Here is a 72,089-nt window from a genome sequence, read left to right as displayed (position 1 = left end):
ATATGCACTGCAATGCAACAATACATATACCTCATTATAACACAAGAGAATCAAAATATTCAATGCAATGCAGTGCAACAGCAAAAACGTGATATGTTATTGCTTCAATGTACAACTGAATGCGTTAATTATGGTACTGATTGCAGTGCAGTTCAACAGCATGTATGGTATCTCTTCTTTGCATAACGGAATACACGGACTTACAATGCATATATTGTGAGACATGAAATGCAATGCAACAGCGGCATATAGCATAACGGAATAAGTTAGTTATTGTATACAATGCAAGGTTTATATGTTAATTCTTGTGCATTGCAATGCAACAGAACTTATGTATTGCCCATTTAATGCAACAGCACGTTTTGTTTTCTCTTCAATACACATTGGAACTAGCCTGTACACTTATTACGCTGTGCATAAGAAGGAATTAATATAAAAAAACCCTTAAAATTAACTTATTCCTTATGCGTTAAGAGATAACACATAACATATATGGTGTTGTGATGAATGAACTGACTCATCCGTTATGCATTGAGATATGAACAAATAATGTGCATTGCAGCAAGATATTCCGTTTTGCAGGTAAGAGATTAACACATTAGAGGTGCTTGTTGCTCTTTAGTAACTCTTTCCTTCAATAAGAGAAAAATCACATATGCTGTTGCATTGCAATGCATCAAGAATTAACTGTTGCATTGCGTACAATAAATTTATTACGCTGTGCATAGAAGAAAACGTTGCTATGCAGTGGAACATCTAAGTTATGGACTGTTTCTCTGCATTGTATGCTAACGAATTCCTCACGCATTGACACGTTTTGTTGCGTTAAATGAACTAACGCATCCGTTATGCATTGAAGAGATAACACATAACACGGGTGCTATTGCACTGGATTTATATAATATTATCTGTTCATTGCACAACGGAATAAGTGAAAGGCCGTAACGTATTTCGTTGTGCATTAAAGAGTGAAACACGTATGATTTGTTGCATTGCAAGTAAGCATGCACTGTTTTCCTTATATTGTAATTTCCTTATATTGAACAACGATGTGAATAGATAACACATGCCTGTTTGCATTGCACTAAATACAAACACTAAATCATTTCGTTTGTGCATTGATAAGAGAACATAATGTGCATTGCATTTCATACACGATCTAACGTAAACCGCTGTGCAGTGATAAATAACATATAAGATATGCACTATATAGTAGAACGTTTGTGCATTGAAGAGATATCATATGTGAAGAGATATCACTCACATATATTGTGTTGCATTGCATTGCATACAAAACTTATAAACTTATTTCGTTGCACATTAAAGAGGTAACACTGTAAGGTGCTGTTCCATTGCAATGCATAAAGGAATATATTAAGGTATGTGCTTTTTCATTCCATCGTAGGACTAACGTAGGACTTGTTGCACTGCGTTGTATACAAGAACTAACTAACTAACTCTTTCCTTGTGCATTGCTGTCGCATTGCATTGAACTGTTTCAATGCATCGCATACAAAAGTTTACTTATTAATTAATACAAAAAAATTAAAATGCATAACATATGCGTTTTTGTGATGAATGGAAACTCATCCGTTATACATTGAGATTATAACACATAACGTGCATTGCATTAAGTTATTCCGTTTTGCAGTGAAGAGATAACATACAGGTGCTTGTTGCACTGCTTTCCATTCAATAATAACTCTTTCTTTTCTGCGTTGAAGAGAAAACAAATTACATATGCTGTTGCATTGCATTGCATCAAGAACTGTTTCAGTGCATTGCACACAACAGTTAACTTATTACGCTTTGCATAGAAGAAATTAATACAACATGTTCTGTTGCATTGCAACAAATAAGTTATGCACCGTTTCTTTGCATTGTATTCAAAATCTAACTTAGTCATTATGCATTGAGATATGAACAAATAACGTGCACTGCAGAAAGATATTCCGTTTTGCAGGGAAGAGATTACACATGACAGGTGCTTGTTGCACTGCACTGCGTTGCATACAAGAAGTAACTCTTTCCTTCAATAAGAGAAAAATCACATATGCTGTTGCATTGCATACAAAAGGTTACTTATTACGCTGTGCATAAGAAGAAATTAATATAAAAAACCCTTAAAACTAACTTATTTCTTTTGCGTTAAGAGATAACACATAACATATGTGGTGTTGTGATGAATTAACTGACTCATCCTTTATACAATGGGATTATAACACATAATGTGCATTACATTGCAGTAAGTTATTCCGTTTTGCAGTGAAGAGATAACATGACAGGTGCTTGTTGCACTGCTTTCCATACAATAAGTCCTTTCTGCGTTGAAGAGAAAACCAATTACATATGCTGTTGCATTGCATTGCATCAAGAACTAACTTTTGCATTGCGTACAATAAACTTATTACGCTGTGCATAGAAGAAAACATTGATATGCATTGGAACATCTAAGTTATGGACTGATTCTCTGCATTGTATGCTAACGAATTCCTCACGCAATGATGAGAAAACACATCATAACACGTTTTGTTGCGATGAATGAACTTACGCATCCGTTAATGCATTGACGAGATAACACATAACACGGGTGCTATTGCACTGGATTTATACAATGTTATCTGTTCGTTGCAGAACGGAATAAGTGAAAGGCCGTAACATATTTCGTTGTGCATTAAAGAGTGAATCACGTATGATTTGTTGCATTGCAGGTAAGTAAGCATGCACTGTTTCCTTATATTGTATTTTCCTTATATTGAACAACGATGTAAAGAGAAAAGATAACACATACCTGTTGCATTGCACTAAATACAAAAACTAAATCATTTCGTTTGTGCATTGATAAGAGAACATAATGTGCATTGCATTTCATACACGATGATACATGAGCGGTTTACATAACGTAAACCGCTGTGCAGTGATGAATGACATATAAGGTATGCACTATATAGAACAATGTTTGTGCATTGAAGAGATAACATATGTGAAGAGATATCACTCACATATATTGTGTTGCATTGCATTGCATTAAAAATACTAACTTATAAACTTATTTCGTTGCACATTAAAGAGGTAACACTGTTACATTGCAATGCATAAAGGGATATATTAAGGTATGTGCTTTTTCATTGCATTGTAGGACTAACTTATACATTTCTGCAGTGAAGAGATAACACGATAGGTGCTTGTTGCACTGCGTTGTACACAAGAACTAACTAACTAACTCTTTCCTTTGTGCATTGAAAACAATTCACAAATGCTGTTGCATTGCATTGCATCAAGAACTGTTTCAGTGCATTGTACACAATAGTTAACTTATTACGCTGTGCATAGAATAAATTAATATAACATGTTCTGTTGCATTGCAACAAGTAAGTTATGCACTGTTTCTTTGTACTGTATACAAAATCTAACTTAGTCCTTATGCATTGACGAGAAAACACATCATAACACGTTTTGTTGCGATGAATGAACTAACGCATCCGTTATCCATTGAAGACGGGTGCTATTGCACTGGATTTATATCTGTTCATTGCAGAACGGAATAAGTGAAAGGCCGTAACATATTTCGTTGTGTATTAAAGAGTGAAACACGTATGATTTGTTGCATTGCAGGTAAGTAAGCACGCACTGTTTTCCTTATATTGTATTTTCCTTATACTGAACAACGTTGTGAATAGAAAAGATAACACATTGCATTGCACTAAATACAAAACTAAATCATTTCGTTTGTGCATTGATAAGATAACATATATGCATTGCATTTCATACACGATCTAATGTAAACCGCTGTGCAGTGATGAATAACATATAAAGTATGCACTATATAGAAGAACGTTTGTGCATTGAAGAGATAACATATGAGCAACATATGTGAAGAGATAACACTCACATATATTGTGTTGCATTGCAGTGCATTCAAAATACTAAATTATAATTTTATTTCGTTGCACATTAAAGGGGTAACACTGTAAGGTGCTGTTCCATTGCAATGCATATAAGGAATGCACTATATTAGAAGAAGGTTTGTGCATTGAAGAGATAACATATGTGAAGAGATATCACTCACATATATTCTGTTGCATTGCATTGCATTCAAAATACTAACTTATAAACTTATTGTTTATGTGATAACACATAAAATATGATTTTGCATTGCATGCACGATCTAATTTAATGCGTTATTTCATCCATAAAAAAATCGATAGTTACACAATAGTTAACTTATTACGCTGTGCCTAGAAGAAATTAATATAACATGTTCTGTTGAGAGAGTACTGAAGAGAGTACACATGACAGGTGCTTGTTGCACTGCACTGCGTGCAAGAAATAACTCTTTCCTTTGTGCATTGAAGACATATTGAATAACATATAAGGTATGCACTATATAGAAGAACGTTTGTGCATAAAGAGAGAGATAACATATGAGTAACATATGTGAAGAGATAACACTCACATATATTGTGTTGCTTTGCAGTGCATTTACATTGCAGTGCATTCAAAATACTAACTTATAATTTTATAATTTTATTTCAGCACTCTGTAAGGTGCTGTTACATTGCAATGCATAAAGGAATATATTAAGGTATGTGCTTCAGTGCATTGTAGCTGACTAACTTATACATTTCTGCATTGAAGAGATAACACATAAAATATGATTTTGCATTGCATACACGATCTAACTTAATGCATTGTGCATTCTTATGTTATTTCATCCATAAAAAAATCGATATTAGACTTTGCAACACATATATTATATAATTTCTTCTATGCACAACATAATAATTTAATTATTGTGTGCAAGGAAACAGTTAGTTCTTGTATTTAATGCAATGCAACATCTTTTTCACTTTAATATAATGGTCCAGATCACTAGTAGTTCTTTAAGATTTTCTTTTTTTACTCAGAACATGGTTATAAAATGCATCGCTTATTATCAAGTCTTATCTCTTATCTCCTAGTCATTCTTCGAGAACTACTAGTGATCTGTCACTAGTGATTATCACTTTAATGTTGTGATTAGTAATTAATTAGTAATTCTTTATAATTTGTCAGTTACCTATTAGTTATTAATTATGCCAATCTCATTCTGTAATTATTAATAAGGAACTATCTTAGCACTAAATTCGATATTACTTACTGATTACTTAAGCTTGTTTCTGTATTGGTTAGCTGAACTAGTCATTTGTCCCGCTTTACTTCCTGCATAGTTACTTATTAATGACGGACCATTATTCTAAAGTGTTACCGTTACCTGTGTTGTGTATCACTTCACTGCACATCGCGTTTAAGTTAGATTGTGTATGTGTTATCTCTTCAGTGCACTAATGACTAATTTCTCAAATTCATTGCACTGGACATTCATTGTTCCTTTATACAATACAGTTATACAGCGGCATAACTTATAAGTACAAGGAAACAGTGCATAGTTTTTGTATGAATCGCAATGTAATGGGATGTTTAATGCACAACGAATGTCATTTTAGTTCTCGTATTGTTAAATTTAGCACCTGTTTTATTGTGTTACATGGCTTCATGTGACATCAGGAGTCAATAAGTCTTTGTAGAAAATTCAGGATCAAGGACTCTTGGGCCAGAAATATTATCAGTAGATCAAAAAAGGGCTCATGTAGTAAGTAACATAGGAAGGAGTCTAAGCGTCTGAAAGTTCAAGAACAATGAGTCTGTATAGAAAGTTCAAGATTGAGTACTCTTGGGCCAGAAATATGTTCACTATGTCAAATATGGACTACTCTCTGGTTCATCTAACAACAGAAGGATTCAAAAAGTCTGTAGAGAAAGTTCATAATCGAGGACAAATTTGCCAGAAAGAAATTACCTCTCTGAGGTAACTTCAAAAAGAGTCAATGACTATTTAAGGAATATTCAAGATCAAGTACTCTTTGTTCACAAGTATGTCCTTTAGATAAAATATTAAATAATCAAGGGAAGATGTGTCTTTAGAAGGAGTAAATAAGTATGTATAAAAAGTTAATGAAAGAGGATTATAGATCAAATATGTGTTCATATATGATTCTGTGTAGAAAATTCATGATGTTGGATTCTTGGGTCAGAAATATGTTCAGTAGGTCAAATATGGAATACTGTATGGCAGATCTAAGATCAGATGGAATCAATGAGTCCTTATAGAAAGATCAAGATCGAGGACCCTTTTGCCAGAAATATGTTCAGAAGGTCAGAATTGGGCTCATGTATAGCTGAAGTAACATCAGAATGAGGATGAGTCTATACAGAAAGTTCAGGTTTGAGTACTCTTGGGCCAAAAATATGTTCACTATATAAAAATATGGACTAAAGTATGTCTGATTTAACATCAGAAGGAGTCAATGAGTCTGTATAGAAAGTTCATGTTCGAGGACTTTTAGGTCAGAAATATGTTTAGTATGTATGGGTGAAGTGACATTAGAGTGAAGCAATGAGTCTGTATAGAAAGTTCAAGATTGAGTACTTTTGGGCCGGAATAATTTTCACTATATCAAATATGGACTGCTGTCATGCTCAATTAACATCAGGAATCAATGAGTCTGTATAAAAAGTAAATGATCGAGGACTAATTCGCAATAGACATGTTAAGACAGTCAAAAATGAGGTCATGTATGGCTGAAGTACCATTTGATTGAGAAAATGAATCTGTAAAGATAGGTCGAGATTAAGTACTCTTAGGCCAGAAAAATGTTCACTATATCAAATATGGACTGCTGTCAAGCTCATCTAACATCAGAAGGAGTCAATGAGTCTGTATAAAAAGTTCATGATCGAGGACTAATTTGACAGAGACATGTTGAGAAGTTCAAAAATGAGGTCATGTATGGCTGAAATGACATTAGAGTGAGGCAATGAGTCTGTATAAAAAGTTCATGATCGAGGACTCTTTTGGGTCAGAAATATATTAAGTAGGTCAAATATAAGGTCATGTCTAGCTGAAATGACATTATAGTGAGGCAATGAGTCGTAGGGAAAGGTCAAGATCAAGTACTCTTGGGCCAGAATAATCTTCACTATATCAAATTTGGACTGCTGTCACGCACAACTAACATCAGAAGGACTCAATGAGTCTGTATAAAAAGTTCATAATCGAGGATTCTTTTGGGTCAGAAAAATATTTAGTAGGTCAAATATAAGGTCATGTCTGGCTGAAATGACATGGCAATGAGTCTGTACAGAAAGTTCAAGATTGAGTATTTGGGCCAGAAAAATGTTCACTATATCAAATATGGACTGCAGTCAAGCTCATCTAACATCAGAAGGAGTCAATGAGTTTTTTATAAAAAGTTCATGATCCAGGACTAATTTGACAGAGACATGTTAAGAAGGTCAAAATTGAGGTCATGTATGGCTGAAGTGACATTAGAGTGAGGCAATGTGTCTGTACAGAAAGTTCAAGATCAATGAGGCTGTATAGAAAGTTCATGCTCGAGGACTCTTGGGTCAGAAATAAGTTTAGTAGGTCAATAATGAGCTCATGTATGGCTGAAGTAATATTTGATTGAGGCAATACGTCTGTACAGAAAGGTCAAGATCAAGTACTCTTGGGCCAGAATAAAGTTCACTATATCAAATATGGACTGCTGTCAAGCTCATCTAACATCAGAAGGAGTCTGTATAAAAAGTTCATAATCCAGCAGTAATTTGACAGAGACATGTTAAGAAGGTCAAAATTGAGTTCATGTATGGCTGAAGTAACATTTGATTGATGCAATGAATCTGTACAGAAAGTTCGAGATCAAGTACTCTTGGGCCAGAATAATCTTCACTATATCAAATGTGGACTGCTGTCACACACATCTAACATGAGAAGGAGTCAATGAGTTTGTATAAAAAGTTCATGATCGAGGACTCGGGTCAGAAATATATTTAGTAGGTCAAACATGAGGTCATGTATGGCTGAAATGACATTAGAGTGAGGCAATGAGTCTGTACAGAAAGGTCAAGATCAAGTACTCTTGGGACAGAATAATGTTCACTATATCAAATATGTACTGCTGTCAAGCTCATCTAACATCAGAAGGAGTCAATGAGACTGTATAAAAAGTTCATGATCGAGGACTAATTTGACAGAGACATGTTAAGAAGTTCAAAAATGAGGTCATGTAAGGCTGAAGTGACATTTGATTGATGCAATGAATCTGTACAGAAATTTCGAGCTCAAGCACTCTTGGGCCAGAATAATGTTCACTATATCAAATATGGACTGCTGTCAAGCTCATCTAACATCAGAAGGAGTCAATGAGTCTGTATAAAAAGTTTGTGATCTAGGACTATTTTGACAGAGACATGTTAAGAAGTTCAAATATGAAGTCATGTATGGCTGAAGTGACATTAGAGTGAGGCAATGTGTCTGTACGGAAAGTTCAAGATCAATGAGGCTGTATAGAAAGTTCATGATCGAGAACTCTTGGGTCAGAAATATGTTTAGTAGGTCAAAAATGAGCTCATGTATGGCTGAAGTAATATTTGATTGAGGCAATAAGTCTGTATAGAAAGATCAAGATTGAGTACTTTTGGGCCAGAATAATGTTCACTATATCAAATATGGGCTGCTGTCATGCACAACTAACATCAGAAGGAGTCAATGAGTCTGCATAAAAAGTTCATGATCGAGGAGTCTTGGGTCAGAAATATGTTTGGTAGGTCAAATATAAGGTCATGTATGGCTGAAGTAATATTTGACTGAGGTAATAAGTCTGTACAGAAAGGTCAGGATCAAGTACTCTTGGGCCAGAATAATGTTCACTATATCAAATATGGACTGCTGTCAAGCTCATCTAACATCAGAAGGAGCCTGTATAAAAAGTTCATGATCGAGGAATAATTTGACAGAGACATGTTAAGAAGGTCAAAATTGAGGTCGTGTATGGCTGAAATGACATTTGATTGATGCAATGAATCTTTACAGAAAGTTCGAGATCAAGCAATCCTGGGCCAGAATAATCTTCACTATATCAAATATGGACTGCTGTCATGCACAACTAACATCAGAAGGAGTCAATGAGTCTGTATAAAAAGTTCATAGTCGAGGACTCTTTTGGGTCAGAAATATGTTTAGTAGGTCAATAATGAGCTCATGTATGGCTGAAGTGACATTTGATTGATGCAATGAATCTGTACAGAAAGTTCGAGATCAAGTACTCTTGGGCCAGAATAATGTTCAGTACAGTATATCAAATATGGACTGCTGTCAAGCTCATCTAACATCAGAAGGAGTCTGTATAAAAAGCTAATGATCGAGGGCTAATTTGACAGAGACATGTTAAGTAGGTCAAATATGAGGTCATGTATGGCTGAAGTGGCATTAGAGTGAGGCAATGAGTCTGTACAGAAAGTTCGAGATCAAGTACTCTTGGGCCAGAATAATGTTCACTATATCTAATATGGACTGCTGTCAAGCTCATCTGACATCAGAAGGAGTCAATGAGTCTGTATAAAAAGTTCATGATCGAGGACTCTTGGGTCACAAATATGTTTAGTAGTTCAAAAATGAGCTCATGTATGGCTGAAGTAATATTTGATTGAGGCAATAAGTCTGTATAAAAAGATTAAGATTGAGTACTTTTAAGCCAGAATAATCTTCAATATATCAAATATGGGCTGCTGTCACGCACAATTAACATCAGAAGGAGTCAATGAGTCTGTATAAAAAGTTCAAGATCGAGGACTCTTTTGGGTCAGAAATATATTTAGTAGGTCAAATACAAGGTCATGTCTGGCTGAAATACATTAGAGTGAGGCAATGAGTCTGTACAGAAAGTTCATGATCGAGGACAAATTTTGACAGAGACATGTTAAAACGTTCAAAAGTGAGGTCATGTATGGCTGAAGTGACATTTGATTGAAGCAATGAATCTGTACAGAAAGTTCAAGATCAAGCACTCTTGGGCCAGATAATGTTCACTATATCAAATATGGACTGCTGTATAGCTCATCTAACATCAGAAGGAGTCAATGAGTCTGTATAAAAAGTTCATGATCGAGGACTCTTGGGTCAGAAATATGTTTAGTAGTTCAAAAATGAGCTAATGTATGGCTGAAGTAATATTTGATTGAGGCAATAAGTCTGTATAGAAAGATTAAGATTCAGAACTTTTGGGCCAGAATAATCTTCACTATATCAAATATGGGCTGCTGTCACGCACAACTAACATCAGAAGGAGTCAATGAGTCTGTATAAAAAGTTCATGATCAAGGACTAATTTGACAGAACATGTTAAGAAGGTCAAATATGAGGTCATGTATGGCTGAAGTGACATTTGATTGATGCAATGAATCTGTACAGAAAGTTCAAGATCAAGCACTCTTGGGCCAGAAAATGTTCACTATATCAAATATGGACTGCTGTCACGCACAACTAACATCAGAAGGAGTCAATGAGTCTGTATAAAAAGTTCATGATCGAGGACTAATTTGACAGAACATGTTAAGAAGGTCAAATATAAGGTCATGTATGGCTGAAGTGACATTACAGTGAGGCAATGAGTCTGTACAGAAAGTTCAAGATCAAGTACTCTTGGGCCAGAATAATGTTCAATATATCAAATATGGACTGCTGTAAAGCTCATCTAACATCAGAAGGAGTCAATGAGTCTGTATAAAAAGTTCATGATCGAGGACTCTTGGGTCAGAAATATGTTTAGTAGTTCAAAAATGAGCTCATGTATGGCTGAAGTAATATTTGATTGAGGCAATAAGTCTGTATAGAAAGATTAAGATTGAGTACTTTTGGGCCAGAATAATCTTCACTATATCAAATATGGGCTGCTGTCACGCACAACTAACATCAGAAGGAGTCAATGAGTCTGTATAAAAAGTTCATGATCGAGGACAAATTTTGACAGAGACATGTTAAGAAGGTCAAAAATGAGGTCATGTATGGCTGAAGTGACATTAGAGTGAGGCAATGAGTCTGTACAGAAAGGTCAAGATCAAGCACTCTTGGGCCAGATAACGTTCACTATATCAAATATGGGCTGTCGTCAAGCTCATCTAACATCAGAAGAAGTCAATGAGTCTGTATAAAAAGTTCATGATCGAGGACTAATTTGACAGAACATGTTAAGATGATCAAATATGAGGTCATGTATGGCTGAAGTGACATTAGAGTGAGACAATGTGTCTGTACAGAAAGTTGAAGATTGAGTACTCTTGGGCCAGAAATATGTTCACTATATAAAAATATGGACTACAGTATGTCTGATTTAACATCAGAAGGAGTCAATGAGTTTGTATAGAAAGTTCATGTTCGAGGACATTTAGGTCAGAAATGTATTTAGTAGGACAAATATGAGGTCTTGTATGGCTGAAATGACATTAGAGTGAGGCAATGAGTCTGTACAGAAAGGTCAAGATCAAGTACTCTTGGGCCAGAATAATGTTCACTATATCAAATATGGGCTGTCGTCAAGCTCATCTAATATCAGAAGAAGTCAATGAGTCTGTATAAAAAGTTCATGATCGAGGACTAATTTGACAGAACATGTTAAGATGATCAAATATGAGGTCATGTATGGCTGAAGTGACATTAGAGTGAGGCAATGAGTCTGTACAGAAAGTTCGAGATCAAGTACTCTTGGGCCAGAATAATGTTCACTATATCAAATATGGACTGCTGTCAAGCTCATCTAACATCAGAAGTAGTCAAAGAGTCTGAATAAAAAGTTCATGATTGAGGACTCGGGTCAGAAATATTTTTAGTAGGTCAAATATGAGGTCAAGTATGGCTGAAGTGACATTTGATTTATGCAATGAGTCTGTACAGAAAGGTCAAGATCAAGGGCTCTTGGGCCAGAATAATGTTCACTATATCAAATATGGACTGCTGTCAAGCTCATTTAACATCAGAAGGAGTCAATGAGTTTTTTATACAAAGTTCATGATCGAGGACTAAATTGCCAGAGACATGTTAAGAAGGTTAAAACTGAGGTCATGTATGGCTGAAGTGACATTTGATTGATGCAATGAATCTGTACAGAAAGTTCAAGATCAAGCACTCTTGGGCCATATAATGTTCACTATATCAAATATGGACTGCTGTCACACACAACTAACATCAGAAGGAGTCATTGAGTCTGTATAAAACGTTCATAATCGAGGACTCATTTGGGTCCGAAATACATTTAGTAGGTCAAAATATAAGGTCATGTCTGGCTGAAATGACATTAGAGTGAGGCAATGAGTCTGTACAGAAAGGTCAAGATCAAGGGCTCTTGGGCCAGAATAATGTTCACTATATCAAATATGGACTGCTGTCAAGCTCATTTAACATCCGAAGGAGTCAATGAGTTTTTTATAAAAAGTTCATGATCGAGGACTAAATTGCCAGAGACATGTTAAGAAGGTCAAAACTGAGGTCATGTATGGCTGAAGTGGCATTAGAGTGAGGCAATGTGTCTGTACCGGAAGTTCGAGATCAAGCATTCTTGGGCCAGTATAATGTTCACTATATCAAATATGGACTGCTGTCAAGCTCATCTAACATCAGAAGGAGTCAATGAGTTTGTATAAAAAGTTCATGATCAAGGACTTTTGGGTCAGAAATATATTTAGTAGGTCAAATATGAGGTCATGTATGGCTGAAATAACATTAGAGTGAGGCAATGAGTCTGTACAGAAATGTCAAGGAGGAGAAGGAGTCAATGAGTCTGTATAAAAAGTTCATGATCGAGGACTCTTGGGTCAGAAATATATTTAGTAGGTCAAATATAAGGTCATGTATGGCTGAAGTAATATTTGATTGAGGCAATAAGTCTGTACAGAAACGTCAAGATCAAGTACTCTTGGGCCAGAATAATGTTCACTATATCAAATATGGACTGTTGTCACGCACAACTAACATCAGAAGAAGTCAATGAGTCTGTATAAAAAGTTCATGATCGAGGACTCTTTTGGGTCAGAAATATATTTAGTAGGTCAAATATAAGGTCATGTGTGCCTGAAGTAATATTTTATTGAGGCAATAAGTCTGTACAGAAAGGTCAAGATCAAGTACCCTTGGGCCAGAATAATGTTCACTATATCAAATATGGACTGCCGTCAAGCTCATCTAACATCAGAAGAAGTCAATGAGTCTGTATAAAAAGTTCATGATCGAGGACTAAAATGCCAGAGACATGTTAAGAAGGTCAAATATGAAGTCATGTATGGCTGAAGTGACATTAGAGTGAGGCAATGAGTCTGTACAGAAAGGTCAAGATCAAGTACTCTTGGGCCAGAATAACGTTCACTATATCAAATATGGACTGCTGTCACACACATCTACCATCAGAAGGAGTCAATGAGTTTGTATAAAAAGTTCATGATCAAGGACTTTTGGGTCAGAAATATATTTAGTAGGTCAAATATGAGGTCATGTATGGCTGAAATGACATTAGAGTGAGGCAATGAGTCTGTACAGAAAGGTCAAGATCAAGTACTTTTGGGCCAGAATAATGTTCACTATATCAAATATGGACTGCTGTCAAGCTCATCTAACATCAGAAGGAGTCAATGAGTCTGTATAAAAAGTTTGTGATCTAGGACTAATTTGACAGAGACATGTTAAGAAGGTCAAATATGAGGTCATGTATGGCTGAAGTGACATTAGATTGAGGCAATGAGTCTGTACAGATAGTTCGAGATCAAGTACTCTTCGGCCAGAATAATGTTCACTATATCAAATATGGACTGCTGTCAAGCTCATCTAACATCAGAAGGAGTCAATGAGTCTGTATAAAAAGTTCATGATCAAGGACTATTTTGACAGAGACATGTTAAGAAGTTCAAATATGAAGTCATGTATGGCTGAAGTGACATTAGAGTGAGGCAATGTGTCTGTACAGAAAGTTCAAGATCAAGTACTCTTGGGCCAGAATAATGTTCACGATATCAAATATGGACTGCTGTCAAGCTCATTTAACATCAGAAGGAGTCAATGAGTCTGTATAGAAAGTTCATGATCGAGTAGTCTTGGGTCAGAAATATGTTTAGTAGGTCAAAAATGAGGTCATGTATGGCTGAAGTAATATTTGATTGAGGCAATAAGTCTGTATAGAAAGATCAAGATCAAGTACTTTTGGGCCAGAATAATGTTCACTATATCAAATATGGACTGCTGTCATGCACAACTAACATCAGAAGGAGTCAATGAGTCTGTATAAAAAGTTCATGATCGAGGACTCTTGGGTCAGAAATATATTTAGTAGGTCAAATATGAGGTCATGTATGGCTGAAATGACATTAGAGTGAGGCAATGAGTCTGTACAGAAAGGTCAAGATCAAGTACTCTTGGGCCAGAATAATGTTCAATATATCAAATATGGACTGCTGTCAAGCTCATCTAACATCAGAAGGAGTCAATGAGTCTGTATAAAAAGTTCATGATCGAGGACTAATTTGACAGAGACATGTTAAGAAGATCAAATATGAGGTCATGTATGGCTGAAGTGACATTAGAGTGAGGCAATGAGTCTGTACAGAAAGTTCGAGATCAAGTACTCTTGGGCCAGAATAATGTTCACTATATCAAATATGGACTGCTGTCACGCACAACTAACATCAGAAGGAGTCAATGAGTTTTTTATAAAAAGTTCATGATCGAGGACTCTTTTGGGTCAGAAATATGTTTAGTAGTTCAAATATGAGGTCATGTATGGCTGAAGTGAAATTTGATTGATGCAATGAAACTGTCAGAAAGTTCGAGATCAAGTACTCTTTGGCCAGAATAATGTTAAGTATATCAAATATGGACTGCTGTCAAGCTCATCTAACATCAGAAGGAGGCAATGAGTTTTTTATAAAAAGTTCATGATCGAGGACTAATTTGACAGAACAAGTTAAGAAGGTCAAATATGAGGTCATGTCTGGCTGAAATGACATTAGAGTGAGGCAATGAGTCTGTACAGAAAGGTCAAGATCAAGTTCTCTTGGGCCAGAATAATGTTCAATATATCAAATATGGACTGCTGTCAAGCTCATCTAACATCAGAAGGAGTCAATGAGTCTGTATAAAAAGTTCATGATCGAGGACTCTTATGTCAGAAATATGTTTAGTAGTTCAAAAATGAGCTCATGTATGGCTGAAGTAATATTTGATTGAGGCAATAAGTCTGTATAGAAAGATTAAGATTGAGTACTTTTGGGCCAGAATAATCTTCACTATATCAAATATGGGCTGCTGTCACGCACAACTAACATCAGAAGGAGTCAATGAGTCTGTATAAAAAGTTCATGATCGAGGATTCTTTTGGGTCCAAAATATATTTAGTAGGTCAAATATAAGGTCATGTCTCGCTGAAATGACATTAGAGTGAGGCAATGAGTCTGTACAGAAAGGTCAAGATCAAGTACTCTTGGGCCAGAATAATGTTCACTATATCAAATTTGGACTGCTGTCAAGCTCATCTAACATCAGAAAGAGTCAATGAGTCTGTATAAAAAGTTCATGATCGGGGACTAAATTGCCAGAGACATGTTAAGAAGGTCAAATATGAAGTCATGTATGGCTGAAGTGACATTAGAGTGAGGCAATGTGTCTGTACAGAAAGTTCAAGATCAAGCACTCTTGGGCCAGAATAATGTTCACTATATCAAATATGGACTGCTGTCAAGCTCATCTAACATCAGAAGGAGTCAATGAGTCTGTATAAAAAGTTCATGATCGAGGTCTCTTGTTTCAGATATATTTTTAGTAGGTCATATATGATGTCATGTATGGCTGAATTGACATTAGAGTGAGGCAATGAGTCTGTACAGAAAGGTCAAGATCAAGTACTTTTGGGCCAGAATAATGTTCACTATATCAAAATATGGACTGCTGTCACGTCACAACTAACATCAGAAGGAGTCAATGAGTCTGTATAAAAAGTTCATGATCGAGGACTTTTAGGTCAGAAATATATTTAGTAGATCAAATATAAGGTCATGTATGGCTGAAGTGACATTACAGTGAGGCAATGAGTCTGTACAGAAAGGTCAAGATCAAGTACTCTTGGGCCAGAATAATGTTCACTATATCAAATTTGGACTGCTGTCACGCACAACTAACATCAGAAGGAGTCAATGAGTCTGTATAAAAAGTTCATGATCGAGGACTAATTTGACAGAACAAGTTAAGAAGGTCAAATATGAGGTCATGTACGGCTGAAGTGACATTAGAGTGAGGCATTGAGTCTGTACAGAAAGTTCGAAATCAAGTACTCTTGGGCCAGAATAATGTTCAATATATCAAATATGGACTGCTGTCAAGCTCATCTAACATCAGAAGGAGTCAATGAGTCTGTATAAAAAGTTCATGATCGAGGACTCTTGGGTCAGAAATATGTTTAGTAGTTCAAAAATGACTTCATGTATGGCTGAAGTAATATTTGATTGAGGCAATAAGTCTGTATAGAAAGATTAAGATTGAGTACTTTTGGGCCAGAATAATCTTCACTATATCAAATATGGGCTGCTGTCACTCACAACTAACATTAGAAGGAGTCAATGAGTCTGTATAAAAAGTTCATGATCGAGGATTCTTTTGGGTCCAAAATATATTTAGTAGGTCAAATATAAGGTCATGTCTCGCTGAAATGACATTAGAGTGAGGCAATGAGTCTGTACAGAAAGGTCAAGATCAAGTACTCTTGGGCCAGAATAATGTTCACTATATCAAATTTGGACTGCTGTCAAGCTCATCTTACATCAGAAGGAGTCAATGAGTTTTTTATAAAAAAGTTCATGATCAAGGACTAATTTGACAGAGACATGTTAAGAAGGTCAAATATGAGGTCATGTATGGCTGAAGTGACATTAGAGTGAGGCAATGAGTCTGTACAGAAAGGTCAAGATCAAGTACCCTTGGGCCAGAATAATGTTCACTATATCAAATATGGACTGCTGTCGAGCTCATCTAACATCAGAAGGAGTAAATGAGTCTGTATAAAAAGTTCATGATCGATGACTAATTTGAGAGAACATGTATTTAGTAGGTCAAATATGAGGTCATGTATGGCTGAAGTGACATTAGAGTGAGGCAATGAGTCTGTACAGAAAGGTCAAGATCAAGTACTCTTGCGCCAGAATAATGTTCACTATATCAAATATGGGCTGTCGTCAAGCTCATCTAACATCAGAAGAAGTCAATGAGTCTGTATAAAAAGTTCATGATCGAGGACTAATTTGACAGAACATGTTAAGATGATCAAATATGAGGTCATGTATGGCTGAAGTGACATTAGAGTGAGGCAATGAGTCTGTACAGAAAGTTCGAGATCAAGTACTCTTGGGCCAGAATAATGTTCACTATATCAAATATGGACTGCTGTCAAGCTCATCTAACATCAGAAGTAGTCAAAGAGTCTGAATAAAAAGTTCATGATTGAGGACTCGGGTCAGAAATATTTTTAGTAGGTCAAATATGAGGTCAAGTATGGCTGAAGTGACATTTGATTTATGCAATGAGTCTGTACAGAAAGGTCAAGATCAAGGGCTCTTGGGCCAGAATAATGTTCACTATATCAAATATGGACTGCTGTCAAGCTCATTTAACATCAGAAGGAGTCAATGAGTTTTTTATACAAAGTTCATGATCGAGGACTAAATTGCCAGAGACATGTTAAGAAGGTTAAAACTGAGGTCATGTATGGCTGAAGTGACATTTGATTGATGCAATGAATCTGTACAGAAAGTTCAAGATCAAGCACTCTTGGGCCATATAATGTTCACTATATCAAATATGGACTGCTGTCACACACAACTAACATCAGAAGGAGTCATTGAGTCTGTATAAAACGTTCATAATCGAGGACTCATTTGGGTCCGAAATACATTTAGTAGGTCAAAATATAAGGTCATGTCTGGCTGAAATGACATTAGAGTGAGGCAATGAGTCTGTACAGAAAGGTCAAGATCAAGGGCTCTTGGGCCAGAATAATGTTCACTATATCAAATATGGACTGCTGTCAAGCTCATTTAACATCCGAAGGAGTCAATGAGTTTTTTATAAAAAGTTCATGATCGAGGACTAAATTGCCAGAGACATGTTAAGAAGGTCAAAACTGAGGTCATGTATGGCTGAAGTGGCATTAGAGTGAGGCAATGTGTCTGTACCGGAAGTTCGAGATCAAGCATTCTTGGGCCAGTATAATGTTCACTATATCAAATATGGACTGCTGTCAAGCTCATCTAACATCAGAAGGAGTCAATGAGTTTGTATAAAAAGTTCATGATCAAGGACTTTTGGGTCAGAAATATATTTAGTAGGTCAAATATGAGGTCATGTATGGCTGAAATAACATTAGAGTGAGGCAATGAGTCTGTACAGAAATGTCAAGGAGGAGAAGGAGTCAATGAGTCTGTATAAAAAGTTCATGATCGAGGACTCTTGGGTCAGAAATATATTTAGTAGGTCAAATATAAGGTCATGTATGGCTGAAGTAATATTTGATTGAGGCAATAAGTCTGTACAGAAACGTCAAGATCAAGTACTCTTGGGCCAGAATAATGTTCACTATATCAAATATGGACTGTTGTCACGCACAACTAACATCAGAAGAAGTCAATGAGTCTGTATAAAAAGTTCATGATCGAGGACTCTTTTGGGTCAGAAATATATTTAGTAGGTCAAATATAAGGTCATGTGTGCCTGAAGTAATATTTTATTGAGGCAATAAGTCTGTACAGAAAGGTCAAGATCAAGTACCCTTGGGCCAGAATAATGTTCACTATATCAAATATGGACTGCCGTCAAGCTCATCTAACATCAGAAGAAGTCAATGAGTCTGTATAAAAAGTTCATGATCGAGGACTAAAATGCCAGAGACATGTTAAGAAGGTCAAATATGAAGTCATGTATGGCTGAAGTGACATTAGAGTGAGACAATGTGTCTGTACAGAAAGTTCAAGATTGAGTAGTCTTGGGCCAGAAATATGTTCACTATTTAAAAATATGGACTACAGTATGTCTGATTTAACATCAGAAGGAGTCAATGAGTTTGTATAGAAAGTTCATGTTCGAGGACTTTTAGGTCAGAAATATATTTAGTAGGTCAAATATGAGGTCTTGTATGGCTGAAATGACATTAGAGTGAGGCAATGAGTCTGTACAGAAAGGTCAAGATCAAGTACTCTTGGGCCAGAATAATGTTCACTATATCAAATATGGACTGCTCTCATGCACAACTAACATCAGAAGGAGTCAAAGAGTCTGAATAAAAAGTTCATGATCGAGGACTCTTGGGTCAGAAATATATTTAGTATGTCAAATATGAGGTCATGTATGGCTGAAGTGACATTAGAGTGCGGCAATGAGTCTGTACAGAAAGGTCAACATCAAGTACTTTTGGGCCAGAATAATCTCCACTATATCAAATATGGGCTGCTGTCACGCACAACTAACATCAGAAGGAGTCAATGAGTCTGTATAAAAAGTTCATGATCGAGGACTCTTTTGGGTCCGAAATATATTTAGTAGGTCAAATATAAGGTCATGTCTGGCTGAAATGACATTAGAGTGAGGCAATGAGTCTGTACAGACAGGTCAAGATCAAGTACTCTTGGGCCAGAATAACGTTCACTATATCAAATATGGACTGCTGTCTTGCTCATCTAACATCAGAAGGAGTCAATGAGTCTGTATGAAAAGTTCATGATCAAGGACTAAATTGCCAGAGACATGTTAAGAAGGTCAAATATGAGGTCATGTATGGCTGAAGTGACATTAGAGTGAGGCAATGAGTCTGTACAGATAGTTCGAGATCAAGTACTCTTGGGCCAGAATAATGTTCACTATATCAAATATGGACTGCTGTCAAGCTCATCTAACATCAGATGTAGTCAAAGAGTCTGAATAAAAAGTTCATGATTGAGGATTCTTTTGGGTCCAAAATATTTTTAGTAGGTCAAATATGAGGTAATGTATGGCTGAAGTGACATTTGATTGATGCAATGAGTCTGTACAGAAAGGTCAAGATCAAGGGCTCTTGGGCCAGAATAATGTTCACTATATCAAATATGGACTGCTGTCAAGCTCATTTAACATCAGAAGGAGTCAATGAGTTTTTTATAAAAAGTTCATGATCGAGGACTAAATTGCCAGAGACATGTTAAGAAGGTCAAAACTGAGGTCATGTATGGCTGAAGTGGCATTAGAGTGAGGCAATGTGTCTGTACCGGAAGTTCGAGATCAAGCATTCTTGGGCCAGTATAATGTTCACTATATCAAATATGGACTGCTGTCAAGCTCATCTAACATCAGAAGGAGTCAATGAGTTTGTATAAAAAGTTCATGATCAAGGACTTTTGGGTCAGAAATATATTTAGTAGGTCAAATATGAGGTCATGTATGGCTGAAATGACATTAGAGTGAGGCAATGAGTCTGTACAGAAAGGTCAAGATCAAGTACTTTTGGGCCAGAATAATGTTCAATATATCAAATATTGACTGCTGTCAAGCTCATCTAACATCAGAAGGAGTCAATGAGTCTGTATAAAAAGTTCATGATCGAGGACTCTTGGGTCAGAAATATGTTTAGTAGGTCAAATATGAGGTCATGTATGGCTGAAGTAATATTTGATTGAGGCAATAAGTCTGTACAGAAACGTCAAGATCAAGTACTCTTGGGCCAGAATAATGTTCACTATATCAAATATGGACTGCAGTCAAGCACAACTAACATCAGAAGAAGTCAATGAGTCTGTATAAAAAGTTCATGATCGAGGACTCTTTTGGGTCAGAAATATATTTAGTAGGTCAAATATAAGGTCATGTGTGGCTGAAATGACATTTTATTGAGGCAATGAGTCTGTACAGAAAGGTCAAGATCAAGTACTCTTGGGCCAGAATAATGTTCACTATATCAAATATGGACTGCTGTCAAGCTCATCTAACATCAGAAGAAGTCAATGAGTCTGTATAAAAAGTTCATGATCGAGGACTAAATTGCCAGAGACATGTTAAGAAGGTCAAATATGAAGTCATGTATGGCTGAAGTGACATTAGAGTGAGACAATGTGTCTGTACAGAAAGTTCAAGATTGAGTAGTCTTGGGCCAGAAATATGTTCACTATTTAAAAATATGGACTACAGTATGTCTGATTTAACATCAGAAGGAGTCAATGAGTTTGTATAGAAAGTTCATGTTCGAGGACTTTTAGGTCAGAAATATATTTAGTAGGTCAAATATGAGGTCTTGTATGGCTGAAATGACATTAGAGTGAGGCAATGAGTCTGTACAGAAAGGTCAAGATCAAGTACTCTTGGGCCAGAATAATGTTCACTATATCAAATATGGACTGCTCTCATGCACAACTAACATCAGAAGGAGTTAAAGAGTCTGAATAAAAAGTTCATGATCGAGGACTCTTGGGTCAGAAATATATTTAGTAGGTCAAATATGAGGTCATGTATGGCTGAAATGACATTAGAGTGAGGCAATGAGTCTGTACAGAAAGGTCAAGATCAAGTACTCTTGGGCCAGAATAATCTTCACTATATCAAATATGGGCTGCTGTCATGCACAACTAACATCAGAAGGAGTCAATGAGTCTGTATAAAAAGTTCATGATCGAGGACTCTTTTGGGTCCGAAATATATTTAGTAGGTCAAATATAAGGTCATGTCTGGCTGAAATGACATTAGAGTGAGGCAATGAGTCTGTACAGAAAGGTCAAGATCAAGTACTCTTGGGCCAGAATAACGTTCACTATATCAAATATGGACTGCTGTCTTGCTCATCTAACATCAGAAGGAGTCAATGAGTCTGTATGAAAAGTTCATGATCAAGGACTAATTTCACAGAACATGTTAAGAAGGTCAAATATGAGGTCATGTATGGCTGAAGTGACATTAGAGTGAGGCAATGAGTCTGTACAGATAGTTCGAGATCAAGTACTCTTGGGCCAGAATAATGTTCACTATATCAAATATGGACTGCTGTCAAGCTCATCTAACATCAGATGTAGTCAAAGAGTCTGAATAAAAAGTTCATGATTGAGGACTCGGGTCAGAAATATTTTTAGTAGGTCAAATATGAGGTAATGTATGGCTGAAGTGACATTTGATTGATGCAATGAGTCTGTACAGAAAGGTCAAGATCAAGGGCTCTTGGGCCAGAATAATGTTCACTATATCAAATATGGACTGCTGTCAAGCTCATTTAACATCAGAAGGAGTCAATGAGTTTTTTATAAAAAGTTCATGATCGAGGACTAAATTGCCAGAGACATGTTAAGAAGGTCAAAACTGAGGTCATGTATGGCTGAAGTGGCATTAGAGTGAGGCAATGTGTCTTTACCGGATGTTCGAGATCAAGCATTCTTGGGCCAGTATAATGTTCACTATATCAAATATGGACTGCTGTCAAGCTCATCTACCATCAGAAGGAGTCAATGAGTTTGTATAAAAAGTTCATGATCAAGGACTTTTGGGTCAGAAATATATTTAGTAGGTCAAATATGAGGTCATGTATGGCTGAAATGACATTAGAGTGAGGCAATGAGTCTGTACAGAAAGGTCAAGATCAAGTACTTTTGGGCCAGAATAATGTTCAATATATCAAATATTGACTGCTGTCAAGCTCATCTAACATCAGAAGGAGTCAATGAGTCTGTATAAAAAGTTCATGATCGAGGACTCTTGGGTCAGAAATATGTTTAGTAGTTCAAAAATGAGTTCCTGTATGGCTGAAGTAAAATTTGATTGAGGCAAAAAGTCTGTATAGAAAGATTAAGACTGAGTACTTTTGGGCCAGAATAATCTTCACTATATCAAATATGGGCTGCTGTCACGCACAACTAACATCAGAAGGAGTCAATGAGTCTGTATAAAAAGTTCATGATGGAGGACTCTTTTGGGTCCGAAATATATTTAGTAGGTCAAATATAAGGTCATGTCTGGCTAAAATGACATTAGAGTGAGGCAATGAGTCTGTACAGAAAGGTCAAGATCAAGTACTCTTGGGCCAGAATAATGTTCACTATATCAAATATGGACTGCTGTCTAGCTCATCTAACATCAGAAGGAGTCAATAAGTCTGTATGAAAAGTTCATGATCAAGGACTAATTTGACAGAACATGTTAAGAAGGTCAAATATGAGGTCATGTATGGCTGAAGTGACATTAGAGTGAGGCAATGAGTCTGTACAGAAAGGTCGAGATCAAGTACTCTTGCGCCAGAATAATGTTCACTATATCAAATATGGGCTGTCGTCAAGCTCATCTAACATCAGAAGAAGTCAATGAGTCTGTATAAAAAGTTCATGATCGAGGACTAATTTGACAGAACATGTTAAGATGATCAAATATGAGGTCATGTATGGCTGAAGTGACATTAGAGTGAGGCAATGAGTCTGTACAGAAAGTTCGAGATCAAGTACTCTTGGGCCAGAATAATGTTCACTATATCAAATATGGACTGCTGTCAAGCTCATCTAACATCAGAAGTAGTCAAAGAGTCTGAATAAAAAGTTCATGATTGAGGACTCGGGTCAGAAATATTTTTAGTAGGTCAAATATGAGGTCAAGTATGGCTGAAGTGACATTTGATTTATGCAATGAGTCTGTACAGAAAGGTCAAGATCAAGGGCTCTTGGGCCAGAATAATGTTCACTATATCAAATATGGACTGCTGTCAAGCTCATTTAACATCAGAAGGAGTCAATGAGTTTTTTATACAAAGTTCATGATCGAGGACTAAATTGCCAGAGACATGTTAAGAAGGTTAAAACTGAGGTCATGTATGGCTGAAGTGACATTTGATTGATGCAATGAATCTGTACAGAAAGTTCAAGATCAAGCACTCTTGGGCCATATAATGTTCACTATATCAAATATGGACTGCTGTCACACACAACTAACATCAGAAGGAGTCATTGAGTCTGTATAAAACGTTCATAATCGAGGACTCATTTGGGTCCGAAATACATTTAGTAGGTCAAAATATAAGGTCATGTCTGGCTGAAATGACATTAGAGTGAGGCAATGAGTCTGTACAGAAAGGTCAAGATCAAGGGCTCTTGGGCCAGAATAATGTTCACTATATCAAATATGGACTGCTGTCAAGCTCATTTAACATCCGAAGGAGTCAATGAGTTTTTTATAAAAAGTTCATGATCGAGGACTAAATTGCCAGAGACATGTTAAGAAGGTCAAAACTGAGGTCATGTATGGCTGAAGTGGCATTAGAGTGAGGCAATGTGTCTGTACCGGAAGTTCGAGATCAAGCATTCTTGGGCCAGTATAATGTTCACTATATCAAATATGGACTGCTGTCAAGCTCATCTAACATCAGAAGGAGTCAATGAGTTTGTATAAAAAGTTCATGATCAAGGACTTTTGGGTCAGAAATATATTTAGTAGGTCAAATATGAGGTCATGTATGGCTGAAATAACATTAGAGTGAGGCAATGAGTCTGTACAGAAATGTCAAGGAGGAGAAGGAGTCAATGAGTCTGTATAAAAAGTTCATGATCGAGGACTCTTGGGTCAGAAATATATATAGTAATTGAAAAATGAGCTCATGTATGGCTGAAGTAATATTTGATTAAGGCAATGAGTCCGTACAGAAAGGTCAAGATCAAGTACTTTTGAAGAAGTCAATGAGTCTGTATAAAAAGTTCATGATCGAGGACTCTTGGGTCAGAAATATATTTAGTAGGTCAAATATAAGGTCATGTATGGCTGAAGTAATATTTGATTGAGGCAATAAGTCTGTACAGAAACGTCAAGATCAAGTACTCTTGGGCCAGAATAATGTTCACTATATCAAATATGGACTGTTGTCACGCACAACTAACATCAGAAGAAGTCAATGAGTCTGTATAAAAAGTTCATGATCGAGGACTCTTTTGGGTCAGAAATATATTTAGTAGGTCAAATATAAGGTCATGTGTGCCTGAAGTAATATTTTATTGAGGCAATAAGTCTGTACAGAAAGGTCAAGATCAAGTACCTTTGGGCCAGAATAATGTTCACTATATCAAATATGGACTGCCGTCAAGCTCATCTAACATCAGAAGAAGTCAATGAGTCTGTATAAAAAGTTCATGATCGAGGACTAAAATGCCAGAGACATGTTAAGAAGGTCAAATATGAAGTCATGTATGGCTGAAGTGACATTAGAGTGAGACAATGTGTCTGTACAGAAAGTTCAAGATTGAGTAGTCTTGGGCCAGAAATATGTTCACTATTTAAAAATATGGACTACAGTATGTCTGATTTAACATCAGAAGGAGTCAATGAGTTTGTATAGAAAGTTCATGTTCGAGGACTTTTAGGTCAGAAATATATTTAGTAGGTCAAATATGAGGTCTTGTATGGCTGAAATGACATTAGAGTGAGGCAATGAGTCTGTACAGAAAGGTCAAGATCAAGTACTCTTGGGCCAGAATAATGTTCACTATATCAAATATGGACTGCTCTCATGCACAACTAACATCAGAAGGAGTCAAAGAGTCTGAATAAAAAGTTCATGATCGAGGACTCTTGGGTCAGAAATATATTTAGTATGTCAAATATGAGGTCATGTATGGCTGAAGTGACATTAGAGTGCGGCAATGAGTCTGTACAGAAAGGTCAACATCAAGTACTTTTGGGCCAGAATAATCTCCACTATATCAAATATGGGCTGCTGTCACGCACAACTAACATCAGAAGGAGTCAATGAGTCTGTATAAAAAGTTCATGATCGAGGACTCTTTTGGGTCCGAAATATATTTAGTAGGTCAAATATAAGGTCATGTCTGGCTGAAATGACATTAGAGTGAGGCAATGAGTCTGTACAGACAGGTCAAGATCAAGTACTCTTGGGCCAGAATAACGTTCACTATATCAAATATGGACTGCTGTCTTGCTCATCTAACATCAGAAGGAGTCAATAAGTCTGTATGAAAAGTTCATGATCAAGGACTAATTTGACAGAACATGTTAAGAAGGTCAAATATGAGGTCATGTATGGCTGAAATAACATTAGAGTGAGGCAATGAGTCTGTACAGAAATGTCAAGGAGGAGAAGGAGTCAATGAGTCTGTATAAAAAGTTCATGATCGAGGACTCTTGGGTGAGAAATATATATAGTAATTGAAAAATGAGCTCATGTATGGCTGAAGTAATATTTGATTAAGGCAATGAGTCCGTACAGAAAGGTCAAGATCAAGTACTTTTGAAGAAGTCAATGAGTCTGTATAAAAAGTTCATGATCGAGGACTCTTGGGTCAGAAATATATTTAGTAGGTCAAATATAAGGTCATGTATGGCTGAAGTAATATTTTATTGAGCTAATAAGTCTGTACAGAAAGGTCAAGATCAAGTACCCTTGGGCCAGAATAATGTTCACTATATCAAATATGGACTGCCGTCAAGCTCATCTAACATCAGAAGAAGTCAATGAGTCTGTATAAAAAGTTCATGATCGAGGACTAATTTGACAGAACATGTTAAGAAGATCAAATATGAGGTCATGTATGGCTGAAGTGACGTTAGAGTGAGGCAATGAGTCTGTACAGAAAGGTCAAGATCAAGTACTCTTGGGCCAGAATAATGTTCACTATATCAAATATGGACTGCTGTCAAGCTCATCTAACATCAGAAGTAGTCAAAGAGTCTGAATAAAAAGTTCATGATCGAGGACTCTTGGGTCAGAAATATATTTAGTATGTCAAATATGAGGTCATGTATGGCTGAAGTGACATTAGAGTGCGGCAATGAGTCTGTACAGAAAGGTCAACATCAAGTACTTTTGGGCCAGAATAATCTTCACTATATCAAATATGGACTACTGTCAAGCTCATCTAACATCAGAAGGAATCAATGAGTCTGTATAAAAAGTTCATGATCGAGGACTCTTTTGGGTCCGAAATATATTTAGTAGGTCAAATATAAGGTCATGTCTGGCTAAAATGAAATTAGAGTGAGGCAATGAGTCTGTACAGAATGGTCAAGATCAAGTACTCTTGGGCCAGAATAATGTTCACTATATCAAATATGGACTGCTGTCTAGCTCATCTAACATCAGAAGGAGTCAATAAGTCTGTATGAAAAGTTCATGATCAAGGACTAATTTGACAAAACATGTTAAGAAGGTCAAATATGAGGTCATGTATGGCTGAAGTGACATTAGAGTGAGGCAATGAGTCTGTACAGATAGTTCGAGATCAAGTACTCTTGGGCCAGAATAATGTTCACTATATCAAATATGGACTGCTGTCTAGCTCATCTAACATCAGAAGGAGTCAATAAGTCTGTATGAAAAGTTCATGATCAAGGACTAATTTGACAGAACATGTTAAGAAGGTCAAATATGAGGTCATGTATGGCTGAAGTGACATTAGAGTGAGGCAATGAGTCTGTACAGATAGTTCGAGATCAAGTACTCTTGGGCCAGAATAATGTTCACTATATCAAATATGGGCTGCTATCAAGCTCATCTAACATCAGAAGTAGTCAAAGAGTCTGAATAAAAAGTTCATGATTGAGGACTCGGGTCAGAAATATTTTTAGTAGGTCAAATATGAGGTCATGTATGGCTGAAGTGACTTTTGATTGATGCAATGAGTCTGTACAGAAAGGTCAAGATCAAGGGCTCTTGGGCCAGAATAATGTTCACTATATCAAATATGGACTGCTGTCAAGCTCATTTAACATCAGAAAGAGTCAATGAGTTTTTTATAAAAAGTTCATGATCGATGACTTAATTGCCAGAGACATGTTAAGAAGGTCAAAACTGAGGTCATGTATGGCTGAAGTGGCATTAGAGTGAGGCAATGTGTCTGTACCGGATGTTTGAGATCAAGCATTCTTGGGCCAGTATAATGTTCACTATATCAAATATGGACTGCTGTCAAGCTCATCTAACATCAGAAGGAGTCAATGAGTTTGTATAAAAAGTTCATGATCAAGGACTTTTGGGTCAGAAATATATTTAGTAGGTCAAATATGAGGTCATGTATGGCTGAAGTAATATTTGATTTAGGCAATAAGTCTGTATAGAAAGATTAAGATTGAGTACTTTTGGGCCAGAATAATCTTCACTATATCAAATATGGGCTGCTGTCACGCACAGCTAACATCAGAAGGAGTCAATGAGTTTGTATAAAAAGTTCATGATCAGAAAGAGGACTCTTGGGTCAGAAATATATTTAGTAGATCAAATATAAGGTCATGTATGGCTGAAGTAATATTTGATTGAGGCAATAAGTCTGTACAGAAACGTCAAGATCAAGTACTCTTGGGCCAGAATAATGTTCACTATATCAAATATGGACTGCCGTCAAGCTCATCTAACATCAGAAGAAGTCAATGAGTCTGTATAAAAAGTTCATGATCGAGGACTAATTTGACAGAACATGTTAAGAAGATCAAATATGAGGTCATGTATGGCTGAAGTGACGTTAGAGTGAGGCAATGAGTCTGTACAGAAAGGTCAAGATCAAGTACTCTTGGGCCAGAATAATGTTCACTATATCAAATATGGACTGCTGTCAAGCTCATCTAACATCAGAAGTAGTCAAAGAGTCTGAATAAAAAGTTCATGATTGAGGACTCGGGACAGAAATATTTTTAGTAGGTCAAATATGAGGTCATGTATGGCTGAAGTGACATTTGATTGATGCAATGAGTCTGTACAGAAAGGTCAAGATCAAGGGCTCTTGGGCCAGAATAATGTTCACTATATCAAATATGGACTGCTGTCAAGCTCATTTAACATCAGAAGAAGTCAATGAGTCTGTATAAAAAGTTCATGATCGAGGACTAAATTGCCAGAGACATGTTAAGAAGGTCAAAACTGAGGTCATGTATGGCTGAAGTGGCATTAGAGTGAGGCAATGTGTCTGTACCGGATGTTCGAGATCAAGCATTCTTGGGCCAGTATAATGTTCACTATATCAAATATGGACTACTGTCAAGCTCATCTAACATCAGAAGGGGTCAATGAGTTATTTATAAAAAGTTCATGATCGAGGACTAAATTGCCAGAGACATATTAAGAAGGTCAAATATGAAGTCATGTATGGCTGAAGTGACATTAGATTGAGACAATGTGTCTGTACAGAAAGTTGAAGATTGAGTACTCTTGGGCCAGAAATATGTTCACTATATAAAAATATGGACTACAGTATGTCTGATTTAACATCAGAAGGAGTCAATGAGTTTGTATAGAAAGTTCATGTTCGAGGACATTTAGGTCAGAAATGTATTTAGTAGGACAAATATGAGGTCTTGTATGGCTGAAATGACATTAGAGTGAGGCAATGAGTCTGTAGAGAAAGGTCAAGATCAAGTACTCTTGGGCCAGAATAATGTTCACTATATCAAATATGGACTGCTCTCATGCACAACTTACATCAGAAGGAGTCAAAGAGTCTGAATAAAAGGTTCATGATCGAGGACTCTTGGGTCAGAAATATATTTAGTATGTCAAATATGAGGTCATGTATGGCTGAAGTGACATTAGAGTGCGGCAATGAGTCTGTACAGAAAGGTCAACATCAAGTACTTTTGGGCCAGAATAATCTTCACTATATCAAATATGGACTACTGTCAAGCTCATCTAACATCAGAAGGAATCAATGAGTCTGTATAAAAAGTTCATGATCGAGGACTCTTTTGGGTCCGAAATATATTTAGTAGGTCAAATATAAGGTCATGTCTGGCTGAAATGACATTAGAGTGAGGCAATGAGTCTGTACAGACAGGTCAAGATCAAGTACTCTTGGGCCAGAATAATGTTCACTATATCAAATATGGACTGTTGTCACGCACAACTAACATCAGAAGAAGTCAATGAGTCTGTATAAAAAGTTCATGATCGAGGACTCTTTTGGGTCAGAAATATATTTTGTAGGTCAAATATAAGGTCATGTGTGGCTGAAGTAATATTTTATTGAGGCAATAAGTCTGTACAGAAAGGTCAAGATCAAGTACCCTTGGGCCAGAATAATGTTCACTATATCAAATATGGACTGCCATCAAGCTCATCTAACATCAGAAGAAGTCAATGAGTCTGTATAAAAAGTTCATGATCGAGGACTAATTTGACAGAACATGTTAAGAAGATCAAATATGAGGTCATGTATGGCTGAAGTGACATTAGAGTGAGGCAATGAGTCTGTACAGAAAGTTCGAGATCAAGTACTCTTGGGCCAGAATAATGTTCACTATATCAAATATGGACTGCTGTCAAGCTCATCTAACATCAGAAGGAGTCAATGAGTTTTTTATAAAAAGTTCATGATCGAGGACTAAATTGCCAGAGACATGTTAAGAAGGTCAAAACTGAGGTCATGTATGGCTGAAGTGGCATTAGAGTGAGGCAATGTGTCTGTACCGGAAGTTCGAGATCAAGCAATCTTGGGCCAGAATAATGTTCACTATATCAAATATGGACTACTGTCAAGCTCATCTAACATCAGAAGGAGTCAATGAGTTATTTATAAAAAGTTCATGATCGAGGACTAAAATGCCAGAGACATGTTAAGAAGGTCATATATGAAGTCATGTATGGCTGAAGTGACATTAGAGTGAGACAATGTGTCTGTACAGAAAGTTCAAGATTGAGTACTCTTGGGCCAGAAATATGTTCACTATATAAAAATATGGACTACAGTATGTCTGATTTAACATCAGAAGGATTCAATGAGTTTGTATAGAAAGTTCATGTTCGAGGACTTTTAGGTCAGAAATATATTTAGTAGGTCAAATATGAGGTCTTGTATGGCTGAAATGACATTAGAGTGAAGCAATGAGTCTGTACAGAAAGGTCAAGATCAAGTACTCTTGGGCCAGAATAATCTTCACTATATCAAATATGGGCTGCTGTCATGCACAACTAACATCAGAAGGAGTCAATGAGTCTGTATAAAAAGTTCATGATCGAGGACTCTTGGGTCAGAAATATATTTAGTAGGTCAGAAGAAGTCAATGAGTCTGTATAAAAAGTTCATGATCGAGGACTCTTTTGGGTCAGAAATATATTTAGTAGGTCAAATATAAGGTCATGTGTGGCTGAAGTAATATTTTATTGAGGCAATAAGTCTGTACAGAAAGGTCAAGATCAAGTACCCTTGGGCCAGAATAATGTTCACTATATCAAATATGGACTGCCGTCAAGCTCATCTAACATCAGAAGAAGTCAATGAGTCTGTATAAAAAGTTCATAATCCAGCAGTAATTTGACAGAGACATGTTAAGAAGGTCAAATATGATGTCATGTATGGCTGAAGTGACATTAGAGTGAGGCAATGTGTCTGTACAGAAAGTTCAAGATTGAGTATTCTTGGGCCAGAAATATGTTCACTATATAAAAATATGGACTATAGTATGTCTGATTTAACATCAGAAGGAGTCAATGAGTTTGTATAGAAAGTTCATGTTCGAGGACTTTTAGGTCAGAAATATATTTAGTAGGACAAATATGAGGTCTTGTATGGCTGAAATGACATTAGAGTGAGGCAATGAGTCTGTACAGAAAGGTCAAGATCAAGTACTCTTGGGCCAGAATAATGTTCACTATATCAAATATGGACTGCTGTCTAGCTCATCTAACATCAGAAGTAGTCAAAGAGTCTGAATAAAAAGTTCATGATCGAGGACTAAATTGGGTCAGAAATATGTTAAGAAGGTCAAATATGAGGTCATGTATGGCTGAAGTGACATTAGAGTGAGGCAATGAGTCTGTACAGATAGTTCGAGATCAAGTACTCTTCGGCCAGAATAATGTTCACTATATCAAATATGGACTACTGTCAAGCTCATCTAACATCAGAAGGAGTCAATGAGTTTGTATAAAAAGTTCATGATCAAGGACTTTTGGGTCAGAAATATATTTAGTAGGTCAAATATGAGGTCATGTATGGCTGAAGTGACATTAGAGTGAGGCAATGTGTCTGTACAGAAAGTTGAAGATTGAGTACTCTTGGGCCAGAAATATGTTCACTATATAAAAATATGGACTACAGTATGTCTGATTTAACATCAGAAGGATTCAATGAGTTTGTATAGAAAGTTCATGTTCGAGGACTTTTAGGTCAGAAATATATTTAGTAGGTCAAATATGAGGTCTTGTATGGCTGAAATGACATTAGAGTGAAGCAATGAGTCTGTACAGAAAGGTCAAGATCAAGTACTCTTGGGCCAGAATAATCTTCACTATATCAAATATGGGCTGCTGTCATGCACAACTAACATCAGAAGGAGTCAATGAGTCTGTATAAAAAGTTCATGATCGAGGACTCTTGGGTCAGAAATATATTTAGTAGGTCAGAAGAAGTCAATGAGTCTGTATAAAAAGTTCATGATCGAGGACTCTTTTGGGTCAGAAATATATTTAGTAGGTCAAATATAAGGTCATGTGTGGCTGAAGTAATATTTTATTGAGGCAATAAGTCTGTACAGAAAGGTCAAGATCAAGTACCCTTGGGCCAGAATAATGTTCACTATATCAAATATGGACTGCCGTCAAGCTCATCTAACATCAGAAGAAGTCAATGAGTCTGTATAAAAAGTTCATGATCGAGGACTAAAATGCCAGAGACATGTTAGGAAGGTCAAATATGAAGTCATGTATGGCTGAAGTGACATTAGAGTGAGACAATGTGTCTGTACAGAAAGTTCAAGATTGAGTATTCTTGGGCCAGAAATATGTTCACTATATAAAAATATGGACTATAGTATGTCTGATTTAACATCAGAAGGAGTCAATGAGTTTGTATAGAAAGTTCATGTTCGAGGACTTTTAGGTCAGAAATATATTTAGTAGGACAAATATGAGGTCTTGTATGGCTGAAATGACATTAGAGTGAGGCAATGAGTCTGTACAGAAAGGTCAAGATCAAGTACTCTTGGGCCAGAATAATGTTCACTATATCAAATATGGACTGCTCTCATGCACAACTTACATCAGAAGGAGTCAAAGAGTCTGAATAAAAGGTTCATGATCGAGGACTCTTGGGTCAGAAATATATTTAGTATGTCAAATATGAGGTCATGTATGGCTGAAGTGACATTAGAGTACGGCAATGAGTCTGTACAGAAAGGTCAACATCAAGTACTTTTGGGCCAGAATAATCTTCACTATATCAAATATGGACTACTGTCAAGCTCATCTAACATCAGAAGGAATCAATGAGTCTGTATAAAAAGTTCATGATCGAGGACTCTTTTGGGTCCGAAATATATTTAGTAGGTCAAATATGAGGTCATGTATGGCTGAAGTGACATTAGAGTGAGGCAATGTGTCTGTACAGAAAGTTGAAGATTGAGTACTCTTGGGCCAGAAATATGTTCACTATATAAAAATATGGACTACAGTATGTCTGATTTAACATCAGAAGGATTCAATGAGTTTGTATAGAAAGTTCATGTTCGAGGACTTTTAGGTCAGAAATATATTTAGTAGGTCAAATATGAGGTCTTGTATGGCTGAAATGACATTAGAGTGAAGCAATGAGTCTGTACAGAAAGGTCAAGATCAAGTACTCTTGGGCCAGAATAATCTTCACTATATCAAATATGGGCTGCTGTCATGCACAACTAACATCAGAAGGAGTCAATGAGTCTGTATAAAAAGTTCATGATCGAGGACTCTTGGGTCAGAAATATATTTAGTAGGTCAGAAGAAGTCAATGAGTCTGTATAAAAAGTTCATGATCGAGGACTCTTTTGGGTCAGAAATATATTTAGTAGGTCAAATATAAGGTCATGTGTGGCTGAAGTAATATTTTATTGAGGCAATAAGTCTGTACAGAAAGGTCAAGATCAAGTACCCTTGGGCCAGAATAATGTTCACTATATCAAATATGGACTGCTGTCAAGCTCATCTAACATCAGAAGAAGTCAATGAGTCTGTATAAAAAGTTCATGATCGAGGACTAAAATGCCAGAGACATGTTAGGAAGGTCAAATATGAAGTCATGTATGGCTGAAGTGACATTAGAGTGAGACAATGTGTCTGTACAGAAAGTTCAAGATTGAGTATTCTTGGGCCAGAAATATGTTCACTATATAAAAATATGGACTATAGTATGTCTGATTTAACATCAGAAGGAGTCAATGAGTTTGTATAGAAAGTTCATGTTCGAGGACTTTTAGGTCAGAAATATATTTAGTAGGACAAATATGAGGTCTTTTATGGCTGAAATGACATTAGAGTGAGGCAATGAGTCTGTACAGAAAGGTCAAGATCAAGTACTCTTGGGCCAGAATAATGTTCACTATATCAAATATGGACTGCTCTCATGCACAACTTACATCAGAAGGAGTCAAAGAGTCTGAATAAAAGGTTCATGATCGAGGACTCTTGGGTCAGAAATATATTTAGTATGTCAAATATGAGGTCATGTATGGCTGAAGTGACATTAGAGTACGGCAATGAGTCTGTACAGAAAGGTCAACATCAAGTACTTTTGGGCCAGAATAATCTTCACTATATCAAATATGGACTACTGTCAAGCTCATCTAACATCAGAAGGAATCAATGAGTCTGTATAAAAAGTTCATGATCGAGGACTCTTTTGGGTCCGAAATATATTTAGTAGGTCAAATATAAGGTCATGTCTGGCTGAAATGACATTAGAGTGAGGCAATGAGTCTGTACAGACAGGTCAAGATCAAGTACTCTTGGGCCAGAATAATGTTTACTATATCAAATATGGACTGTTGTCACGCACAACTAACATCAGAAGAAGTCAATGAGTCTGTATAAAAAGTTCATGATCGAGGACTCTTTTGGGTCAGAAATATATTTAGTAGGTTAAATATAAGGTCATGTGTGGCTGAAGTAATATTTTATTGAGGCAATAAGTCTGTACAGAAAGGTCAAGATCAAGTACCCTTGGGCCAGAATAATGTTCACTATATCAAATATGGACTGTCATCAAGCTCATCTAACATCAGAAGAAGTCAATGAGTCTGTATAAAAAGTTCATGATCGAGGACTAATCTGACAGAACATGTTAAGAAGATCAAATATGAGGTCATGTATGGCTGAAGTGACATTAGAGTGAGGCAATGAGTCTGTACAGAAAGTTCGAGATCAAGTACTCTTGGGCCAGAATAATGTTCACTATATCAAATATGGACTGCTGTCAAGCTCATCTAACATCAGGAGTCAATGAGTTTTTTATAAAAAGTTCATGATCGAGGACTAAATTGCCAGAGACATGTTAAGAAGGTCAAAACTGAGGTCATGTATGGCTGAAGTGGCATTAGAGTGAGGCAATGTGTCTGTACCGGAAGTTCGAGATCAAGCAATCTTGGGCCAGAATAATGTTCACTATATCAAATATGGACTACTGTCAAGCTCATCTAACATCAGAAGGAGTCAATGAGTTATTTATAAAAAGTTCATGATCGAGGACTAAAATGCCAGAGACATGTTAAGAAGGTCATATACGAAGTCATGTATGGCTGAAGTGACATTAGAGTGAGACAATGTGTCTGTACAGAAAGTTCAAGATTGAGTACTCTTGGGCCAGAAATATGTTCACTATATAAAAATATGGACTACAGTATGTCTGATTTAACATCAGAAGGATTCAATGAGTTTGTATAGAAAGTTCATGTTCGAGGACTTTTAGGTCAGAAATATATTTAGTAGGTCAAATATGAGGTCTTGTATGGCTGAAATGACATTAGAGTGAAGCAATGAGTCTGTACAGAAAGGTCAAGATCAAGTACTCTTGGGCCAGAATAATCTTCACTATATCAAATATGGGCTGCTGTCATGCACAACTAACATCAGAAGGAGTCAATGAGTCTGTATAAAAAGTTCATGATCGAGGACTCATGGGTCAGAAATATATTTAGTAGGTCAGAAGAAGTCAATGAGTCTGTATAAAAAGTTCATGATCGAGGACTCTTTTGGGTCAGAAATATATTTAGTAGGTCAAATATAAGGTCATGTGTGGCTGAAGTAATATTTTATTGAGGCAATAAGTCTGTACAGAAAGGTCAAGATCAAGTACCCTTGGGCCAGAATAATGTTCACTATATCAAATATGGACTGCCGTCAAGCTCATCTAACATCAGAAGAAGTCAATGAGTCTGTATAAAAAGTTCATGATCGAGGACTCGGGTCAGAAATATATTTAGTTGGTCAAATATGAGGTCATGTATGGCTGAAGTAACGTTTGATTGATGCAATGAGTCTGTACAGAAAGGTCAAGATCAAGTACTCTTGGGCCAGAATAATGTTCACTATATCAAATATGGACTGCTGTCACGCACAACTAACATCAGAAGGAGTCAATGAGTTTTTTATAAAAAGTTCATGATCGAGGACTAAATTGCCAGAGACATGTTAAGAAGGTCAAAGCTGAGGTCATGTATGGCTGAAGTGGCATTAGAGTGAGGCAATGTGTCTGTACCGGAATTCGAGATCAAGCATTCATGGGCCAGTATAATGTTCACTATATCAAATATGGACTGCTGTCAAGCTCATCTAACATCAGAAGTTTGTATAAAAAGTTCATGATCAAGGACTTTTGGGTCAGAAATATATTTAGTAGGTTAAATATAAGGTCATGTGTGGCTGAAGTAATATTTTATTGAGGCAATAAGTCTGTACAGAAAGGTCAAGATCAAGTACCCTTGGGCCAGAATAATGTTCACTATATCAAATATGGACTGTCATCAAGCTCATCTAACATCAGAAGAAGTCAATGAGTCTGTATAAAAAGTTCATGATCGAGGACTAATCTGACAGAACATGTTAAGAAGATCAAATATGAGGTCATGTATGGCTGAAGTGACATTAGAGTGAGGCAATGAGTCTGTACAGAAAGTTCGAGATCAAGTACTCTTGGGCCAGAATAATGTTCACTATATCAAATATGGACTGCTGTCAAGCTCATCTAACATCAGGAGTCAATGAGTTTTTTATAAAAAGTTCATGATCGAGGACTAAATTGCCAGAGACATGTTAAGAAGGTCAAAACTGAGGTCATGTATGGCTGAAGTGGCATTAGAGTGAGGCAATGTGTCTGTACCGGAAGTTCGAGATCAAGCAATCTTGGGCCAGAATAATGTTCACTATATCAAATATGGACTACTGTCAAGCTCATCTAACATCAGAAGGAGTCAATGAGTTATTTATAAAAAGTTCATGATCGAGGACTAAAATGCCAGAGACATGTTAAGAAGGTCATATACGAAGTCATGTATGGCTGAAGTGACATTAGAGTGAGACAATGTGTCTGTACAGAAAGTTCAAGATTGAGTACTCTTGGGCCAGAAATATGTTCACTATATAAAAATATGGACTACAGTATGTCTGATTTAACATCAGAAGGATTCAATGAGTTTGTATAGAAAGTTCATGTTCGAGGACTTTTAGGTCAGAAATATATTTAGTAGGTCAAATATGAGGTCTTGTATGGCTGAAATGACATTAGAGTGAAGCAATGAGTCTGTACAGAAAGGTCAAGATCAAGTACTCTTGGGCCAGAATAATCTTCACTATATCAAGTATGGCCTGCTGTCATGCACAACTAACATCAGAAGGAGTCAATGAGTCTGTATAAAAAGTTCATGATCGAGGACTCATGGGTCAGAAATATATTTAGTAGGTCAGAAGAAGTCAATGAGTCTGTATAAAAAGTTCATGATCGAGGACTCTTTTGGGTCAGAAATATATTTAGTAGGTCAAATATAAGGTCATGTGTGGCTGAAGTAATATTTTATTGAGGCAATAAGTCTGTACAGAAAGGTCAAGATCAAGTACCCTTGGGCCAGAATAATGTTCACTATATCAAATATGGACTGCCGTCAAGCTCATCTAACATCAGAAGAAGTCAATGAGTCTGTATAAAAAGTTCATGATCGAGGACTCGGGTCAGAAATATATTTAGTTGGTCAAATATGAGGTCATGTATGGCTGAAGTAACGTTTGATTGATGCAATGAGTCTGTACAGAAAGGTCAAGATCAAGTACTCTTGGGCCAGAATAATGTTCACTATATCAAATATGGACTGCTGTCACGCACAACTAACATCAGAAGGAGTCAATGAGTTTTTTATAAAAAGTTCATGATCGAGGACTAAATTGCCAGAGACATGTTAAGAAGGTCAAAGCTGAGGTCATGTATGGCTGAAGTGGCATTAGAGTGAGGCAATGTGTCTGTACCGGAATTCGAGATCAAGCATTCATGGGCCAGTATAATGTTCACTATATCAAATATGGACTGCTGTCAAGCTCATCTAACATCAGAAGTTTGTATAAAAAGTTCATGATCAAGGACTTTTGGGTCAGAAATATATTTAGTAGGTCAAATATGAGGTCATGTATGGCTGAAATAACATTAGAGTGAGGCAATGAGTCTGTACAGAAATGTCAAGATCAAGTACTCTTGGGCCAGAATAATGTTCACTATATCAAATATGGACTGCTGTCACGCACAACTAACATCAGAAGAAGTCAATGAGTCTGTATAAAAAGTTCATGATCGAGGACTCTTGGGTCAGAAATATATTTAGTAGGTCAAATAAAAGGTCATGTATGGCTGAAGTAATATTTGATGGAGGCAATAAGTCTGTAAAGAAACGTCAAGATCTTGGGCCAGAATAATCTTCACTATATCAAATATGGACTGCTGTCACGCACAACTAACATCAGAAGGAGTAAATGAGTCTGTATAAAAAGTTCATGATCGAGGACTCTTGGGTCAGAAATATATTTAGTAGTTCAAAAATGAGCTCATGCATGGCTGAAGTAATATTTGATTGAGGCAATGAGTCTGTACAGAAAGGTCACGATCAAGTACTTTTGGGCCAGAATAATGTTCACTATATCAAATATGGACTGTTGTCACGCACAACTAATATAATTAATATATTAACTAATTAATATAACATAATGTGCTGTTCTAAAGTGCAAAATGTAAAGTATGCACTGTTTTCCTTATGCATTAAAAAGAGATGCCGTGTTGCTATGAAATAACTAACTTTTGCATTGAAGAGATAAAACATAACATGTGCATTGCATTGCAGTAACTTAATCCGTTGTGCATTGAAGAGAAAAAAATCACAGATGCTGTTGCAATGCAATAAATACAATAACTTTTTCATTGCATTGCATACAATAATTAACTTATGTTGTGCATAGAAGAAATAAATATAGCGTGCTGGTGCACTGCAATGCAAACAAGAACTAAAATGTAAGTTATGAGCTGTTCCCTTACGTTGTATACAAAAATTGACTTTTTTCTTATGCATTGAATATGTTGTTGCTTATTACGCTGTGCATAGAAGAAATTAATATAACATGTTCTGTTGCATTGCAACAAGTAAGTCATGCACTGTTGAAGAGATAACACATAACATTATGTGGCGTTGTGATGAATGAACTCATCCGTTATGCATTGAGATATAAACAAATAACATGTGCATTGCATTGCAGTAGCGATTCCGTTTTGCAGGGTAGCGATTACACATGACAGGTGCTTGTTGCACTGCACTGCGTTGCATACAAGAACTAACTCTTTCTTTGAATTGATTGAAGACAAAACAAATCACATATACTGTTGCATTGCAATGTACCAAGAACTGTTTCAGTGCATTGCATACAATAGTTAAATTATTACGCTGTGCATTGAAGAAATTAATATAAACATATGTGCTGTTGCACTGCAATGCATACAAGAACTAACATGTTTTATGGACTGGTTATTTGCATTGTATGCTAACGTATTCCTCATGCATTGACGAGATAATACGCATTGAAGAAATTAATATAAACATATGTGCTGTTGCACAAACGCTGTCACATTGCATTGAACTGTTTCAGTGCATTGCATACAAAAGTTTACTTATTACGCTGTGCATAAGAAGAAATTAATATAAAAAACCTTTAAAACTAACTTATTCCTTATGCGTTAAGATATAACACATAACATATGTGGTGTTGTGATGAATGAACTGACTCATCCGTTATGCATTGAGATATGAACAAATAATGTGCATTGCAGCAAGATATTCCGTTTTGCAGGGAAGAGATTAACACATTAGAGGTGCTTGTTGCTCTTTAGTAACTCTTTCCTTCAATAAGAGAAAAATCACATATGCTGTTGCATTGCAATGCATCAAGAACTAACTGTTGCATTGCGTACAATAAACTTATTACGCTGTGCATAGAAGAAAACGTTGCTATGCAGTGGAACATCTAAGTTATGGACTGTTTCTCTGCATTGTATGCTAACGAATTCCTCACGCATTGACACGTTTTGTTGCGTTAAATGAACTAACGCATCCGTTATGCATTGAAGAGATAACAGTGCTATTGCACTGGATTTATATAATGTTATCTGTTCATTGCACAACGGAATAAGTGAAAGGCCGTAACGTATTTCGTTGTGCATTAAAGAGTGAAACACGTATGATTTGTTGCATTGCAAGTAAGCATGCACTGTTTTCCTTATATTGTAATTTCCTTATATTGAACAACGATGTGAATAGATAACACATGCCTGTTTGCATTGCACTAAATACAAACACTAAATCATTTCGTTTGTGCATTGATAAGAGAACATAATGTGCATTGCATTTCATACACGATCTAACGTAAACCGCTGTGCAGTGATAAATAACATATAAGATATGCACTATATAGTAGAACGTTTGTGCATTGAAGAGATATCATATGTGAAGAGATATCACTCACATATATTGTGTTGCATTGCATTGCATACAAAACTTATAAACTTATTTCGTTGCACATTAAAGAGGTAACACTGTAAGGTGCTGTTCCATTGCAATGCATAAAGGAATATATTAAGGTATGTGCTTTTTCATTCCATCGTAGGACTAACGTAGGACTTGTTGCACTGCGTTGTATACAAGAACTAACTAACTAACTCTTTCCTTGTGCATTGCTGTCGCATTGCATTGAACTGTTTCAATGCATCGCATACAAAAGTTTACTTATTAATTAATACAAAAAAAATTAAAATGCATAACATATGCGTTTTTGTGATGAATGGAAACTCATCCGTTATACATTGAGATTATAACACATAACGTGCATTGCATTAAGTTATTCCGTTTTGCAGTGAAGAGATAACATACAGGTGCTTGTTGCACTGCTTTCCATTCAATAATAACTCTTTCTTTTCTGCGTTGAAGAGAAAACAAATTACATATGCTGTTGCATTGCATTGCATCAAGAACTGTTTCAGTGCATTGCACACAACAGTTAACTTATTACGCTTTGCATAGAAGAAATTAATATAACATGTTCTGTTGTATTGCAACAAATAAGTTATGCACCGTTTCTTTGCATTGTATTCAAAATCTAACTTAGTCATTATGCATTGAGATATGAACAAATAACGTGCACTGCAGAAAGATATTCCGTTTTGCAGGGAAGAGATTACACATGACAGGTGCTTGTTGCACTGCACTGCGTTGCATACAAGAAGTAACTCTTTCCTTCAATAAGAGAAAAATAACATATGCTGTTGCATTGCATACAAAAGGTTACTTATTACGCTGTGCATAAGAAGAAATTAATATAAAAAACCCTTAAAACTAACTTATTTCTTTTGCGTTAAGAGATAACACATAACATATGTGGTGTTGTGATGAATTAACTGACTCATCCGTTATACAATGGGATTATAACACATAATGTGCATTACATTGCAGTAAGTTATTCCGTTTTGCAGTGAAGAGATAACATGACAGGTGCTTGTTGCACTGCTTTCCATACAATAAGTCCTTTCTGCGTTGAAGAGAAAACCAATTACATATGCTGTTGCATTGCATTGCATCAAGAACTAACTTTTGCATTGCGTACAATAAACTTATTACGCTGTGCATAGAAGAAAACATTGATATGCATTGGAACATCTAAGTTATGGACTGTTTCTCTGCATTGTATGCTAACGAATTCCTCACGCAATGATGAGAAAACACATCATAACACGTTTTGTTGCGATGAATGAACTTACGCATCCGTTAATGCATTGACGAGATAACACATAACACGGGTGCTATTGCACTGGATTTATACAATGTTATCTGTTCGTTGCAGAACGGAATAAGTGAAAGGCCGTAACATATTTCGTTGTGCATTAAAGAGTGAATCACGTATGATTTGTTGCATTGCAGGTAAGTAAGCATGCACTGTTTCCTTATATTGTATTTTCCTTATATTGAACAACGATGTAAAGAGAAAAGATAACACATACCTGTTGCATTGCACTAAATACAAAAACTAAATCATTTCGTTTGTGCATTGATAAGAGAACATAATGTGCATTGCATTTCATACACGATGATACATGAGCGGTTTACATAACGTAAACCGCTGTGCAGTGATGAATGACATATAAGGTATGCACTATATAGAACAATGTTTGTGCATTGAAGAGATAACATATGTGAAGAGATATCACTCACATATATTGTGTTGCATTGCATTGCATTAAAAATACTAACTTATAAACTTATTTCGTTGCACATTAAAGAGGTAACACTGTTACATTGCAATGCATAAAGGGATATATTAAGGTATGTGCTTTTTCATTGCATTGTAGGACTAACTTATACATTTCTGCAGTGAAGAGATAACACGATAGGTGCTTGTTGCACTGCGTTGTACACAAGAACTAACTAACTAACTCTTTCCTTTGTGCATTGAAAACAATTCACAAATGCTGTTGCATTGCATTGCATCAAGAACTGTTTCAGTGCATTGTACACAATAGTTAACTTATTACGCTGTGCATAGAATAAATTAATATAACATGTTCTGTTGCATTGCAACAAGTAAGTTATGCACTGTTTCTTTGTACTGTATACAAAATCTAACTTAGTCCTTATGCATTGACGAGAAAACACATCATAACACGTTTTGTTGCGATGAATGAACTAACGCATCCGTTATCCATTGAAGACGGGTGCTATTGCACTGGATTTATATCTGTTCATTGCAGAACGGAATAAGTGAAAGGCCGTAACATATTTCGTTGTGTATTAAAGAGTGAAACACGTATGATTTGTTGCATTGCAGGTAAGTAAGCACGCACTGTTTTCCTTATATTGTATTTTCCTTATACTGAACAACGTTGTGAATAGAAAAGATAACACATTGCATTGCACTAAATACAAAACTAAATCATTTCGTTTGTGCATTGATAAGATAACATATATGCATTGCATTTCATACACGATCTAATGTAAACCGCTGTGCAGTGATGAATAACATATAAAGTATGCACTATATAGAAGAACGTTTGTGCATTGAAGAGATAACATATGAGCAACATATGTGAAGAGATAACACTCACATATATTGTGTTGCATTGCAGTGCATTCAAAATACTAAATTATAATTTTATTTCGTTGCACATTAAAGGGGTAACACTGTAAGGTGCTGTTCCATTGCAATGCATATAAGGAATGCACTATATTAGAAGAAGGTTTGTGCATTGAAGAGATAACATATGTGAAGAGATATCACTCACATATATTCTGTTGCATTGCATTGCATTCAAAATACTAACTTATAAACTTATTGTTTATGTGATAACACATAAAATATGATTTTGCATTGCATGCACGATCTAATTTAATGCGTTATTTCATCCATAAAAAAATCGATAGTTACACAATAGTTAACTTATTACGCTGTGCCTAGAAGAAATTAATATAACATGTTCTGTTGAGAGAGTACTGAAGAGAGTACACATGACAGGTGCTTGTTGCACTGCACTGCGTGCAAGAAATAACTCTTTCCTTTGTGCATTGAAGACATATTGAATAACATATAAGGTATGCACTATATAGAAGAACGTTTGTGCATAAAGAGAGAGATAACATATGAGTAACATATGTGAAGAGATAACACTCACATATATTGTGTTGCTTTGCAGTGCATTTACATTGCAGTGCATTCAAAATACTAACTTATAATTTTATAATTTTATTTCAGCACTCTGTAAGGTGCTGTTACATTGCAATGCATAAAGGAATATATTAAGGTATGTGCTTCAGTGCATTGTAGCTGACTAACTTATACATTTCTGCATTGAAGAGATAACACATAAAATATGATTTTGCATTGCATACACGATCTAACTTAATGCATTGTGCATTCTTATGTTATTTCATCCATAAAAAAATCGATATTAGACTTTGCAACACATATATTATATAATTTCTTCTATGCACAACATAATAATTTAATTATTGTGTGCAATGAAACAGTTAGTTCTTGTATTTAATGCAATGCAACATCTTTTTCACTTTAATATAATGGTCCAGATCACTAGTAGTTCTTTAAGATTTTCTTTTTTTACTCAGAACATGGTTATAAAATGCATCGCTTATTATCAAGTCTTATCTCTTATCTCCTAGTCATTCTTCGAGAACTACTAGTGATCTGTCACTAGTGATTATCACTTTAATGTTGTGATTAGTAATTAATTAGTAATTCTTTATAATTTGTCAGTTACCTATTAGTTATTAATTATGCCAATCTCATTCTGTAATTATTAATAAGGAACTATCTTAGCACTAAATTCGATATTACTTACTGATTACTTAAGCTTGTTTCTGTATTGGTTAGCTGAACTAGTCATTTGTCCCGCTTTACTTCCTGCATAGTTACTTATTAATGACGGACCATTATTCTAAAGTGTTACCGTTACCTGTGTTGTGTATCACTTCACTGCACATCGCGTTTAAGTTAGATTGTGTATGTGTTATCTCTTCAGTGCACTAATGACTAATTTCTCAAATTCATTGCACTGGACATTCATTGTTCCTTTATACAATACAGTTATACAGCGGCATAACTTATAAGTACAAGGAAACAGTGCATAGTTTTTGTATGAATCGCAATGTAATGGGATGTTTAATGCACAACGAATGTCATTTTAGTTCTCGTATTGTTAAATTTAGCACCTGTTTTATTGTGTTACATGGCTTCATGTGACATCAGGAGTCAATAAGTCTTTGTAGAAAATTCAGGATCAAGGACTCTTGGGCCAGAAATATTATCAGTAGATCAAAAAAGGGCTCATGTAGTAAGTAACATAGGAAGGAGTCTAAGCGTCTGAAAGTTCAAGAACAATGAGTCTGTATAGAAAGTTCAAGATTGAGTACTCTTGGGCCAGAAATATGTTCACTATGTCAAATATGGACTACTCTCTGGTTCATCTAACAACAGAAGGAGTCAAAGAGTCTGTAGAGAAAGTTCATAATCGAGGACAAATTTGCCAGAAAGAAATTACCTCTCTGAGGTAACTTCAAAAAGAGTCAATGACTATGTAAGGAATATTCAAGATCAAGTACTCTTTGTTCACAAGTATGTCCTTTAGATAAAATATTAAATAATCAAGGGAAGATGTGTCATTAGAAGGAGTAAATAAGTATGTATAAAAAGTTAATGAAAGAGGATTATAGATCAAATATGTGTTCATATATGATTCTGTGTAGAAAATTCATGATGTTGGATTCTTGGGTCAGAAATATGTTCAGTAGGTCAAATATGGAATACTGTATGGCAGATCTAAGATCAGATGGAATCAATGAGTCCTTATAGAAAGATCAAGATCGAGGACCCTTTTGCCAGAAATTTGTTCAGAAGGTCAGAATTGGGCTCATGTATAGCTGAAGTAACATCAGAATGAGGATGAGTCTATAGAGAAAGTTCAGGTTTGAGTACTCTTGGGCCAAAAATATGATCACTATATAAAAATATGGACTAAAGTATGTCTGATTTAACATCAGAAGGAGTCAATGAGTTTGTATATAAAGTTCATGTTCGAGGACTTTTAGGTCAGAAATATGTTTAGTATGTATGGGTGAAGTGACATTAGAGTGAAGCAATGAGTCTGTATAGAAAGTTCAAGATTGAGTACTTTTGGGCCGGAATAATGTTCATTATATCAAATATGGACTGCTGTCATGCTCAATTAACATCAGGAATCAATGAGTCTGTATAAAAAGTAAATGATCGAGGACTAATTCGCAATAGACATGTTAAGTAAGTCAAAAATGAGGTAATGTATGGCTGAAGTACCATTTGATTGAGAAAATGAATCTGTAAAGATAGGTCGAGATTAAGTACTCTTAGGCCAGAAAAATGTTCACTATATCAAATATGGACTGCTGTCAAGCTCATCTAACATCAGAAGGAGTCAATGAGTCTGTATAAAAAGTTCATGATCGAGGACTCTTGGGTCAGAAATATATTTAGTAGGTCAAATATGAGGTCATGTATGGCTGAAATAACATTAGAGTGAGGCAATTAGTCTGTACAGAAAGGTCAAGATCAAGTACTCTTGTGCCAGAATAATCTTCACTATATCAAATATGGACTGCTGTCACGCTCATCTAACATCAGAAGGAGTCAATGAGTCTGTATAAAAAGTTCATGATCGAGGACTAATTTGGGTCAGAGACATGTTAAGTAGGTCAAATATGAGGTCATGTATGGCTGAAATGACATTAGAGTGAGGCAATGAGTCTGTACAGAAAGGTTCAAGATCAAGTACTCTTGGGCCAGAATAATGTTCACTATATCAAATATGGACTGCTGTCAAGCTCATCTAACATCAGAAGGAGTCAATGAGTTTTTGTATAAAAAGTTCATGATCGAGGACTAATTTGACAGAGACATGTTAAGAAGGTCAAATATGAGGTCATGTATTGCTGAAGTGACATTAGAGTGAGGCAATGAGTCTGTACAGAAAGTTTGAGATCAAGAACTCTTGGGCCAGAATAATCTTCACTATATCAAATATGGGCTGCTGACACGCACAACTAACATCAGAAGGAGTCAATGAGTCTGTATAAAAAGTTCATAATCGAGGATTCTTTTGGGTCAGAAATATATTTAGTAGGTCAAACATGAGGTCATGTATGGCTGAAATGACATTAGAGTGAGGCAATGAGTCTGTACAGAAAGGTCAAGATCAAGTACTCTTGGTCCAGAATAATGTTCAATATATCAAATATGGAGTGCTGACAAGCTCATCTAACATCAGAAGGAGTCAATGAGTCTGTATAAAAAGTTCATGATCCAGGACTAATTTGACAGAGACATGTTAAGAAGGTCAAAATTGAGGTCATGTATGGCTGAAGTGACATTAGAGTGAGGCAATGTGTCTGTACAGAAAGTTCAAGATCAAGTACTCTTGGGCCAGAATAATGTTCACTATATCAAATATGGACTGCTGTCAAGCTCATCTAACATCAGAAGGAGTCAATGAGTCTGTATAAAAAGTTCATGATCGAGGACTCTTGGGTCAGAAATAAGTTTAGTAGGTCAATAATGAGCTCATGTATGGCTGAAGTGACATTTGATTGAGGCAATGAGTCTGTACAGAAAGGTCAAGATCAAGTACTCTTGGGCCAGAATAATGTTCACTATATCAAATATGGACTGCTGTCAAGCTCATCTAACATCAGAAGGAGTCAATGTATAAAAAGTTCATGATCGAGGACTAATTTGACAGAGACATGTTAAGTAGGTCAAAAATGAGGTCATGAATGGCTGAAGTGACATTTGATTGATGCAATGAATCTGTACAGAAAGTTCGAGATCAAGCACTTTTGGGCCAGAATAATCTTCACTATATCAAATATGGACTGCTGTCACACGCACAACTAACATCAGAAGGAGTCAGTGAGTTTTTTATAAAAAGTTCATGATCGAGGACTCTTGGGTCAGAAATATATTTAGTAGGTCAAATATGAGGTCATGTATGGCTGAAATGACATTAGAGTGAGGCAATGAGTCTGTACAGAATGGTCAAGATCAAGTACTCTTGGGCCAGAATAATGTTCAATATATCAAATATGGACTGCTGTAAAGCTCATCTAACATCAGAAGGAGTCAATGAGTCTGTATAAAAAGTTCATGATCAAGGACTAATTTGACAGAAAATGTTAAGAAGGTCATATATGATGTCATGTATGGCTGAAGTGACATTTGATTGATGCACTGACTCTGTACAGAAAGTTCGAGATCAAGCACTTTTGGGCCAGAATAATGTTAAGTATATCAAATATGGACTGCTGTCAAGCTCATCTAACATCAGAAGGAGGCAATGAGTCTGTATAAAAAGTTCATGATCGAGGACTCTTTTGGGTCAGAAATATTCTTAGTAGGTCAAATATGAGGTCATGTATGGCTGAAATGACATTAGAGTGAGGCAATGAGTCTGTACAGAAAGGTCAAGATCAAGTTCTCTTGGGCCAGAATAATGTTCAATATATCAAATATGGACTGCTGTCAAGCTCATCTAACATCAGAAGGAGTCAATGAGTCTGTATAAAAAGTTCATGATCGAGGAATCTTTTGGGTCAGAAATATGTTTAGTAGTTCACAAATAAGCTCATGTATGGCTGAAGTAATATTTGATTGAGGCAATAAGTCTGTATAGAAAGATTAAGATCAAGTACTCTTGGGCCAGAATAATGTTCACTATATCAAATATGGACTGCTGTCACGCACAACTAACATCAGAAGGAGTCAATGAGTCTGTATAAAAAGTTCATGATCGAGGACTCTTTTGGGTCAGAAATATGTTTAGTAGGTCAAATATAAGGTCATGTATGGCTGAAGTGACATTAGAGTGAGGCAATGAGTCTGTACAGAAAGGTCAAGATCAAGTACTCTTGGTCCAGAATAATGTTCACTATATCAAATTTGGACTGCTGTCAAGCTCATCTTACATCAGAAGGAGTCAATGAGTCTGTATAAAAAGTTCATGATCGAGGACTAAATTGCCAGAGACATGTTAAGAAGGTCAAATATGAAGTCATGTATGGCTGAAGTGTCATTAGAGTGAGGCAATGTGTCTGTACAGAAAGTTGAAGATAGAGTACTCTTGGGCCAGAATAATGTTCACTATATAAAAATATGGACTACAGTATGTCTGATTTAACATCAGAAGGAGTCAATGAGTTTGTATAGAAAGTTCATGATCGAGGACTCTTGGGTCAGAAATATATTTAGTAGGTCAAATATGAGGTCATGTATGGCTGAAATGACATTAGAGTGAGGCAATGAGTCTGTACAGAATGGTCAAGATCAAGTACTCTTGGGCCAGAATAATGTTCACTATTTCAAATATGGACTGCTGTCACGCTCAACTAACATCAGAAGGAGTCAATGAGTTATTTATAAAAAGTTCATGATCAGAAAGAGGACTCTTGGGTCAGAAATATGTTTAGTAGGTCAAATATAAGGTCATGTATGGCTGAAGTGACATTACAGTGAGGCAATGAGTCTGTACAGAAAGTTTGAGATCAAGAACTCTTGGGCCAGAATAATCTTCACTATATCAAATATGGGCTGCTGACACGCACAACTAACATCAGAAGGAGTCAATGAGTCTGTATAAAAAGTTCATGATCGAGGACTCTTTTGGGTCAGAAATATATTTAGTAGGTCAAATATAAGGTCATGTCTGGCTGAAATGACATTAGAGTGAGGCAATGAGTCTGTACAGAAAGGTCAAGATCAAGTTCTCTTGGGCCAGAATAATGTTCACTATATCAAATATGGACTGCTGTCTAGCTCATCTAACATCAGAAGGAGTCAATGAGTCTGTATAAAAAGTTCATGATCGAGGACTAATTTGACAGAACATGTTAAGAAGGTCAAATATGAGGTCATGTATGGCTGAAGTGACATTAGAGTGAGGCAATGAGTCTGTACAGAAAGTTCGAGATCAAGTACTCTTGGGCCAGAATAATGTTCACTATATCAAATATGGACTGCTGTCAAGCTCATCTAACATCAGAAGGAGTCAATGAGTCTGTATAAAAAGTTCATGATCGAGGACTCTTTTGGGTCAGAAATATATTTAGTAGGTCAAATATAAGGTCATGTCTGGCTGAAATGACATTTGATTGATGCAATGAGTCTGTACAGAAAGGTTTAGATCAAGTACTCTTGGGCCAGAATAATGTTCACTATATCAAATATGGACTGCTGTCAAGCTCATTTAACATCAGAAGGAGTCAATGAGTTTTTATAAAAAGTTCATGATCGAGGACTAAATTGCCAGAGACATGTTAAGAAGGTCAAAACTGAGGTCATGTATGGCTGAAGTGGCATTAGAGTGAGGCAATGTGTCTGTACAGAAAGTTCGAGATCAAGCAGTCTTGGGCCACTATAATGTTCACTATATCAAATATGGACTGCTGTCAAGCTCATCTAACATCAGAAGGAGGCAATGAGTTTTTTATAAAAAGTTCATGATCGAGGACTCGGGTCAGAAATAAATTTAGTAGGTCAAATATGAGGTCATGTATGGCTGAAATGACATTAGAGTGAGGCAATGAGTCTGTACAGAAAGGTCAAGATCAAGTACTCTTGGTCCAGAATAATGTTCAATATATCAAATATGGACTGCTGTCAAGCTCATCTAACATCAGAAGGAGTCAATGAGTCTGTATAAAAAGTTCATGATCGAGGACTCTTGGGTCAGAAATATGTTTAGTAGTTCAAAAATGACTTCATGTATGGCTGAAGTAATATTTGATTGAGGCAATAAGTCTGTATAGAAAGATTAAGATTGAGTACTTTTGGGCCAGAATAATCTTCACTATATCAAATATGGGCTGCTGTCACTCACAACTAACATTAGAAGGAGTCAATGAGTCTGTATAAAAAGTTCATGATCGAGGATTCTTTTGGGTCCAAAATATATTTAGTAGGTCAAATATAAGGTCATGTCTCGCTGAAATGACATTAGAGTGAGGCAATGAGTCTGTACAGAAAGGTCAAGATCAAGTACTCTTGGGCCAGAATAATGTTCACTATATCAAATATGGACTGCTGTCTAGCTCATCTAACATCAGAAGGAGTCAATGAGTCTGTATAAAAAGTTCATGATCGAGGTCTAATTTGACAGAACATGTTAAGAAGGTCAAATATCAGGTCATGTATGGCTGAAGTGACATTAGAGTGAGGCAATGAGTCTGTACAGAAAGATCGAGATCACGCACTCTTGGGCCAGAATAATGTTCACTATATCAAATATGGACTGCCATCAAGCTCATCTAACATCAGAAGAAGTCAATGAGTCTGTATAAAAAGTTCATGATCGAGGACTAATTTGACAGAACATGTTAAGAAGATCAAATATGAGGTCATGTATGGCTGAAGTGACATTAGAGTGAGGCAATGAGTCTGTACAGAAAGTTCGAGATCAAGTACTCTTGGGCCAGAATAATGTTCACTATATCAAATATGGACTGCTGTCAAGCTCATCTAACATCAGAAGTAGTCAAAGAGTCTGAATAAAAAGTTCATGATTGAGGACTCGGGTCAGAAATATTTTTAGTAGGTCAAATATGAGGTCATGTATGGCTGAAGTGACATTTGATTTATGCAATGAGTCTGTACAGAAAGGTCAAGATCAAGGGCTCTTGGGCCAGAATAATGTTCACTATATCAAATATGGACTGCTGTCAAGCTCATTTAACATCAGAAGGAGTCAATGAGTCTGTATAAAAAGTTCATGATCGAGGACTAAATTGCCAGAGACATGTTAAGAAGGTAAAAACTGAGGTCATGTATGGCTGAAGTGACATTAGATTGATCCAAAGAATCAGAACAGAAAGATCAATAACAAGAACACTTGGGCCATATAATGTTCACTATATCAAATATGGACTGCTGTCACACACAACTAACATCAGAAGGAGTCAATTGAGTCTGTATAAAAAGTTCATGATCGAGGACTCATTTGGGTCAGAAATACATTTAGTAGGTCAAAATATAAGGTCATGTCTGGCTGAAATGACATTAGAGTGAGGCAATGAGTCTGTACAGAAAGGTCAAGATCAAGGGCTCTTGGGCCAGAATAATGTTCACTATATCAAATATGGACTGCTGTCAAGCTCATTTAACATCAGAAGGAGTCAATGAGTTTTTTATAAAAAGTTCATGATCGAGGACTAAATTGCCAGAGACATGTTAAGAAGGTCAAAACTGAGGTCATGTATGGCTGAAGTGGCATTAGAGTGAGGCAATGTGTCTGTACCGGAAGTTCGAGATCAAGCATTCTTGGGCCAGTATAATGTTCACTATATCAAATATGGACTGCTGTCAAGCTCATCTAACATCAGAAGGAGTCAATGAGTTTGTATAAAAAGTTCATGATCAAGGACTTTTGGGTCAGAAATATATTTAGTAGGTCAAATATGAGGTCATGTATGGCTGAAATAACATTAGAGTGAGGCAATGAGTCTGTACAGAAATGTCAAGATCAAGTACTCTTGGGCCATAATAATGTTCACTATATCAAATATGGACTGCTGTCAAGCTCATCTAACATCAGAAGGAGTCAATGAGTCTGTATAAAAAGTTCATGATCGAGGACTCTTGGGTCAGAAATATGTTTAGTAGGTCAAATATAAGGTCATGTATGGCTGAAGTAATATTTGATTGATGCAATGAATCTGTACAGAAAGTTCAAGATCAAGCACTCTTGGGCCATATAATGTTCACTATATCAAATATGGACTGCTGTCACACACAACTAACATCAGAAGGAGTCAATGAGTCTGTATAAAAAGTTCATGATCGAGGACTCTTTTGGGTCCAAAATATATTTAGTAGGTCAAATATAAGGTCATGTCTCGCTGAAATGACATTAGAGTGAGGCAATGAGTCTGTACAGAAAGGTCAAGATCAAGTACTCTTGGGCCAGAATAATGTTCACTATATCAAATTTGGACTGCTGTCAAGCTCATCTTACATCAGAAGGAGTCAATGAGTTTTTTATAAAAAGTTCATGATCGAGGACTAAACTGCCAGAGACATGTTAAGAAGGTCAAAACTGAGGTCATGTATGGCTGAAGTGGCATTAGAGTGAGGCAATGTGTGTGTACCGGAAGTTCGAGATCAAGCATTCTTGGGCCAGAATAATGTTCACTATATCAAATATGGACTGCTGTCTAGCTCATCTAACATCAGAAGGAGTCAATGAGTCTGTATAAAAAGTTCATGATCAAGGACTTTTGGGTCAGAAATATATTTAGTAGGTCAAATATGAGGTCATGTATGGCTGAAGTGACATTAGAGTGAGGCAATGAGTCTGTACAGAAAGGTCAAGATCAAGTACCCTTGGGCCAGAATAATGTTCACTATATCAAATATGGACTGCTGTGAAGCTCATCTAACATCAGAAGTAGTCAATGAGTCTGTATAAAAAGTTCATGATCGAGGACTCTTGGGTCAGAAATATATTTAGTAGGTCAAATATAAGGTCATGTATGGCTGAAGTAATATTTGATTGAGGCAATAAGTCTGTACAGAAACGTCAAGATCAAGTACTCTTGGGCCAGAATAATGTTCACTATATCAAATATGGACTGTTGACACGCACAACTAACATCAGAAGAAGTCAATGAGTCTGTATAAAAAGTTCATGATCGAGGACTCTTTTGGGTCAGAAATATATTTTGTAGGTCAAATATAAGGTCATGTGTGGCTGAAGTAATATTTTATTGAGGCAATAAGTCTGTACAGAAAGGTCAAGATCAAGTACTCTTGGGCCAGAATAATGTTCACTATATCAAATATGGACTGCCGTCAAGCTCATCTAACATCAGAAGAAGTCAATGAGTCTGTATAAAAAGTTCATGATCGAGGACTAAAATGCCAGAGACATAAGAAGGTCAAATATGAAGTCATGTATAGCTGAAGAGACATTAGAGTGAGACAATGTGTCTGTACAGAAAGTTCAAGATTGAGTACTCTTGGGCCAGAAATATGTTCACTATATAAAAATATGGACTACAGTATGTCTGATTTAACATCAGAAGGAGTCAATGAGTTTGTATAGAAAGTTCATGTTCGAGGACTTTTAGGTCAGAAATATATTTAGTAGGTCAAATATGAGGTCTTGTATGGCTGAAATGACATTAGAGTGAGGCAATGAGTCTGTACAGAAAGGTCAAGATCAAGTACTCTTGGGCCAGAATAATGTTCACTATATCAAATATGGACTGCTCTCATGCACAACTAACATCAGAAGGAGTTAAAGAGTCTGAATAAAAAGTTCATGATCGAGGACTCTTGGGTCAGAAATATATTTAGTATGTCAAATATGAGGTCATGTATGGCTGAAGTGACATTAGAGTGCGGCAATGAGTCTGTACAGAAAGGTCAACATCAAGTACTTTTGGGCCAGAATAATCTCCACTATATCAAATATGGGCTGCTGTCACGCACAACTAACATCAGAAGGAGTCAATGAGTCTGTATAAAAAGTTCATGATCGAGGACTCTTTTGGGTCCGAAATATATTTAGTAGGTCAAATATAAGGTCATGTCTGGCTGAAATGACATTAGAGTGAGGCAATGAGTCTGTACAGACAGGTCAAGATCAAGTACTCTTGGGCCAGAATAACGTTCACTATATCAAATATGGACTGCTGTCTTGCTCATCTAACATCAGAAGGAGTCAATGAGTCTGTATGAAAAGTTCATGATCAAGGACTAATTTCACAGAACATGTTAAGAAGGTCAAATATGAGGTCATGTATGGCTGAAGTGACATTAGAGTGAGGCAATGAGTCTGTACAGATAGTTCGAGATCAAGTACTCTTGGGCCAGAATAATGTTCACTATATCAAATATGGACTGCTGTCAAGCTCATCTAACATCAGATGTAGTCAAAGAGTCTGAATAAAAAGTTCATGATTGAGGACTCGGGTCAGAAATATTTTTAGTAGGTCAAATATGAGGTAATGTATGGCTGAAGTGACATTTGATTGATGCAATGAGTCTGTACAGAAAGGTCAAGATCAAGGGCTATTGGGCCAGAATATCAAATATGGACTGCTGTCAAGCTCATTTAACATCAGAAGGAGTCAATGAGTTTTTTATAAAAAGTTCATGATCGAGGACTAAATTGCCAGAGACATGTTAAGAAGGTCAAAACTGAGGTCATGTATGGCTGAAGTGGCATTAGAGTGAGGCAATGTGTCTTTACCGGATGTTCGAGATCAAGCATTCTTGGGCCAGTATAATGTTCACTATATCAAATATGGACTGCTGTCAAGCTCATCTAACATCAGAAGGAGTCAATGAGTTTGTATAAAAAGTTCATGATCAAGGACTTTTGGGTCAGAAATATATTTAGTAGGTCAAATATGAGGTCATGTATGGCTGAAATGACATTAGAGTGAGGCAATGAGTCTGTACAGAAAGGTCAAGATCAAGTACTTTTGGGCCAGAATAATGTTCAATATATCAAATATTGACTGCTGTCAAGCTCATCTAACATCAGAAGGAGTCAATGAGTCTGTATAAAAAGTTCATGATCGAGGACTCTTGGGTCAGAAATATGTTTAGTAGTTCAAAAATGAGTTCCTGTATGGCTGAAGTAAAATTTGATTGAGGCAAAAAGTCTGTATAGAAAGATTAAGACTGAGTACTTTTGGGCCAGAATAATCTTCACTATATCAAATATGGGCTGCTGTCACGCACAACTAACATCAGAAGGAGTCAATGAGTCTGTATAAAAAGTTCATGATGGAGGACTCTTTTGGGTCCGAAATATATTTAGTAGGTCAAATATAAGGTCATGTCTGGCTAAAATGACATTAGAGTGAGGCAATGAGTCTGTACAGAAAGGTCAAGATCAAGTACTCTTGGGCCAGAATAATGTTCACTATATCAAATATGGACTGCTGTCTAGCTCATCTAACATCAGAAGGAGTCAATAAGTCTGTATGAAAAGTTCATGATCAAGGACTAATTTGACAGAACATGTTAAGAAGGTCAAATATGAGGTCATGTATGGCTGAAGTGACATTAGAGTGAGGCAATGTGTGTGTACCGGAAGTTCGAGATCAAGCATTCTTGGGCCAGAATAATGTTCACTATATCAAATATGGGCTGTCGTCAAGCTCATCTAACATCAGAAGAAGTCAATGAGTCTGTATAAAAAGTTCATGATCGAGGACTAATTTGACAGAACATGTTAAGATGATCAAATATGAGGTCATGTATGGCTGAAGTGACATTAGAGTGAGGCAATGAGTCTGTACAGAAAGTTCGAGATCAAGTACTCTTGGGCCAGAATAATGTTCACTATATCAAATATGGACTGCTGTCAAGCTCATCTAACATCAGAAGTAGTCAAAGAGTCTGAATAAAAAGTTCATGATTGAGGACTCGGGTCAGAAATATTTTTAGTAGGTCAAATATGAGGTCAAGTATGGCTGAAGTGACATTTGATTTATGCAATGAGTCTGTACAGAAAGGTCAAGATCAAGGGCTCTTGGGCCAGAATAATGTTCACTATATCAAATATGGACTGCTGTCAAGCTCATTTAACATCAGAAGGAGTCAATGAGTTTTTTATACAAAAGTTCATGATCGAGGACTAAATTGCCAGAGACATGTTAAGAAGGTTAAAACTGAGGTCATGTATGGCTGAAGTGACATTTGATTGATGCAATGAATCTGTACAGAAAGTTCAAGATCAAGCACTCTTGGGCCATATAATGTTCACTATATCAAATATGGACTGCTGTCACACACAACTAACATCAGAAGGAGTCATTGAGTCTGTATAAAACGTTCATAATCGAGGACTCATTTGGGTCCGAAATACATTTAGTAGGTCAAAATATAAGGTCATGTCTGGCTGAAATGACATTAGAGTGAGGCAATGAGTCTGTACAGAAAGGTCAAGATCAAGGGCTCTTGGGCCAGAATAATGTTCACTATATCAAATATGGACTGCTGTCAAGCTCATTTAACATCCGAAGGAGTCAATGAGTTTTTTATAAAAAGTTCATGATCGAGGACTAAATTGCCAGAGACATGTTAAGAAGGTCAAAACTGAGGTCATGTATGGCTGAAGTGGCATTAGAGTGAGGCAATGTGTCTGTACCGGAAGTTCGAGATCAAGCATTCTTGGGCCAGTATAATGTTCACTATATCAAATATGGACTGCTGTCAAGCTCATCTAACATCAGAAGGAGTCAATGAGTTTGTATAAAAAGTTCATGATCAAGGACTTTTGGGTCAGAAATATATTTAGTAGGTCAAATATGAGGTCATGTATGGCTGAAATAACATTAGAGTGAGGCAATGAGTCTGTACAGAAATGTCAAGGAGGAGAAGGAGTCAATGAGTCTGTATAAAAAGTTCATGATCGAGGACTCTTATGTCAGAAATATGTTTAGTAGTTCAAAAATGAGCTCATGTATGGCTGAAGTAATATTTGATTGAGGCAATAAGTCTGTACAGAAACGTCAAGATCAAGTACTTTTGGGCCAGAATAATCTTCACTATATCAAATATGGGCTACTGTCACGCACAACTAACATCAGAAGGAGTCAATGAGTCTGTATAAAAAGTTCATGATCGAGGATTCTTTTGGGTCCAAAATATATTTAGTAGGTCAAATATAAGGTCATGTCTCGCTGAAATGACATTATAGTGAGGCAATGAGTCTGTACAGAAAGGTCAAGATCAAGTACTCTTGGGCCAGAATAATGTTCACTATATCAAATATGGACTGCCGTCAAGCTCATCTAACATCAGAAGAAGTCAATGAGTCTGTATAAAAAGTTCATGATCGAGGACTAAAATGCCAGAGACATGTTAAGAAGGTCAAAACTGAGGTCATGTATGGCTGAAGTGGCATTAGAGCGAGGCAATGTGTGTGTACAGGGAGTTCGAGATCAAGCATTCTTGGGCCAGAATAATGTTCACTATATCAAATATGGACTGCTGTCAAGCTCATCTAACATCAGAAGGAGTCAATGAGTTTGTATAAAAAGTTCATGATCAAGGACTTTTGGGTCAGAAATATATTTAGTAGGTCAAATATGAGGTCATGTATGGCTGAAATGACATTAGAGTGAGGCAATGAGTCTGTACAGAAAGGTCAAGATCAAGTACTCTTGGGCCAGAATAATGTTCACTATATCAAATATGGACTGCTGTCAAGCTCATCTAACATCAGAAGGAGTCAATGAGTCTGTATAAAAAGTTCATGATCGAGGACTCTTGGGTCAGAAATATATTTAGTAGGTCAAATATGAGGTCATGTATGGCTGAAGTAATATTTGATTGAGGCAATAAGTCTGTACAGAAAGGTCAAGATCAAGTACTCTTGGGCCATAATAATGTTCACTATATCAAATATGGACTGCTGTCACGCACAACTAACATCAGAAGTAGTCAATGATTCTGTATAAAAAGTTCATGATCGAGGACTCTTTTGGGTCAGAAATATATTTAGTAGGTCAAATATGAGGTCATGTATGGCTGAAATGACATTAGAGTGAGGCAATGAGTCTGTACAGAAAGGTCAAGATCAAGTACTTTTGGGCCAGAATAATGTTCAATATATCAAATATTGACTGCTGTCAAGCTCATCTAACATCAGAAGGAGTCAATGAGTCTGTATAAAAAGTTCATGATCAAGGACTAATTTCACAGAACATGTTAAGAAGGTCAAATATGAGGTCATGTATGGCTGAAGTGACATTAGAGTGAGGCAATGAGTCTGTACAGAAAGGTCAAGATCAAGTACTCTTGGGCCAGAATAATGTTCACTATATCAAATATGTACTGCTGTCTTGCTCATCTAACATCAGAAGGAGTCAATGAGTCTGTATGAAAAAGTTCATGATCAAGGACTAATTTGACAGAACATGTTAAGAAGGTCAAATATGAGGTCATGTATGGCTGAAGTGACATTAGAGTGAGGCAATGAGTCTGTACAGATAGTTCGAGATCAAGTACTCTTGGGCCAGAATAATGTTCACTATATCAAATATGGACTGCTGTCAAGCTCATCTAACATCAGATGTAGTCAAAGAGTCTGAATAAAAAGTTCATGATTGAGGACTCGGGTCAGAAATATTTTTAGTAGGTCAAATATGAGGTCATGTATGGCTGAAGTGACATTTGATTGATGCAATGAGTCTGTACAGAAAGGTCAAGATCAAGGGCTCTTGGGCCAGAATAATGTTCACTATATCAAATATGGACTGCTGTCAAGCTCATTTAACATCAGAAGGAGTCAATGAGTTTTTTATAAAAAGTTCATGATCGAGGACTAAATTGCCAGAGACATGTTAAGAAGGTCAAAACTGAGGTCATGTATGGCTGAAGTGGCATTAGAGTGAGGCAATGTGTCTTTACCGGATGTTCGAGATCAAGCATTCTTGGGCCAGTATAATGTTCACTATATCAAATATGGACTGCTGTCAAGCTCATCTAACATCAGAAGGAGTCAATGAGTTTGTATAAAAAGTTCATGATCAAGGACTTTTGGGTCAGAAATATATTTAGTAGGTCAAATATGAGGTCATGTATGGCTGAAATGACATTAGAGTGAGGCAATGAGTCTGTACAGAAAGGTCAAGATCAAGTACTTTTGGGCCAGAATAATGTTCAATATATCAAATATTGACTGCTGTCAAGCTCATCTAACATCAGAAGGAGTCAATGAGTCTGTATAAAAAGTTCATGATCGAGGACTCTTGGGTCAGAAATATGTTTAGTAGTTCAAAAATGAGTTCCTGTATGGCTGAAGTAAAATTTGATTGAGGCAAAAAGTCTGTATAGAAAGATTAAGACTGAGTACTTTTGGGCCAGAATAATCTTCACTATATCAAATATGGGCTGCTGTCACGCACAACTAACATCAGAAGGAGTCAATGAGTCTGTATAAAAAGTTCATGATGGAGGACTCTTTTGGGTCCGAAATATATTTAGTAGGTCAAATATAAGGTCATGTCTGGCTAAAATGACATTAGAGTGAGGCAATGAGTCTGTACAGAAAGGTCAAGATCAAGTACTCTTGGGCCAGAATAATGTTCACTATATCAAATATGGACTGCTGTCTAGCTCATCTAACATCAGAAGGAGTCAATAAGTCTGTATGAAAAGTTCATGATCAAGGACTAATTTGACAGAACATGTTAAGAAGGTCAAATATGAGGTCATGTATGGCTGAAGTGACATTAGAGTGAGGCAATGAGTCTGTACAGAAAGGTCGAGATCAAGTACTCTTGCGCCAGAATAATGTTCACTATATCAAATATGGGCTGTCGTCAAGCTCATCTAACATCAGAAGAAGTCAATGAGTCTGTATAAAAAGTTCATGATCGAGGACTAATTTGACAGAACATGTTAAGATGATCAAATATGAGGTCATGTATGGCTGAAGTGACATTAGAGTGAGGCAATGAGTCTGTACAGAAAGTTCGAGATCAAGTACTCTTGGGCCAGAATAATGTTCACTATATCAAATATGGACTGCTGTCAAGCTCATCTAACATCAGAAGTAGTCAAAGAGTCTGAATAAAAAGTTCATGATTGAGGACTCGGGTCAGAAATATTTTTAGTAGGTCAAATATGAGGTCAAGTATGGCTGAAGTGACATTTGATTTATGCAATGAGTCTGTACAGAAAGGTCAAGATCAAGGGCTCTTGGGCCAGAATAATGTTCACTATATCAAATATGGACTGCTGTCAAGCTCATTTAACATCAGAAGGAGTCAATGAGTTTTTTATAAAAAGTTCATGATCGAGGACTAAATTGCCAGAGACATGTTAAGAAGGTTAAAACTGAGGTCATGTATGGCTGAAGTGACATTTGATTGATGCAATGAATCTGTACAGAAAGTTCAAGATCAAGCACTCTTGGGCCATATAATGTTCACTATATCAAATATGGACTGCTGTCACACACAACTAACATCAGAAGGAGTCATTGAGTCTGTATAAAACGTTCATAATCGAGGACTCATTTGGGTCCGAAATACATTTAGTAGGTCAAATATAAGGTCATGTCTGGCTGAAATGACATTAGAGTGAGGCAATGAGTCTGTACAGAAAGGTCAAGATCAAGGGCTCTTGGGCCAGAATAATGTTCACTATATCAAATATGGACTGCTGTCAAGCTCATTTAACATCCGAAGGAGTCAATGAGTTTTTTATAAAAAGTTCATGATCGAGGACTAAATTGCCAGAGACATGTTAAGAAGGTCAAAACTGAGGTCATGTATGGCTGAAGTGGCATTAGAGTGAGGCAATGTGTCTGTACCGGAAGTTCGAGATCAAGCATTCTTGGGCCAGTATAATGTTCACTATATCAAATATGGACTGCTGTCAAGCTCATCTAACATCAGAAGGAGTCAATGAGTTTGTATAAAAAGTTCATGATCAAGGACTTTTGGGTCAGAAATATATTTAGTAGGTCAAATATGAGGTCATGTATGGCTGAAATAACATTAGAGTGAGGCAATGAGTCTGTACAGAAATGTCAAGGAGGAGAAGGAGTCAATGAGTCTGTATAAAAAGTTCATGATCGAGGACTCTTGGGTCAGAAATATATTTAGTAGGTCAAATATAAGGTCATGTATGGCTGAAGTAATATTTGATTGAGGCAATAAGTCTGTACAGAAACGTCAAGATCAAGTACTCTTGGGCCAGAATAATGTTCACTATATCAAATATGGACTGTTGTCACGCACAACTAACATCAGAAGAAGTCAATGAGTCTGTATAAAAAGTTCATGATCGAGGACTCTTTTGGGTCAGAAATATATTTAGTAGGTCAAATATAAGGTCATGTGTGGCTGAAGTAATATTTTATTGAGGCAATAAGTCTGTACAGAAAGGTCAAGATCAAGTACCCTTGGGCCAGAATAATGTTCACTATATCAAATATGGACTGCCGTCAAGCTCATCTAACATCAGAAGAAGTCAATGAGTCTGTATAAAAAGTTCATGATCGAGGACTAAAATGCCAGAGACATGTTAAGAAGGTCAAATATGAAGTCATGTATGGCTGAAGTGACATTAGAGTGAGACAATGTGTCTGTACAGAAAGTTCAAGATTGAGTAGTCTTGGGCCAGAAATATGTTCACTATATAAAAATATGGACTACAGTATGTCTGATTTAACATCAGAAGGAGTCAATGAGTTTGTATAGAAAGTTCATGTTCGAGGACTTTTAGGTCAGAAATATATTTAGTAGGTCAAATATGAGGTCTTGTATGGCTGAAATGACATTAGAGTGAGGCAATGAGTCTGTACAGAAAGGTCAAGATCAAGTACTCTTGGGCCAGAATAATGTTCACTATATCAAATATGGACTGCTCTCATGCACAACTAACATCAGAAGGAGTCAAAGAGTCTGAATAAAAAGTTCATGATCGAGGACTCTTGGGTCAGAAATATATTTAGTATGTCAAATATGAGGTCATGTATGGCTGAAGTGACATTAGAGTGCGGCAATGAGTCTGTACAGAAAGGTCAACATCAAGTACTTTTGGGCCAGAATAATCTCCACTATATCAAATATGGGCTGCTGTCACGCACAACTAACATCAGAAGGAGTCAATGAGTCTGTATAAAAAGTTCATGATCGAGGACTCTTTTGGGTCCGAAATATATTTAGTAGGTCAAATATAAGGTCATGTCTGGCTGAAATGACATTAGAGTGAGGCAATGAGTCTGTACAGAAAGGTCAAGATCAAGTACTCTTGGGCCAGAATAACGTTCACTATATCAAATATGGACTGCTGTCTTGCTCATCTAACATCAGAAGGAGTCAATAAGTCTGTATGAAAAGTTCATGATCAAGGACTAATTTGACAGAACATGTTAAGAAGGTCAAATATGAGGTCATGTATGGCTGAAGTGACATTAGAGTGAGGCAATGAGTCTGTACAGATAGTTCGAGATCAAGTACTCTTGGGCCAGAATAATGTTCACTATATCAAATATGGACTGCTGTCAAGCTCATCTAACATCAGATGTAGTCAAAGAGTCTGAATAAAAAGTTCATGATTGAGGACTCGGGTCAGAAATATTTTTAGTAGGTCAAATATGAGGTAATGTATGGCTGAAGTGACATTTGATTGATGCAATGAGTCTGTACAGAAAGGTCAAGATCAAGGGCTCTTGGGCCAGAATAATGTTCACTATATCAAATATGGACTGCTGTCAAGCTCATTTAACATCAGAAGGAGTCAATGAGTTTTTTATAAAAAGTTCATGATCGAGGACTAAATTGCCAGAGACATGTTAAGAAGGTCAAAACTGAGGTCATGTATGGCTGAAGTGGCATTAGAGTGAGGCAATGTGTCTTTACCGGATGTTCGAGATCAAGCATTCTTGGGCCAGTATAATGTTCACTATATCAAATATGGACTGCTGTCAAGCTCATCTAACATCAGAAGGAGTCAATGAGTTTGTATAAAAAGTTCATGATCAAGGACTTTTGGGTCAGAAATATATTTAGTAGGTCAAATATGAGGTCATGTATGGCTGAAATGACATTAGAGTGAGGCAATGAGTCTGTACAGAAAGGTCAAGATCAAGTACTTTTGGGCCAGAATAATGTTCAATATATCAAATATTGACTGCTGTCAAGCTCATCTAACATCAGAAGGAGTCAATGAGTCTGTATAAAAAGTTCATGATCGAGGACTCTTGGGTCAGAAATATGTTTAGTAGTTCAAAAATGAGTTCCTGTATGGCTGAAGTAAAATTTGATTGAGGCAAAAAGTCTGTATAGAAAGATTAAGACTGAGTACTTTTGGGCCAGAATAATCTTCACTATATCAAATATGGGCTGCTGTCACGCACAACTAACATCAGAAGGAGTCAATGAGTCTGTATAAAAAGTTCATGATGGAGGACTCTTTTGGGTCCGAAATATATTTAGTAGGTCAAATATAAGGTCATGTCTGGCTAAAATGACATTAGAGTGAGGCAATGAGTCTGTACAGAAAGGTCAAGATCAAGTACTCTTGGGCCAGAATAATGTTCACTATATCAAATATGGACTGCTGTCTAGCTCATCTAACATCAGAAGGAGTCAATAAGTCTGTATGAAAAGTTCATGATCAAGGACTAATTTGACAGAACATGTTAAGAAGGTCAAATATGAGGTCATGTATGGCTGAAGTGACATTAGAGTGAGGCAATGAGTCTGTACAGATAGTTCGAGATCAAGTACTCTTCGGCCAGAATAATGTTCACTATATCAAATATGGACTGCTGTCTAGCTCATCTAACATCAGAAGGAGTCAATGAGTCTGTATAAAAAGTTCATGATCGAGGTCTAATTTGACAGAACATGTTAAGAAGGTCAAATATGAGGTCATGTATGGCTGAAGTGACATTAGAGTGAGGCAATGAGTCTGTACAGAAAGTTCGAGATCAAGTACTCTTGGGCCAGAATAATGTTCACTATATCAAATATGGACTGCTGTCAAGCTCATCTAACATCAGAAGTAGTCAAAGAGTCTGAATAAAAAGTTCATGATTGAGGACTCGGGTCAGAAATATTTTTAGTAGGTCAAATATGAGGTCAAGTATGGCTGAAGTGACATTTGATTGATGCAATGAGTCTGTACAGAAAGGTCAAGATCAAGGGCTCTTGGGCCAGAATAATGTTCACTATATCAAATATGGACTGCTGTCAAGCTCATTTAACATCAGAAGGAGTCAATGAGTTTTTTATAAAAAGTTCATGATCGAGGACTAAATTGCCAGAGACATGTTAAGAAGGTTAAAACTGAGGTCATGTATGGCTGAAGTGACATTTGATTGATGCAATGAATCTGTACAGAAAGTTCAAGATCAAGCACTCTTGGGCCATATAATGTTCACTATATCAAATATGGACTGCTGTCACACACAACTAACATCAGAAGGAGTCATTGAGTCTGTATAAAAAGTTCATTATCTAGGACTAATTTGTGACATAAATACATTTAGTAGGTCAAAATATAAGGTCATGTCTGGCTGAAATGACATTAGAGTGAGGCAATGAGTCTGTACAGAAAGGTCAAGATCAAGGGCTCTTGGGCCAGAATAATGTTCACTATATCAAATATGGACTGCTGTCAAGCTCATATAACATCAGAAGGAGTCAATGAGTTTGTATAAAAAGTTCATGATCGAGGACTAAATTGCCAGAGACATGTTAAGAAGGTCAAAACTGAGGTCATGTATGGCTGAAGTGGCATTAGAGTGAGGCAATGTGTCTGTACCGGAAGTTCGAGATCAAGCATTCTTGGGCCAGTATAATGTTCACTATATCAAATATGGACTGCTGTCAAGCTCATCTAACATCAGAAGGAGTCAATGAGTTTGTATAAAAAGTTCATGATCAAGGACTTTTGGGTCAGAAATATATTTAGTAGGTCAAATATGAGGTCATGTATGGCTGAAATAACATTAGAGTGAGGCAATGAGTCTGTACAGAAATGTCAAGGAGGAGAAGGAGTCAATGAGTCTGTATAAAAAGTTCATGATCGAGGACTCTTGGGTCAGAAATATATTTAGTAGGTCAAATATAAGGTCATGTATGGCTGAAGTAATATTTGATTGATGCAATGAATCTGTACAGAAAGTTCAAGATCAAGCACTCTTGGGCCATATAATGTTCACTATATCAAATATGGACTGCTGTCACACACAACTAACATCAGAAGGAGTCAATGAGTCTGTATAAAAAGTTCATAATCGAGGACTAATTTGGGTCAGAAATATATTTAGTAGGTCAAATATAAGGTCATGTATGGCTGAAATGACATTATAGTGAGGCAATGAGTCTGTACAGAAAGGTCAAGATCAAGTACTCTTGGGCCAGAATAATGTTCACTATATCAAATTTGGACTGCTGTCAAGCTCATTTAACATCAGAAAAAGTCAACGAGTTTTTTATAAAAAGTTCATGATCGAGGACTAAATTGCCAGAGACATGTTAAGAAGGTCAAAACTGAGGTCATGTATGGCTGAAGTGGCATTAGAGTGAGGCAATGTGTCTGTCAGAAAGTTCGAGATCAAGTACTCTTTGGCCAGAATAATGTTAAGTATATCAAATATGGACTGCTGTCAAGCTCATCTAACATCAGAAGGAGGCAATGAGTTTTTTATAAAAAGTTCATGATCGAGGACTCTTTTGGGTCAGAAATATGTTTAGTAGGTCAAATATAAGGTCATGTCTGGCTGAAATGACATTAGAGTGAGGCAATGAGTCTGTACAGAAAGGTCAAGATCAAGTTCTCTTGGGCCAGAATAATGTTCAATATATCAAATATGGACTGCTGTCAAGCTCATCTAACATCAGAAGGAGTCAATGAGTCTGTATAAAAAGTTCATGATCGAGGACTCTTATGTCAGAAATATGTTTAGTAGGTCACAAATAAGGTCATGTATGGCTGAAGTAATATTTGATTGAGGCAATAAGTCTGTACAGAAACGTCAAGATCAAGTACTCTTGGGCCAGAATAATGTTCACTATATCAAATATGGACTGATCTCTAGCTCAACTAACATCAGAAGGAGTCAATGAGTCTGTATAAAAAGTTCATGATCGAGGACTCTTTTGGGTCAGAAATATATTTAGTAGGTCAAATATAAGGTCATGTCTCGCTGTAATGACTTTATTGTGAGGCAATGAGTCTGTACAGAAAGGTCAAGATCAAGTACTCTTGGGCCAGAATAATGTTCACTATATCAAATTTGGACTGCTGTCAAGCTCATTTAACATCAGAAGAAGTCAATGAGTCTGTATAAAAAGTTCATGATCGAGGACTAATTTGCCAGAGACATGTTAAGAAGGTCAAATATGAGGTCATGTATGGCTGAAGTGACATTAGAGTGAGGCAATGTGTCTGTACAGAAAGTTCAAGATCAAGCACTCTTGGGCCAGAATAATGTTCACTATATCAAATATGGACTGCTGTATGCTCATCTAACATCAGAAGGAGTCAATGAGTCTGTATGAAAAGTTCATGATCGAGGACTAATTTGACAGAGACATGTTAAGAAGGTCAAATAAGAGGTCATCTATTGCTGAAGTTACATTAGAGTGATGAAATCATTCTGAAAAGAAAGTTCGAGAACAAGTACTCATGTCACAGAATAATCTTCACTATATCAAAATATGGACTGCTGTCAAGTCTCATCTAACATCAGATGTAGTCAAAGAGTCTGAATAAAAAGTTCATGATTGAGGACTCGGGTCAGAAATATTTTTAGTAGGTCAAATATGAGGTAATGTATGGCTGAAGTGACATTTGATTGATGCAATGAGTCTGTACAGAAAGGTCAAGATCAAGGGCTCTTGGGCCAGAATAATGTTCACTATATCAAATATGGACTGCTGTCAAGCTCATTTAACATCAGAAGGAGTCAATGAGTTTTTTATAAAAAGTTCATGATCGAGGACTAAATTGCCAGAGACATGTTAAGAAGGTCAAAACTGAGGTCATGTATGGCTGAAGTGGCATTAGAGTGAGGCAATGTGTCTGTACCGGATGTTCGAGATCAAGCATTCTTGGGCCAGTATAATGTTCACTATATCAAATATGGACTGCTGTCAAGCTCATCTAACATCAGAAGGAGTCAATGAGTTTGTATAAAAAGTTCATGATCAAGGACTTTTGGGTCAGAAATATATTTAGTAGGTCAAATATGAGGTCATGTATGGCTGAAATGACATTAGAGTGAGGCAATGAGTCTGTACAGAAAGGTCAAGATCAAGTACTTTTGGGCCAGAATAATGTTCAATATATCAAATATGGACTGCTGTCAAGCTCATCTAACATCAGAAGGAGTCAATGAGTCTGTATAAAAAGTTCATGATCGAGGACTCTTGGGTCAGAAATATGTTTAGTAGTTCACAAATAAGCTCATGTATGGCTGAAGTAATATTTGATTGAGGCAATAAGTCTGTATAGAAAGATTAAGATTCAGTACTTTTGGGCCAGAATAATCTTCACTATATCAAATATGGGCTGCTGTCACGCACAACTAACATCAGAAGGAGTCAATGAGTCTGTATAAAAAGTTCATGATCGAGGATTCTTTTGGGTCCAAAATATATTTAGTAGGTCAAATATAAGGTCATGTCTCGCTGAAATGACATTAGAGTGAGGCAATGAGTCTGTACAGAAAGGTCAAGATCAAGTACTCTTGGGCCAGAATAATGTTCACTATATCAAATATGGACTGCTGTCTAGCTCATCTAACATCAGAAGGAGTCAATGAGTCTGTATAAAAAGTTCATGATCGATGACTAATTTGACAGAACATGTTAAGAAGGTCAAATATGAGGTCATGTATGGCTGAAGTGACATTAGAGTGAGGCAATGAGTCTGTACAGAAAGGTCGAGATCAAGTACTCTTGCGCCAGAATAATGTTCACTATATCAAATATGGGCTGTCGTCAAGCTCATCTAACATCAGAAGAAGTCAATGAGTCTGTATAAAAAGTTCATGATCGAGGACTAATTTGACAGAACATGTTAAGATGATCAAATATGAGGTCATGTATGGCTGAAGTGACATTAGAGTGAGGCAATGAGTCTGTACAGAAAGTTCGAGATCAAGTACTCTTGGGCCAGAATAATGTTCACTATATCAAATATGGACTGCTGTCAAGCTCATCTAACATCAGAAGTAGTCAAAGAGTCTGAATAAAAAGTTCATGATTGAGGACTCGGGTCAGAAATATTTTTAGTAGGTCAAATATGAGGTCAAGTATGGCTGAAGTGACATTTGATTTATGCAATGAGTCTGTACAGAAAGGTCAAGATCAAGGGCTCTTGGGCCAGAATAATGTTCACTATATCAAATATGGACTGCTGTCAAGCTCATTTAACATCAGAAGGAGTCAATGAGTTTTTTATAAAAAGTTCATGATCGAGGACTAAATTGCCAGAGACATGTTAAGAAGGTTAAAACTGAGGTCATGTATGGCTGAAGTGACATTTGATTGATGCAATGAATCTGTACAGAAAGTTCAAGATCAAGCACTCTTGGGCCATATAATGTTCACTATATCAAATATGGACTGCTGTCACACACAACTAACATCAGAAGGAGTCATTGAGTCTGTATAAAACGTTCATAATCGAGGACTCATTTGGGTCCGAAATACATTTAGTAGGTCAAAATATAAGGTCATGTCTGGCTGAAATGACATTAGAGTGAGGCAATGAGTCTGTACAGAAAGGTCAAGATCAAGGGCTCTTGGGCCAGAATAATGTTCACTATATCAAATATGGACTGCTGTCAAGCTCATTTAACATCCGAAGGAGTCAATGAGTTTTTTATAAAAAGTTCATGATCGAGGACTAAATTGCCAGAGACATGTTAAGAAGGTCAAAACTGAGGTCATGTATGGCTGAAGTGGCATTAGAGTGAGGCAATGTGTCTGTACCGGAAGTTCGAGATCAAGCATTCTTGGGCCAGTATAATGTTCACTATATCAAATATGGACTGCTGTCAAGCTCATCTAACATCAGAAGGAGTCAATGAGTTTGTATAAAAAGTTCATGATCAAGGACTTTTGGGTCAGAAATATATTTAGTAGGTCAAATATGAGGTCATGTATGGCTGAAATAACATTAGAGTGAGGCAATGAGTCTGTACAGAAATGTCAAGGAGGAGAAGGAGTCAATGAGTCTGTATAAAAAGTTCATGATCGAGGACTCTTGGGTCAGAAATATATATAGTAGTTGAAAAATGAGCTCATGTATGGCTGAAGTAATATTTGATTAAGGCAATGAGTCCGTACAGAAAGGTCAAGATCAAGTACTTTTGAAGAAGTCAATGAGTCTGTATAAAAAGTTCATGATCGAGGACTCTTGGGTCAGAAATATATTTAGTAGGTCAAATATAAGGTCATGTATGGCTGAAGTAATATTTGATTGAGGCAATAAGTCTGTACAGAAACGTCAAGATCAAGTACTCTTGGGCCAGAATAATGTTCACTATATCAAATATGGACTGTTGTCACGCACAACTAACATCAGAAGAAGTCAATGAGTCTGTATAAAAAGTTCATGATCGAGGACTCTTTTGGGTCAGAAATATATTTAGTAGGTCAAATATAAGGTCCTGTGTGGCTGAAGTAATATTTTATTGAGGCAATAAGTCTGTACAGAAAGGTCAAGATCAAGTACCCTTGGGCCAGAATAATGTTCACTATATCAAATATGGACTGCCGTCAAGCTCATCTAACATCAGAAGAAGTCAATGAGTCTGTATAAAAAGTTCATGATCGAGGACTAAAATGCCAGAGACATGTTAAGAAGGTCAAATATGAAGTCATGTATGGCTGAAGTGTCATTAGAGTGAGACAATGTGTCTGTACAGAAAGTTCAAGACTGAGTATTCTTGGGCCAGAAATATGTTCACTATATAAAAATATGGACTACAGTATGTCTGATTTAACATCAGAAGGAGTCAATGAGTTTGTATAGAAAGTTCATGTTCGAGGACTTTTAGGTCAGAAATATATTTAGTAGGTCAAATATGAGGTCTTGTATGGCTGAAATGACATTAGAGTGAGGCAATGAGTCTGTACAGAAAGGTCAAGATCAAGTACTCTTGGGCCAGAATAATGTTCACTATATCAAATATGGACTGCTCTCATGCACAACTAACATCAGAAGGAGTCAAAGAGTCTGAATAAAAAGTTCATGATCGAGGACTCTTGGGTCAGAAATATATTTAGTATGTCAAATATGAGGTCATGTATGGCTGAAGTGACATTAGAGTGCGGCAATGAGTCTGTACAGAAAGGTCAACATCAAGTACTTTTGGGCCAGAATAATCTCCACTATATCAAATATGGGCTGCTGTCACGCACAACTAACATCAGAAAGAGTCAATGAGTCTGTATAAAAAGTTCATGATCGAGGACTCTTTTGGGTCCGAAATATATTTAGTAGGTCAAATATAAGGTCATGTCTGGCTGAAATGACATTAGAGTGAGGCAATGAGTCTGTACAGACAGGTCAAGATCAAGTACTCTTGGGCCAGAATAAAGTTCACTATATCAAATATGGACTGCTGTCTTGCTCATCTAACATCAGAAGGAGTCAATAAGTCTGTATGAAAAGTTCATGATCAAGGACTAATTTGACAGAACATGTTAAGAAGGTCAAATATGAGGTCATGTATGGCTGAAGTGACATTAGAGTGAGGCAATGAGTCTGTACAGATAGTTCGAGATCAAGTACTCTTGGGCCAAAATAATGTTCACTATATCAAATATGGACTGCTGTCAAGCTCATTTAACATCAGAAGGAGTCAATGAGTTTTTTATAAAAAGTTCATGATCGAGGACTAAATTGCCAGAGACATGTTAAGAAGGTCAAAACTGAGGTCATGTATGGCTGAAGTGGCATTAGAGTGAGGCAATGTGTCTTTACCGGATGTTCGAGATCAAGCATTCTTGGGCCAGTATAATGTTCACTATATCAAATATGGACTGCTGTCAAGCTCATCTAACATCAGAAGGAGTCAATGAGTTTGTATAAAAAGTTCATGATCAAGGACTTTTGGGTCAGAAATATATTTAGTAGGTCAAATATGAGGTCATGTATGGCTGAAATGACATTAGAGTGAGGCAATGAGTCTGTACAGAAAGGTCAAGATCAAGTACTTTTGGGCCAGAATAATGTTCAATATATCAAATATTGACTGCTGTCAAGCTCATCTAACATCAGAAGGAGTCAATGAGTCTGTATAAAAAGTTCATGATCGAGGACTCTTGGGTCAGAAATATGTTTAGTAGTTCAAAAATGAGTTCCTGTATGGCTGAAGTAAAATTTGATTGAGGCAAAAAGTCTGTATAGAAAGATTAAGACTGAGTACTTTTGGGCCAGAATAATCTTCACTATATCAAATATGGGCTGCTGTCACGCACAACTAACATCAGAAGGAGTCAATGAGTCTGTATAAAAAGTTCATGATGGAGGACTCTTTTGGGTCCGAAATATATTTAGTAGGTCAAATATAAGGTCATGTCTGGCTAAAATGACATTAGAGTGAGGCAATGAGTCTGTACAGAAAGGTCAAGATCAAGTACTCTTGGGCCAGAATAATGTTCACTATATCAAATATGGACTGCTGTCTAGCTCATCTAACATCAGAAGGAGTCAATAAGTCTGTATGAAAAGTTCATGATCAAGGACTAATTTGACAGAACATGTTAAGAAGGTCAAATATGAGGTCATGTATGGCTGAAGTGACATTAGAGTGAGGCAATGAGTCTGTACAGATAGTTCGAGATCAAGTACTCTTGGGCCAGAATAATGTTCACTATATCAAATATGGACTGCTGTCTAGCTCATCTAACA

Source organism: Chanodichthys erythropterus, chromosome 24 (assembly GCF_024489055.1).
Source record: "Chanodichthys erythropterus isolate Z2021 chromosome 24, ASM2448905v1, whole genome shotgun sequence".
Lineage (NCBI taxonomy): Eukaryota > Metazoa > Chordata > Actinopteri > Cypriniformes > Xenocyprididae > Chanodichthys > Chanodichthys erythropterus.
Note: the sequence above shows the minus strand (reverse complement) of the source record.